This window comes from Chiloscyllium punctatum, chromosome 4 (assembly GCF_047496795.1).
Source record: "Chiloscyllium punctatum isolate Juve2018m chromosome 4, sChiPun1.3, whole genome shotgun sequence".
Lineage (NCBI taxonomy): Eukaryota > Metazoa > Chordata > Chondrichthyes > Orectolobiformes > Hemiscylliidae > Chiloscyllium > Chiloscyllium punctatum.
In genome coordinates this window covers 23,916,428-23,988,516 of record NC_092742.1, presented here as the reverse complement: position 1 = coordinate 23,988,516, position 72,089 = coordinate 23,916,428, and the positions used below count along the sequence as shown (strand labels likewise).

Below are 72,089 nucleotides of genomic sequence, written 5' to 3'. Positions count from 1 at the left end.
CAGTACCAACATCCTGAAGGTTACAGTTGACTGAAAACTAAACTGAACTAGTCAGGTACAACAGCAGGTCAGAGGCTAGGAATCTTGCAGCAAGTAACTCACCTCCTAACTTCCCAAAGCCCATCCATCATCTACAAGGCACAAGTCAGGAGTGTGATGAAATACTCCCCACTTGCCTGGATGAGTGCAGCTCCAACAACACTCAAGAAGCTTCTCACCATCCAGGACAAAGCGTCCTGTTAAATGTTGTAAGCTTGGAACTTGGAACAGGTTGGATATATAGAGCAGTGTTCCTGTTAAGAAAAGATAAAGTAAACCCAAGAAATGTGGATGCTGGAAATCAGAAACTGAAACAGAAATTGCTGGGAAAACTCAGAAGGTTGGAGCAACGAGAGGCGGAAGCCGGGAGGAGGTGACGTTGGTGCGAGGTGATTGTCAGGAAGGCCGGTAAGTATACTTAAACTTCTTACCTTCAGGCCAGCGAGGGAGGAGCGAGCAAAGGACTTCTGGGAAGGGTAAGTAGAAGAGTTTATATTTGCATGGTTGCGTTACCCAAGACACTACTCGGGTAGTGTCTCCCACCCATCCTCCTCCTCTAACCTAAAAGAAAGGTTGTGGGAGCCATATTGACAAGGTAAGATAACTAGTTTATTTCCTAATCCTTTTTTTTCAGTAGTCACTTCGGGAGTTAGAATAGTGGGAATGGAGGTTAGGGCAGTGGAACGTTCCTCCTGCAGAATGTGGGAAGTAAGGGTCACCACTAGTGTCCCTGCTGACTACGTCTGTGGGAAGTGCACCCAACACCAGCTCCTCGAAAACCGCGTTAGGGAACTGGAGCTGGAGTTGGATGAACTTCGGATCATTCGGGAGGCAGAGGGGGTTATTGACAGGACTTAGAGAGGTAATCACTCCCCAGATAGAAGAAAAAGACAGATGGGTGACAGTTAGGGGACTGAAAGGGAACCGGCAGGCAATGCAGGGATTCTCTGTGGCCATTCCCCTCAACAATAAGTATACCGTTTTGGATACTGTTGAGGGGGGAGGGGTGGGGATGACTTACCAGGGGAAAGCAGTGGGGCACCTGCTGCTCAGAAGGGAAGGGGGAAGGGGTGCAGAACAGTAGTCACTGGGGATTTGATAGTTAGGGAGACAGATAGGAGGTTCTGTGGGGACGAGAGAGACTCACAGTTGGTGTGTTGCCTCCCAGATGCCAGGGTCCGTGATGTTTCTGATCGTGTTCTTGGGATCCTTCGGGGGGAGGGAGAGCAGCCCCAAGTTGTGGTCCACATAGGCACCAACGACATTGGTCAGAAGAGAGATGGAGACTTGATGCAGAAATTCAGGGAGCTAGGATGGAAGCTTAGAGCTAGGACAAACAGAGTTTTTCTCTGGTTTGCTGCCCGTGCCACGTGCTAGTGAGGTGAGGAATAGGGAGAGAAAGGAGTTGAACATGTGGCTACAGGGATGGTGCAGGAGGGAGGGTTTCGGGTTTTTGGATAATTGGAGCTCTTTCTGGGGTAGGTGGAACCTCTACAAGCAGGATGGTCTTCATCTAAACCAGAGGGGTACCAATATCCTGGGTGGGAAATTCGCTAAAGCTATTAAGGTGGATTTAAACTAATACAGCAGGGGGATTGGGAACCAAAGTTGTAGGACAGGTACAGAAGAGGATGAGTGCAGGGAGTTCCCAAATCAAGTATCTGACACTGGCAAGCAAGAACCTGGACTGAAGTGTGTGTACCCCAACACGAGGAGCATCCGAAATAAAGTGGGTGAACTGGCAGCATGGGTTGGTACCTGGTTCTTCAATGTTGTGGCCATTACAGAGACATGGATAGAGCAGGGACAGGAATGGCTGTTGCAGGTTCCGGGATTCAGATGTTTCAGTAAGAACAGAGATGGTAAAAGAGGGGAAGGTGTGGTATTGTTGATCAGGGACAATATTACAGTTGTAGAAATGATGTTTGGGGACTCGTTAACTGAGGTAGTATGGGCTGAGGTTAGAAATAGGAAAAGGAGAAGTCACCATGCTAGGAGTTTTCTATAGGCCTCTGAATAGTCCCAGAAACGTAGAGGAAAGGATAGCAAAGATGATTCTCGATAGGAGTGAGAGAGGCAGGGTAGTTGTCATGGGGGACTTCAACTATCCAAATATTGACTGGGATCACTACAATACAAGTACTATAGATGGGTCAGTTTTTGTCCAGTGTGTGCAGGAGGGCTTCCTGACACAGTATGTAGACAGGCCTACAAGGGGTGAAGCCACTCTAGATTTAGTACTGGGTAACGAGCCTGGCCAGGTGTTAGATTTAGAAGTAGGTGAGCACTTTGGAGACAGCGATCACAAATCTGTCAGGTTTACTTTAGTGATGGAAAGGGATAGGTGTACTCCACCGAGCAAGAGTTACAGCTGGGGGAAGGGAAATTACGATGCAATTAGAAATGATTTAGGAAAAGTAGAATGGGAAAGGAAACTGCAGGGGATGAGCACATTAAAAATGTGGAGCTTATTCAAGGAAAAGCTCCTGTGTGTCCTAGATAAGTATGTACCTGTCAGGCAGAGAGGAAGATATAGAACGCGTGAGCTGTGGTTTACTAAGGAAGTGGAATCCCTGGTCAAGAAGAAGGCGGCTTATGTTAGGACAAAATGTGAAAACTCAGTTAGGGTGCTTGAGGGTTACAAGGAAGTCAGGGAAGACCTAAAAAGAGAGCTCAGAAGAGCCAGGAGGAGACATGAGAAGTTGTTGGCGGATAGGATCAGGGTTAACCCTAAGGCTTTCCATAGGTAGGTCAGGAATAAAAGAATGATGAGAGTTAAATTAGGGCCAATCAAGGATAATAGTGGGAATTTGTGTGTGGAGTCAGAGGAGATAGGGGAAGCACTAAATAAATATTTTTCGACAGTGTTCACTAGAGAAAATGAAAATGTTGGCGAGGAAGATACAGAGATACTTCCATCTAGACTAGAAGAGATTGAGGTTCACAAGGAAGAGGTACTAGAAATACTGCAGAGAGTGAAAATAGACAAGTCCCCTGGGCCGGATGGGATCTATCCTAGGATCCTCTGGGAAGCAAGGGAAGAGATTGCCGAGCCTTTGGCATTGATCTTCAAGTCATCATTGTCTACAGGAATAGTGCCTGAGGACTGGAGGATAGTAAATGTGGTTCTCTTGTTCAAAAAGGGTAGTAGAGACAACCCTGGAATTACAGACCAGTGAGTCTCACATTAGTTGTTGGTAAAGTGTTGGAAAAGGTTATAAGAGATAGGATTTATAACCATCTAGAAAAGAATAGTCTGATCAGAGACAGTCAGCACGGTTTTGTGAAGGATAGGTCATGCCTAACAAATCTTATTGAGTTTTTTGACAAAGTGACCAAATAGGTAGATGTGAGTAAACCGGGTGATGTGGTGTATATGGATTTCAGCAAGGCGTACGATAAGGTTCCCCACAGTAGGCTATTATACAAAATGCAGAGGAATGGGATTGTGGGAGACATTGCAGTTTGGATCAATAATTGGCTTGCTGAAAGAAAACAGAGGGTTGTAGTTGATGGAACATGTTCATCTTGGTGTCTAGTTACTAGCGACGTACCGCAAGGGTCGGTGTTGGGTCCACTGCTGTTTGTCATTTTTATAAAATGACCTGGATGAGGGCTTAGAAGGGTGGGTTAATAAATTTGCGGACAACACTAAGATCAGTGGAGTTGTGGATAGTGACAAAGGATGTAGTAGGTTGCAGAGAGACATAGATAGGATGCAGAGCTGGGCTGAGAGGTGGCAAATGGAGTTTAATGTGGACAAGTGTGAGGTGATACACTTTGGACGGAATAATCTGAATGCAAAGTACTGGGCTAATGGTAAGATTCATGGGAGTGCAGATGAACAGAGAGATCTCGGTGTCCATGTACACAGATCCCTGAAAGTTGCTACCCAGATTGATAGGGTTGTTAAGAAGGCATACAGTGTTTTGGCCTTTATTAATAGAGGGATTGAGTTCCGGAACCAGGAGGTTATGCTGCAGCTGTACAAAGCTCTGGTACCGCCACACTTACAGTATTGTGTACAGTTCTGGTCACCACATTATAAGAAGGATGTGGAAGCTTTGGAAAGGGTGCAGAGGAGATTTACTAGGATGTTGCCTGGTATGGAGGGGAGGCCTTATGAGGAAAGGCTGAGGGCTTCAGGATGTTCTCATTAGAGAGAAGAAGGTTGTGAGGTGACTTAATAGAGACATACAAGATAATCAGAGGGTTAGATAGGGTGGAGAGGGAGACCTTTTTCCAAGTATAGGGACGGCAAACACGAGGGGACACAATTTTAAAGTGAAGAGAAATAGGTATAAGACAGATGTCAGATGTAGTTTCTTTACTCAGAGAGTAGTAAGGGTATGGAATGCTTTGCCTGCAAGGGTAGTAGATTCGCCAAGTTTAAGTGCATCTAAGTCGTCATTGGACAGGCATATGGACGTACATGGAATAGTGTAGGTGGGATGGGCTTCAGATTATTATGACAGGGCGGCGCAACATCGAGGGCCGAAGGGCCTGTACTGCGCTGTAATGTTCTATGTTCTATGTCTGTGAAGACGAAGCAGAGCTAACATTTCAGGTCCACTGATCCTTCTTCAGAACAGATATAGTAAGTTAGGTCCTTAGAGTAAAGAGTTAGCCTTGATATCAAACTAGATTAATACCCAGAAGTGGCTATTTGAAACTTCTAGCTCTAGGAAGAAACTATCACAGTTCCAGGTAAAAAAAATTGAAGTCCCGAATGACTTAAACATGTCGAGTGTTTGATACAGTGATCCTGATATGAGTATTATAACAATGGGGTTTTGGGTACTACACCAGGTCAGGTTCTTTGAGAACTATAACAGAAGTGTTTGGGGCACGACACAAAACCTGTTTTGTTTTTTGTTATAAAGTGGAGTGTTTTGGGATTAATGGGATTTACTTTTACTGTGTGTTTAAAATCTTTGAATTTGTGTTCTAAGTATGTAGTTTGGATTATTCTATTTTTCCTTTGTTTCTTTTGTACTAAACATCTGTTTCATTGTGAAAGCAAAATCTGCAGCAATATGTGCTTATGGCTTCAATGAAAGATCACTTAACTAAAACCAACACAAATTAAGTTTTGTTCCATCTAGACATGTTCCTGTCTGGGATCTGTCTTCTCCAGGAATAGTATTGTTTGGGATCATAACAGTAGATTAAACCATTTATTTATATAACACACAAGTCTAAATATTTCAAAACGCATGATAAAATATAATTCCATTCGTCCTAAAAGCATACCCTTACAGTAGTTACACCAGAAAGGATTCCCTTATCTTTCACATCTCTAATTTAACTGTTGTTTCAGTTCCTGGAGCCTTCATTCAACTGAGCTAAGACTTTCTCAGTGTCAAATAACCTCTTCAGGGTTTGAACCAAACAGTGTGGTCTGCAACTGCTAAACTAACTTATGCTGAACTCAACTCTTCCTTAACAGTCCTAAAACTATCGCCCTTTCTCAGAAGCAATTGTTTTATACATCTGGCTTTCGGCCAAACTTTGACAAACTGCCCCAAACTGAAATAAAAAGCTTTCTTTCAAACTATCATTTCCTCTAAGCCCAAAATAATAATTCCAGAATCATCTATCTGAAAACCTAGTGCACCGTGCTATTTACTTTGTTCACTCAAACTCTGCAAATGTAAACTCTCCATAGAGTTCTCTCTAACACCATATCTTAGACAAAATCAAGATAGCTACATAAATCCATACATTAAACTCCTTCACTTACATAGAAAGGCAATATGCCACGAGTTCAAAATTAATACACTAAAATAAATGATGTTTGAAACATAGAACATAGAACATAACAGTGCTGTACAGGGCCTTTGGCCCTGAATATTGCACCGACCTGTGGAACCAATCTGAAGCCTATCTATTGAACTGTTGAAAATAAATGACAATGCATAAATCACACATCTTATATCATACTAACATTAACAATTATTTGAAAGCTTTCCAATAAGCAAAGTTCCCGCATTGTGTCTGGAGTCACATGTCGGTCAGACTGGGTGAGGAAGGCAATTCCTTCTCTAATGGACATTAGAATCCATACAGTGTGGTAACAGGCCATTCAGCCCAATAAGTCCACACCGAAGAGTAACCCACCCAGACCCAGTCCGCTACCCTATATTTACCCCTGACTAATGTGCCTAACATACATATCCCTGAACACTACGGGCAATTTAGCATGGCCAGTCCACCTAACCTGCAAATCTTTGGACTGTGGGAGGAAACTGGAGCACCCGAAGGAAACCCATGCAAATAAGGGGGGAATGTGCAAACTCCATACAGACAGTCACCCAAGGCTGGAATCAAACCCGGGTCCCTGGTGCTGTGAGGCAGCAGTGCTAACCACAAAGCCACCATGCCACCTAAACATTAGTAAACCAGATGGTGTTTCATGGTCATCATTATAATCTTAATTCCAGATTTATTTTGAATTCGAACATCACCATCTGCCATGGTGAGATTTGGATCTGGGTCTCCACAACATTACCTGGGTTTCTGGATTAACAGTCTATGGATAATACCACTTGGCTAATGCTCCCCAACTGGCAGCAATTGATCTGGTACACTGTTGGGTTTTCAGTGTGATGCCATGGTGCAAATTCTAAAAGTTGCTAGCAGCAGTGAGCACTTTCATCATCATCAGGATAGCATTGGCCCAGGACTATAGAGATGTAGTTGATGGGGTGAGCAGTGGAGAACTACAGTAACTACAGCAGTGAGCACTACAGTAACTCACAGAGAAAAACCCTCAATGAAACTCTCCAATACTTAGCTGATTTCTGGTAGAGTTCAGTCCGACATGTTGAGGTAAATGGTGCCAGAGTAATGCAAAATTGTAACTGATGAAATTGGGATCATCAGGCTTTTATAATGTTGCCACATTTATCTCTGGGGGAGTGAACTAAGGACCACCCTTGAAGGCGTCTCTGAAGATTCCTTCCTAAGATCAAGCAGAAGAGCAAACCTTTTACTTGTGATGATGCTACCCCTTTAACAAGGTTATTTTGTCCTTTTTGGTTTCAATTCAGGTTGTAAAGGCAGAGGTGCCGATATGTCTGGAAATGGCTACTTTAAACAATGGCAGGGCAGTGGTCAGTTCTCCCAGTTCAGGTGTTTTTCTAGTTTAGTTTCGTTTTAGCAGACAGTCAGAAACTGCTGGTAGCAGAGAAGCTGTCACTGTGAATAAAGGTTGCATGCTTCAACAGATGTTTCTTGCCTGACTCTTCTCTCTGCAATCTCTCCTACTTGTAAGTGCCTGTGTTTGAATTTACCATTTCCCAAGGGGTATGTTTTGAGATGTTGTGGGTATTGGAATGGCTCCTTGGTTGAGTGATGATTTCGAGTTGTTTGGGTTTCCAAATAGTTGATCTATTCTAAATTCTGGGGTCTTTTGTTCGTGTTTCAACCGTAGTATGTAAATAAATTCTCTTTTGCTTAAAGCGGAGTGGTTTGACCAGCTGCATCACTCCAGGAATATCCACTTCACATCTGCCTTTAAAATAAGATAAAGGTAGGGTCTGGGCTACCTTCCTAAAGTATGTTGAGGGGGTCTGGCGTGGTCCATAACAGACTTCATTTCCATATTTAATTTAAGGCATCAAAGCTACAGGTTTCAGCCGGCAACCATGGAGTCTTTCACAACATATATCTGTAGAATTAACCTACAGTTAAAGTATTTATGGAAGGAAAATGATAATTCCACAGTGACATGCAGTGTTAGTTTCTATGCTTTATACACGTACTTCTATGGCACGATAATTTGCTAATCTGTTACCTAATCATAAGTCTTTAGCGACCATAAGACTTAAAGGCCGTATGATAAAGGAACAGAAGTAGGCCATTCAGCCCATTGAGCCTGCTCCATTATTCAATGAGATTGTGGCTGATCTGAAAATCTTCAACTCTTTCTTAGCTTTTCCCCATAACCCTTTATTCCTTTACTGTTTGAAAATCGGTCTATTTCAGCCTTGAATACATTTAATGACCCAGCCTGAACAGCCTTTTGAGGTGAAGAATTCAACAGATTGACAATCCTCTGATTGAAGAAATTCTTCCTCATTCTCTGTGGTAAATGGGTGAACCCCTATTTTGATCATAGAATCTCCCACAAAGGGAAACAACCTTTCTGTCAAGCCACCTAAGAATCTTGTGTGTTTCAATATTGTCGTCTCTCATTTTTCTGTAATCCAATGAATACAGGCCCAATTTCCTCAACCTGTCCTCATAACAGGCAGACAGTCTCTCCATACTTGATATCAGCCCAGAGAGCTTTCTCTGGACTGCCTCCAATGCCAGTCTATCATTCTTCAGTTAAGAGGCCCAAAACTGTTCGCCATATTCCAGCTGTGGTCTAATTAGTGCCTTGTACAGTTTTAGCAAAGCCTCCCTATTTCAAACCAAACAAAGTATAAAATTAAAGACCGAAATTCCATTTGCCTTTCCTATTACCTGGTGAACTTGGATGCTGGTTTTGTGTGATTCAGCAACTTGTATTTATTTAGTGCCTTCAGTTATGTGAGAAAATCTGGGCAAAATCCAGGAACTCTCTCCCTAACAACACCACGTACATACCTTGGCTATATGGGCTGCATTGGCCTAAGAAGGCAGCCAACTAACAAGAGTACAGTAATTCAAAAATGGACAATAAATGCTGGCCTTGCCAGAGACAGTCTTAATTCCCAAAAATGGATAAGAAAGAAGATAAGACTGGGATCAAGAGGAGGTTGTAGGGCCTCTGAAGTCTACTCCACTTTTCCGTAATATCACTACTAAACTGTTTGATCAATTTGCTTTTCTGTCCTATTGCCATATCCCTTGATTTCTTTTGTGTCCAAAGGTTGGTGACCACAGTTTAAAAAAAAGGCTAAACACTTCACAGGAGTGTAATCAAATAAAACTGAACACTGAACCAGTTAAAGTAATACCAGGCTAATTTAAAACAAATTGTTCATAGAATGTAGGTATTACTAGCTGAGATAGGATTATTATTACCTAAATGGCAGGTTAGAGGTAACCACACATTGCTATAGGTCTGGAGTGATGTGTAGATGAGAGCAGGTCTTTCTCTAAAGGACAATAGCAAGCCAGATGGGTTTTTAACAACTTGCTTTCATGATTACCATTAGGTGAGCTTTTTACAGCTGATTTTTGTTGACTTCAAGTTTCACCATCTGCCATGATGGAATTTGAACCTATATCCCCAAGGATACTAACCCAGTCTCAACTACACCAGCACCACCATCACCAGAAACATAGCTTAAAAGGGAAAGCTTGAGGCTCATGTTAAAGGAGCTCAGAGGGGGGAGAAGGATTTTCAGGGAGGAAATTCAAGAGTATAGGGATGAGGGAGCTTGGTCCCCAAGTGTAGGACAGTGAAGTTCTGGATGACTTCAAGATTAAGGTGGGTGGAAAATACACTGGCCAGGAGATTGTTGGAGCAGTTAAAGCTGGAGGTTACAGAGACATGGACCAGGGTTTCAGCTGTAAATGAGCTGAAGCAGGAGTGGAGTCAGATAACATTGCAGAAGCTCTTAGTACATGCCTTATGAAACACTAGAATCATTCAAAGCTAATGATATTTTCTTTAAATCCACACATTGTAAAGAATAACAGATATATGACAGTAGGTTTTAGGCAATAATTTAATCTTGAAGTTCCGCTAATGTTCACAAATCATTTGTGCTTCATTCTTGTGGTTTCTGATGTCATTGTAATCGTTGTATTGAATTACTCCTTGTATCTCACTGGCAGTCTTTCATTATCTGATATTAAATACAACATTTGGAGAGCCACAAGGAAGATAAAGATCTAAGTCATGAATAGTTTGGGAAGTCTCTGCTGTTTGGTTTCGGTTGCACATTCTGATTCGAGCACCTTCCACCTTCCATCATTTGTAGCGAGCACTTTGACATTTTTGGAGAGATTTCAACATGCCTAGAATAATTCGAAGTTCCGGCCGTTCTGCACGATTCTAAATTCATTGAAATTTTGGCTTAGAAAAACATTACTCAACCCCAGTTACTCAAACTTTGAGTCAATCGCGATCTGCCTTTTACCTGGAGAGACCAGTCGAAGGCACTTTGCTCAGACATAATGAGAATTTTAATGAGGGACCGTAAAAAAAAAAGGAGATAACTGTAACAATCTGAAACGCTCCCCACCCAACCCTCCGTCATGAAATGGTGGAACAGATTCAAGGGGCAGAATGGTCCTCTCCTGATCCTGAATCCCGAAATACCATGGACATTATATTTTAAATTATTACATCAAACACCAAGAAATATTTGTTGATTAAGGGTATAAAGTGATTAGCTAAATGTAATTGAGGTTTTGATGAACATTTTCGAATCTAACCAAAAAAACCTAGCTTTAAAATCATAATTTTTCTTCTTCAAATACTTTTTGTTGAGTTCCTGCATCCCCACAATACTGAGAGATCAACTCCTTCCTAATTTCAGAGTCTTGAATATCTCCAATTTTACACATGCTGCCACTGGTCACTATGGATTCATTCCCACAAAGACCCCTTCACTACTCTACATCACCTCTCTGCTTTCTACCTTTAAAATACTTCAAACTGACAGCGAATAAGGTTACCTCAGATTACAATGAGATCTTGATCAGATGGGCCAATCGGCTCAGGAGTGGCAGATGGAGTTTAATTTCGATAAATGCGAGGTACTGCATTTTGGGATAGCAAATCTTGGCAGGACTTATACACTTAATGGTAAGGTCCTGGGGAGTGTTGCTGAACAAAGAGACCTTGGAGTGCAGGGTCAAAGCTCCTTGAAAGTAGAGTCGCAGGTAGATAGGATAGTGAAGAAGGCATCTAGTGTGCTTTCCTTTAGTGGTCAGAGTATTGAGTACAGGTGTTGGGAGGTCATGTTGCGGCTGTACAGGACATTGGTTAGGCCACTGTTGGAATATTGCGTGCAATTCTGGTCTCCTTCCTATCGGAAAGATGTTGTGAAACTTGAAAGGGTTCAGAAAAGATTTACAAGGATGTTGCCAGGGTTGGAGGATTTGAGCTATAGGGAGAGGATGAACAGGCTGGGGCTGTTTTCCCTGGAGCATCGGAGGCTGAGGGGTGACCTTATAGAGGTTTATAAAGTCATGAGGAGCATGGATAGGATAAATAGACAAAGTCTTTTCCCCAGGGTGGGGGAGTCCAGAACTACAGGGCATAGATTTAGGGCGAGAGGGGAAAGATATAAAAGAGACCTAAGGGGCAATATTATTACGCAGATTGTGGTACATGTATGGAAGTGGTGGAGGCTGATACAACTGCAATATTTAAAAGGCATCTGAATAGGTATATGAATAGGAAGGGTTTGGAGGGATATAGGCTGGGTGCTGACAAGTGGGCCTCGATTAAGTTGGGATTTCTGGTCAGTATGGACAAGTTTGACCAAAAGGTCTGTTTCCATGTACATCTCTATGACTGTATCTCTTTAATCAAGCCTTCACTCACTGGATTTCAGGCTGGTGTCATAATTAGTTTTATAATGATTGCGTGAAGCAACTTGCAACATTTCTTTACAATAAAGGTGTTGCATAGATTTAAATTGTTGTTGATGCTGATGGTGAACTCGCCCAAGGATCTGAACAGTCGATTCCTGCTACAATGACAACAAATATTATGGAACCTCATCACTGAGCTGGGTTTTAAGGAGGATTCTGAGGGAAAAGATAGAACAATTGCCAGTTTGTAGAGCGTGGATCATGTCATGGTTGAGGTTAGTTAGCTCAGTTGGATAGATGGCTGACTTGCAAGGCAGAGTAATGCCAACTGCATTCACTTCCCGCATTGGCAGAAGTTAACATGAAGGACTCTCTTTCTCTCCACCCTCAGGTTAAACCACCACCAGTCATCTCTCTCTCTCTCTCAAGAGGTGACAGCCCAGTATTCCAATTGGACTATGCAACTTGCCTTTTATTTTCAAAATTTCAGATGAATGCATGGGTTTCCTTCTGAGGGAGTGCTTCATGAATTCTCAGTTAAAGGTATTCTTTCAGCAGGATGTTTTCCCTGCAGACTTCAGGAGGTTTCAGTACATATTAGCATAGGGGGTCCACTCAAACTATTGGACTCAACATCCATGGAAACATACCTTCCTGGAGGTCAACATACACAGCCAATTTTTGTGGTGGTTCCTGAGCCAGATTGAGCTGCAACTCTGCTGTTGTATAGATGACAGTGAGTGAAGCAGTATGCAGCGGGTTGGTTGCAATGCTCCAGGTGATATATGGTAGTTTCCATAGGAGGTTCACTCTTGTGCTCATCTTACTTGTGGAGGCATCCCCAATAGGTCAACGAATGGTCAGGACTGATGTCAGGATTATGTGGGCTTCTTATCTGGGGTGAGAAGTTGCCAAAACAACTGAACATGAAATTCTCTCAGTTCGGAGGAAGTGTTACTGGACCCAAAATGTTAACTCTGAATTCTGTCCACAAATGCTGCCAGACCTGCTGAGCTTTTCCAGTAATCTCTGATTTGCTTTCTGCTTTACAGCATCTGCAGTTCTTTCAGTTTTTTTACAAGAACTTCTTCCATTGCTTTGGAGGTCTACAGGTTAAGGTTGAACCAATAGTCTTGGCAGTGTTTAGTCTAACTGTCTATTTTCGGACATCTTTGTAGGAGGTAGGTCATTGGTATGTATGTTGAAGAGAGCCAGTGTAAGGGCTCATCCCTGTGGGAGCTCAGTGTTGGTTATGTGTGGGCAGCAGATTCAATCTCCAAGATTTAGTTGTTTTACTCAAGGGTTTTCACACCAACAATGATTTTGGAGAGTTTTTTTCAGCAACTACACCATGCCATGAACATTGGGTGAATCAATCAAAGTGGATCCTGTGGAAATGCCTCAATAATGGAAGACAATGTCAGGACCAGCTCAGAACAGTTGCATCCTGGGAGAAATCATGCCAGATGAGCAGACATCATTACTCCCAGAATGAGACCAAGTCTATTTATCCAGAGACATTCTGGGTTCTTATATGTTACCGAGAGCAGAATGTTTAAAAGCAGTAGGATGTTTTCCCTGCAGACTTCAGGAGGTTTCAGTACATATTAGCATAGGGGGTCCACTCAAACTATTGGACTCAACATCCATGGAAACATACCTTCCTGGAGGTCAACATACACAGCCAATTTTTGTGGTGGTTCCTGAGCCAGATTGAGCTGCAACTCTGCTGTTGTATAGATGACAGTGAGTGAAGCAGTGTGCAGCGGGTTGGTTGCAATGCTCCAGGTGATATATGGTAGTTTCCATAGTTTAAAAGCAGTAGTTTAAAAGCAGTAAATCATTATGGAATAGTTAATAGAATTTAAAGCTTATTGTTAATACAGTAGATTTGTAATACTTTAATGATTTAATAATAATTTTTAAAGAACCACACAAACTCAACAATAATTGAATTTAGAACAGCATGTGTGGATGCAGAAATAGAAACTGAGGAAGCAGCAGATTACAAGCAATGTTCAGCTGATATGGATTTAAAACAGCTTCGAAGTAAGATGAGGTAATGAAAACATTGAGAAGAAATGAAAAAAAAATAATATTACCAAAAAGAATTTAAACTCAGAAGGACCATGCAGAGAACAAGATTGGACCTTGTGTAAGTGGCAATTCTTAGGGTACAGAATTGCCTCAATTAAACAGTAAATCTGAAGATAAGCAGATTAATACACTATGACATTTAATGTGTCTGATTGTGGATGATTCATCAACAGAATATTACAAAGAGTATAGATACTTTTGAAGATATTTTAAAAGCTTTGGATAATTATTTCAATTTAAGAACAAATAAATTCCTTCAAAGAGTAAGATCTAGCAGAGGCCTATAGATTCTAAGCACATTCATAAATAATTTAATTAATGACGTTGATAGCTTAATGGAAAAATGTGACTGTGGAGCTTTGAACTCAGAATTCATAAGAGACAGAATTGTTGTTGGAATTCTTGATAAAACTTTGTCGATTTTCTTAGGGTCTGAAGAAGATTTAACTTTGGAGAAAGCGGTTAGGTCTGTTTCCATGCTGTATGACTTTATGACTCTATTCAAATTATGCTCAAAGCAGAAACCAGAAACAGATGGTCAGTTCATGAGAGGACAAAGACTACCTTAGGAGGACAACAGGGTCTATTCACTTTATAAAACAAGGGCACTATAAAAAGGTATGTGACAAGCCAACAGAGAGAGTAAACCAAGTAACAGATGCTACAAATCAATATCAATACTGTGGGACTAGAAGTCCTCACAGGTACAAACAACATCCAGTGATTAAAAAAGAATGTTTCATTTGTAATATTATATGACACTTTAAAAAGATGTGTACAAGTAGGACATGTTAGAACAGTGGAAATACTGGCAGTCATATATGCAAAAAGGTCTATACAGTACAGCACCGATCAATGCTGAAAAATATACCTGAATTGGATGTGATATATGGAATACTGGAGAATTCCCAGGAGATCTTTCCTAATCCAAATGAGGCAGAAGAGACAGAACTTGTCTACGTCAGTGGGCATTCTGTTATTTTTAAGCTTCATTAAGGACTAAATCTTTCTTTCCTAGATGGCTGAAGAAGCCAAAGATATAACCTGCAGAGATTAGGCTACATGGCACAGCATAGGAATACTCAAAGTTACATTGCAACGCAACAGCACACACAAAAGGGATCTGAAAAATATACTTTGTTCGCAAACAAAATTTTGGCTTTTGAACTTGTACATATGTCTCACCCTCAACTTCATCAAGAGGAGCTCAACAAACAACAAGAGAACAACTGATCCCAAAGCAAACATTTGTCTCAAAACAATTCCACGCAATAACTAATCAAGGGCAAACCATTGGGAGATTTCACTTGGCTTCATGGCAAAACCCAAAGAAGAAAGAGTTCTCTGTGATTACATAAATTGGTGTTAGTGTTATTTAATACTGCCAACTTCATGGACCTGGTGAAAGCATGCAATCCTCTGTCTTCTCCATCAAAACAGTCAATGCCTGAGACACCGAGAGTGCAGTGGTCTTCTGGTGACATCAACTGTGTAGTGGTCTTATAGTAATTGAATTCCTAGTCAAATGAAAAATGGGTTCTCTCAAGAAAAACAAAGTTAAGAAACATAACCACCAATGAAATTGTTGGTCAAAATGCAAGTTACTAACAAAATAACTCACTAACAATAGTGTGAACATTGTCATTCTGGAAGAAACCAAACATTGCAGACCACTCCAGTAATTGATCCCACATTTGAGAGTGACAATCCATTCCAACACAGATATCAAAGGCGCAGAAGACCTAGAATCAAATGAGCCCTTTTCTAGCTCTATCAAAGTAAATAAGCTAGCCATCACAAATGTTCTACAAGCCACCAGGGTCCAATACCATAATACAACAACACATCTAACTATCAACGTTGGCAATGTCAACAGCTCACATTGCACGTGCGGATACTTCAAACAATACCACTATTGGAGAACAACTGTCAGGTTCTATAGACATCTGTTCATGACCTAAAACCTGGCTATGATATAAATTATGCTGGCACATTCCATTCCATCAAGTAGATGCGTTCATCCAATCTTTGTCTCACAACACATGATGGCAATGATCAACCACTGATGAGATATCCACCCAATACTCACTTTTATCAGTCCTAAACTGATACCCTTAAACTCACAACCGAATGCACACTGGAATCTGCAGCAGATTCCAGATTAAGTAGAGATGAGGCAGAGGAAGAAAGATGTATTGAGAAAGAGCTGGAAGTGGGTGGTCTTTATTATGGAAAGCCTGAGGTCCAAACCACAGCTTGGCACGAAATACTTGTTAACCAATCTGGTTCAACTTGAGGCAATGGCCAGGAAGAAAGGCAGAATTAAAGGTAGGGTAACAGAGTGAAGGCTGAAATGTTAGCTTTGTTCTTCCTAGATTAAATAGGGAAATTTGCATTTCATCCCGAAGATTCCATTACATTTCAGAAGCTCAAAACAAGTTAAGAAAAGTAACAGGGATATCAGCATGTCTGATAGTATTCTTAGAAACCATTGCCACCAAGCAACAGTGATGGATCAGTCTTCTCAATATACGACACTCAGTATTCATTAAGCAGGAAAATTGATGTTTCGGGCAAAAGCCCTTCATCAGGATTCCTGATAAAGGACTTTTGCCTGATTTTCCTGCTTCTCCGATGCTGTCTGACCTGCTGCGCTTTTCCAGCACCACTCTAATCTAGACTCTGATCCCCAGCGTCTGCGGTCTTCACTTTCGCGTAATACTCAGTATTCACCTACTTTGAACATCCAAATATTTCTTCAATGTCTAGGCAACTGAAGTTTTGCTAAATGTGATCAGTGATAAGATCAGAGAGAGCAACAAAATGGACTTAATGTCTCAAAGCGTCCAAATGCACCTCACTAGGTGAGCAAGACACTGTGTTGCAAATGGGATAGGCTCCAGTGAGAGGATCAAAGGTGTACTTGAAGCAGTGGTGAGTTTTTGAGGGAAGGCCAGTCAGTGATGTAAAAAGGCCAAGAGATTTGAGAGGAAAATTCCAGAGTGCACAGTTTTCAGTGGTTTATTCATTTACATGCAAGATCTTCTTCCTGAAGGCAAAGGAATAACAACACATTTTTCGCTTCCAATAATGAAAATGATGTAAAGGTTGGAAGGTTTTTTGCACCAGAACAGTGAGAACCGGTGCTATTATTATTCACAGGAGAGAGTTGTTAATCAGCATGTTATCAAAATATCACAAGGATGCATCCAATCTATTTGCAACACTGAAATATGAAGGTGTGTTTTGGTGCATGTTCAAAGTGGCTTTGTTCCTTATTGCAATGCTCCCCAAAGTGTGCATGTGTGCCGCAACAAGGGATAAAATCTGGAGTGTGTCATCCACCATAGCAAAGTCTAACACAATAACAGGTGTATAGATACCAAAATTAGGATGTAAAAAGAAAGCATGTAAATGGGGGAAGACTGAGTTTTTGGATCTAATATTTCTGAAATGACATCCATAATTATGAGGAAAAGACTTAATTGAAATTTGCTGTAATTACCACAGCAAGGGTTGAAATATGTTATTGAAGTAGGCTGCTCCCAGGACAGGTTAACAGCTGCTATAACTTGACTTTCAGTATTCTTTACCTGCCAAAAAGGCTCCAAGCTAAACTGAAGTGGGCGGTATTAGACATGGACATTAAATTTTCAGCAGTTACCAGTCTTTACAAAGCAGAGACAATTATGATTAAAGTGTGACTCAGTGCCAAATGGAAGACGCTGCTGTAGGGATGGATTTAGTATCCATTTTATCACCCAAAAGAACCTGCTTTCAGTAGCTCAGATAAATTATAATTAATATAGTCCAGTAAAATGTCATACTGTAAACGTAAAACTTAAAATGGTATCCATTTTCTTTTGTCTGAGTTATCTGTGTTTTTGCCTGTGTGTAGGTTGTTACTGTGAGGTGGTTTTGTGTTTATCAAGGGCTTTAGGGAACCACAATGCATTTCAGCGTGTAATTAAAAGGCATATAAATCTTTGAGTCAGCTGTCAACCATCCGAATTCACAGCAATACCTGTGTGACCAGACAATGAAAAGATTTGAACCCGAGCCAAATTTTCTAGCCTTTGTTAACTTTAATTAGAGGTCAGTCATGAACCGAAACCCAAAATCTAAGTGCATCCAAATCTTGGGTGGTTCCACTGGGTTGGGCTCGAATTGGACTTCATCCAGAAAACCCTAGAGCATCTTTAATTAAAGTTGGGTAAGGGTTCTTGGAACAGGCAATAACTTATGGGACATTTGAGACAAGCATTGTTGTTAGCAAAATGCATTGACTTATAAATTTGCTCGCTCAAGCCTGCAATTTTTTTTCCATTATTTATTTGGTGGCCATTGCTCCTAATCATCCCTGAACTGAGCAACTTACTAGGCCATGTCAGAGGGCAGTAAAGAGTCAACCACATTGCTGTGGGTGTGGAGTCACATGCAAGTCAGACCAAGTCAGGATAGTAGACTTCCTTCCTGAAAGGTAATGAGTGAATCAAAGGAGTTTTCACAACAAATGGTGGTAGCACTGAAGAGTCAAGGTAGCAAGGAAGAAGAGTGAGTATTTGAGATTCTGGGATAGCAGGGAGTTCTTGAGACATCAGGATGGGTAAGTGAAACTGATAAACAGAGTGAGGGCAGCACAGTGGCAAAGTGGGTGGCACGGTGGCACAGTGGTTAGCACTGCTGCCTCACAGTGCCAAGAGACCCAGGTTCAATTCCTGCCTCAGGCAACTGTCTGTGTGGAGTTTGCACGTTCTCCCAGCGTCTGCATTGGTTTCCTCCAGGTGCTCCGGTTTCCTCCCACAGTCCAAAAATGTGCAGGTTAGGTGAATTGGCCATGCTAAATTGCCTGTAGTGTTAGGTGAAGGGGTAAATATAGGGGAATGGGTCTGGGTGGGTTGCTCTTCGGAGGGTTGGTGTGGACTTGTTGGGCTGAAGGGCCTGTTTCCACACTGTAAATAATCTAATCTAAGATAGTGGTTGTGTACAGAGATTAATACTGTGCAATGTAAACAGCAGCCTGTAGCTTCAATGTGAAACAGAGTACGAGTCCAGATTCAAGTCTATGCAATTTACAACTACCCTGTATATATTTTTGCAGATAGTCTTCATGATACCAGCTACATTACATGTGAAAATGGTTTCTTTGTACTTAACAGGTCCAATTTTGAGATGAGAATGTCAAAGACGCCTCAGGCTATTTAGGTATTTCCTAATCAACCTCGTCAGGGATGTTACTATCTATCTCTGGAATTGGTTAGACTTGAACCCAAGTCTCCTGGCTCAGACATAAGGATATTGCCACTGTGCCACAGGAGCCCCTCCTCAGGCTATTAGTTACAGATATTAACATCTGTTTCAGGTGCAGGTCCTAGAAAGCCATTTTCATTTGTACCAACATACTGGATGGAACTTTCTGGCTTGCAATTAGCGTTCACTTCCTTCCACTATTTGCAACTTTAAAAAATCATAAATATCTCTAACGATTCCTATTCTCCAAAAATCACCAGGGCTCAGATACATTTCTTATTTTCATGGCTGACTAACTAAATTCTGCTGTATAATAGAGTCATAGAATTAAACAAATCCTTCAGTCCAACTCATCCAAGCGGACCAGGTATCCAAGATTGAACTAATCCCATTTGGTTGTATTTGGTCCATATTCCTCAACCATTTCTATTCATGTACCTGTTCAAGTGCCTTTTCAAATAGAGTTTAGTTGAGATAAATGTGAGCTGTTGTGTTTTGCTAAGGCAAACCCGGGCAGGACTTAGACTGTTAATGGTAGGGTCCTGGGGAGTGATGCCTAACAAAGACATCTCGGGATACAGATGCATTCTTTCTTGAACGTGGAGTCACAGTTAGATAGAGTGGTGAAGGTGGTATTTGGTACACTTGCCTTCATTGGTCAGTGCATTGAATATAAGAGTTAGGATGTCATGTTGCAGCTGTACAGGATATTGTTGAGGCCACTTTTAGAATTCTGCGTTCAGTTCTGGTCTCCTTGCTGGAGGAAAGATTTGTTCAACTTGAAAGGCTTCAGAAAAGATTGACAAGGAAGTTGTTGGGACTGAATAGGGAGAGGCTGAAAGGCTGGGATTTTTTCCCAGGAACATCAGAGACTGAGTGGTGATATAGGTTTATAAAATCATGAACGGGCATGGATAAGGAGAATAGCCAAGGTCTTTTTCCCAGGGTTGTGAAGTCCAAAACTAGAGGCTATAGATTTAAGGTGAGAGGGACAAGATTTAAAAGTTACCTGAGGGGTAACTTTTTCATGCAGAGGGTGGTGTGTGTATGGAATGAGCAGGTGGTGAAAGCTGGTACAATTACAACATTTAAAAGACATCTGGATGGGTATATGAATTGAAGGGGTTTGGAGGGATATGGGCCAGATACTGGCAAATGAGACGAGATCAGTTTAGGATATCTGGTTGGCATGGACAGGTTGGACCAAAGGGTCTATTTCCATGCTGTTTACCTCTATGACTCTATAAATGTTGTAATTGTACCCGTCTCTACCACTTCCTGAAACAAACTGCAATATCCTGGATAAATTCACAAGCACCAAAGGTTTTTAACAGGATTAATATTAGCGACTGATACCAAGTGGGGAAGGATACCCAGACAAAATCTTTGGTAGAAATTATTCTTAATCCTCATAAATAGTACAAATAATTACATAATACTTAATAGCTACTTACATGGTATATGAACAAGATAATAGCCTCATATGAGACATCAGGTTCAACTTAAACGTGATTTGGTGGGCTGGGCAGTGCAAGTTATTTCCTCTGTTGGAACAGCCCAGTCCAAGAGTGATCTAAAAGTAGACCATTCACAGGTGTCAGAAAGCAGTTTGTCACACAATTGGGAAATGAAAAATAGAGTTCTCTCTATCAAAAATCTGTCAAGATTGGGATTGATTGAACATTTGAAGGTTGAAAGATTTTTAGACAAGCTTGTTTAGAATTAAGTAATCAAAGTGAATAGATGAAGTTTAAGATACATATGAACCATAATCTCACTGAATGGCTGAACATTCTTGAGGAACCAAATGATCTACTTCATTAATCGACTTATTCTTGTTTTTCAACCACATATTCTAATTCCAAATAATAGTTGCACAGAACTTAAGTATTTCAGAAAAAAGGCAAAATTTATGCATTTTTTTAATGTTACACTCATCAGGACAATTTGCAAGAGTATCAACTTAAAGGCTAAACCAATATTTATATAAGATGAGTGTGCTGATTGGTTGTGAAGTGTAGTGTTAATTGGGAGAATCGTTGTCATGGAGAGTGCACCATTTCTAAAGCTCGATCAACTTGTGTCATTTATTAGCAATACTTAATATTTAGTGCCTATTTAAATAATTTACTATTTTCACCTGAATAAACGGTCTTTTTGCAGCAGAGAGTGGTGGGAGCTGGGCGGAAGTGAAGTCGGAGCGCAGAGTTGGTTGGGAAGGTAAGTGATTGTTATTTGAGTGGAGAAGGAACCCGAGACACTACACGTGTAGTGTCTCCCACCCTCCCTCCTCCTCTAACCTAAAAAAAAGGTAAGCTACTTAGTGTTATTGTTTTGGAGACGAAGTGTAGAGTTATGGCAGCGCAGGCAGTGGAATGTTCCTCCTGCAGGATGTTTGAGGTAGGGGTGACCACCGATGCTCCTGCCAACTTCACCTGCAGGAAGTACAGCCAGCTCCAGCTCCTCACAGACCGCATTAGGGAACTGGAGCTGGAGTTGGATGAACTGAGAATTATTCGAGAGGCTGAGAGGGTGATAGATAGAAGCTACAGGGACATAGTTACGCCAGAGAACAGAGGTAGCTGGGTAACAGTTAGAGGTGGGAAGGGGAGGAAGCAGGCAGTGCAGGGATCCCCTGTGGTCATTCCCCTCAACAATAAGTATACCGCTTTGGATACTGTTGGGGGGGACAGCTTAGCAGGGGTAAGCTGCAGTGACCGGGTCACTGGCACGAGGACCAGCTCTGAGACCCAGAAGGGAAAGGGGGAGAGGAGGAGAGTGCTAGTTATAGGAGACTCTATAGTTAGAGCGACAGACAGGCGGTTCTGTGGATATGGGCGAGACTCTCGGTTGGTTTGTTGCCTCCCGGGTACTAGGGTCCAAGACATCTCGGACCGTGTCTTCAGAATCCTTAAGGGGGGGGATATGCAGCCAGAAGTCGTGGTACACATTGGCACCGACATAGGTAGGAAGAGGGGTGAGGAAGTCATTCAGGAGCTCAGGGAGTTAGGCTGGAAGCTAAAAGCTAGGACGGACAGAGTAGTCATCTCTGGGTTGTTGCCAGTGCCACGTGACAGTGAGGCAAGGAATAGGGAGAGAGTGCAGTTTGACACGTGGCTGCAAGGATGGTGTAGGAGGGAGGGCTTCAGGTATTTGGACAATTGGACTGCATTCTGGGGAAGCTGGGACCTGTACAAGCAGGACGGGTTGCATCTGAACCAGAAGGGCACCAATATCCTGGGAGGTAGGTTTGCTAGCACTCTTTGGGGGGGTTTAAAACTAATTTGGCAGGGGGATGGGATCCGGACTTGTAGTCCAGCAAGTAGGTTAGCTGCTTTTCAGGATGTCCAAGAATGTAGGGAGGCTGTGGAGAAGGTAGCACTGACAGGGAATACTTGCGGACACAGAGTGTGTATACTTCAGAGTGTTCAAGTGTGTATACTTCAACACAAGGAGTATCAGAAATAAGGTGGGTGAACTTAAGGCGTGGATCGGTACTTGGGACTACGATGTTGTGGCCATCACAGAAACGTGGATAGAAGAGGGACAGGAATGGTTGTTGGAGGTTCCTGGTTACAGATATTTCAGTAAGATTAGGGAGAATGACAAAAAAGGAGGGGGTGTGGCGTTGCTAATTAGAAATGGTATAATGCTGCAGAAAGGCAGTTCGAGGAGGATCTGCCTTTGGAGGTAGTATGGGCTGAAGTCATAAATAGGAAAGGTGCAGTCACCTTGTTGGGTGTTTACTATAGGCCCCCCAATAGCAGCAGAGATGTGGAGAAACAGATTGGGAAACAGATTTTGGAAAGGTGCAGAAGCCACAGGGTAGTAGTCATGGTCGATTTCAACTTCCCAAATATTGATTGGAAACTCTTTAGATCAAGTAGATTGGACGGGGGCGGTGTTTGTGCAGTGTGTCCAGGAAGCTTTTCTAACTCAGTATATAGATTGTCCGACCAGAGGGGAGGCCATATTGGATTTGGTACTTTTTTAATGAACCGGGACAAGTGATGGGTTTGTTAGTGGGTGAGCATTTTGGTGATGGTGACCACAATTCTGTGACTTTAACCTTGGTTATGGAGAGAGATAGGTGCGTGCAACAGGGTAGGTTTTACAATTGGGGGAAGGGTAAATACGATGCTGCAAGACAGGATCTGAGGAGCATAAGTTGGGAGCATAGGCTGTCAGGGAAGGATGTCATTGAAATGTGGAACTTTTTCAAGGAATAGATACGACGTGTCCTTGATATGTATGTACCTGTCAGGCAGGAAAGAGATGGTCGTGTGAGGGAACCTTAGTTGACGAGGGAGGTTGAATGTCTAGTAAAGAGGAAGAAGGAGGCTTACATATGGTTGAGGAAACAAGGTTCAGACAGAGCGTTGGAGGGATACAAGATAGCCAGGAGGGAGCTGAAGAAAGGGATTAGGAGAGCTAAGAGAGGGCATGAAAAATCTTTGGCGGGTAGGATCAAGGATAACCCCAAGGCCTTTTATGCATATGTGAGAAACATGAGAATGACGAGAACGAGGGTAGGTCTGATCAAGGACAGTAGTGGGAGACGGTGTATTGAGTCAGAGGAGATAGGAGAGGTCTTGAATGAGTACTTTTTCTTCAGTATTTACAAAAGAGGAGAGTATGAAATGGACTGGAAAGCTAGAGGAGATACTTGTTAGGAAGGAAGATGTGTTGGGCATTTTGAAAAACTTGAGGATAGACAAGTCCCCTGGGCCTGACGGGATATATCCTAGGATTATGTGGGAAGCAAGAGAGGAAATTGCAGAACCGTTGGCAATGGTCTTTTCGTCTTCACTGTCAACGGGGGTGGTACCAGGGGACTGGAGAGTAGCGAATGTTGTGCCCCTGTTCAAAAAAGGGAATACGGATAACCCAGGGAATTACAGGCCAGTTAGTCTTACTTCGGTGGTAGGCAAAGTAATGGAAAGGGTACTGAGGGATAGGATTTATGAATATCTGGAAAGACACTGCTTGATTAGGGACAGCCAGCACGGATTTGTGAGGGGTAGGTCTTGCCTTACAAGTCTTATTGAATTCTTTGAGGAGGTGACCAAGCATGTGGATGAGGGTAGAGCAGTGAATGTAGTGTACATGGATTTTAGTAAGGCATTTGATAAGGTTCCCTATGGCAGGTTTATGCGGAAAGTCATGAGGCATGGGATAGTGGGAAGTTTGGCCAGTTGGATAGAGAACTGGCTAACCGGTCAAAGGCAGAGAGTGGTGGTAGATGGTAAATATTCAGCCTGGAGCCCAGTTACAAGTGGAGTTCTGCAGGGATCAGTTCTGGGTCCTCTGCTGTTTGTAAATTTTATTAATGACTTGGAAGAGGGAGTCGAAGGGTGTATCAGTAAATTTGTAGACGATACGAAGATTGGTGGAGTTGTGGATAGTGAGGAGGGCTGTTGTCGGCTGCAAAGGGACTTAGATATGATACAGAGCTGGGCTGAGGAGTGGCAGATGGAGTTCAACCCTGTCAAGTGTGAGGTTGTCCATTTTGGAAGGACAAATAAAAATGCAGAATACAGGGTTAACGGTAGGGTTCTTAGTAAGGTGGAGGAGCAGAGGGATCTTGGGGTCTATGTTCATAGTTCTTTGAAAGTTGTCACTCAGGTGGATAGAGCTTGTAAGGAGGCCTATGGTATATTAGCATTCATTAGCAGAGGGATTGAATTCAAGAGTCGTGAGGTGATGTTGCAGCTGTATAGGACCTTGGTAAGGCCACATTTGGAGTACTATGTGCAGTTCTGGTTGCCTCACTTTAGGAAAGATGTGGAAGCTTTGGAGAGGGTGCAGAGTAGATTTACCAGGATGTTGCCTGGAAGGGAGAATAGGTCACACGAGGATAAGTTGAGAGTGCTAGGCCTTTTCTCATGGGAATGGCAAAGGATGAGGGGTGACTTGATAGAGGTTTATAAGATGATCAGGGGAATAGATAGAGTAGACAGTCAGAGACCTTTTCCCAGGGTACAGAATATTACAAGGGAACATAAATTTAAGGTGAAGGGTGGAAGGTATAGGGGGGGATGTCAGGGGTAGGTTCTTTACCCAGAGAGTGGTGAGGGCATGGAATGCGCTGCCTGAGGGAGTGGCAGAGTCAGAATCATTGGTGACCTTTAAGCGGCAATTGGATAGGTACATGGATAGGTGCTTAAGCTAGGACAAATGTTCGGCACAACATCGTGGGCCGAAGGGCCTGTTCTGTGCTGTATTGTTCTATGTTCTATGTGCTTTCTGTACTTTAAACATCCTCTATATGGATAATTTTCATTCGCTATTCTTTTCCCTAGCTGCAGTCAGTCAAACACCCTGCTGACATTTGTTGGAGGAGCTTTGCTTGGGGGGGGGGGGGTTGGAGGTTAATGAATGGGGTGCGTCAGAGATCAACATGGAGACCACTGCTGCATCTGAAATATGTCCAGAGCTTGAATTCAAAAGCTGAGTGTGAATTGGTTAAACATGCAGATTGTGCCAAGCTAAAGGAATCAGAGATGGCGGAGTAACTGAAAACTGCAGAATAAAACATGCAAGTGGCCAGGAAGATGCTAATTTGAATTTAATATTGAATAGTGGAAATTACTGCTTGTAGGAAAGAAAAATAGACAAGCTATATAACTTATAAAAAAAAGTTGAAATATATAAAGCTAAAGTTGAAAGAGAACCTGAATCTGATGCTAAACATGCCCGACCAATGAAAAGTATGACACTTTTCATACCAGCAGAATACAAGTGAGAGAAGGTAATGATCAAACTGCACAGTGCTCTGGTCAGCACACATTTTGAGTAATCTGCACAGTTCTGTAACTGCCACACTAGGGAGAAGCTCAAATGCTTCAGGCAGTGCAGAAAGAAGTCATGAAGCTGAACCATAGCATCAAATGTCTGGTTTATAAGGGATGCCTAGATACAGATGTTTTTCAGACTAGAAGAGAAACGTCTGACATAGAGATAAAAAGGAAACATGGCATTGAAAAGGCAAATCTATAAATTTACATTTAAGTTAAAATGATATGTCATAAAAGGACCACAGGTTCAGACAAGTGAAAGGCAAATTGATGGAAAGAAGTTCTTTACCTACAGTTACATTGATGCCTGGAGTAGGAGCCTTAATAAAGTGGTGGAGAAGGAAAACCTGGAATCATTTAAAAATCAATTGCATGTGTGATGGAGGGTCTATTAGATTCTGAGGTATTGTCCCATGCAGAAAGAACAGTACAACGTTTTAGGCCTTTTTTTGACCTAACTGTAACTTCTCTTCCTCAATATTCACATGAACCATTGCTGTACCCTTCCCATCTTTCTAGGACGTGAACATCAACCTACAGAGTCTAATGTGTCCAGCAGAGGAAATCACAGGCATGGAATAGAGTAAGCCTAACCCATTAATGTAGGTACGTCTGGAATATCAGCTTGAGAATCCGCAATGTCCACCAAAGAAACCTCAAACCACAATTCAAGAGCTCTAAGCATTCAGCTCAGGGAACACTTTGATTTTTGATCTGAACCTTCTGGAGGGCCCAGTGGCAATAAACTATAGATTCAGGGAGCTTGGAAAAGCAGCAAGCAAAGAAAGCAACAAAAATGAATCGTATCTTTTTTTTACATTAATGTCCCATGTTGGCAGTGAAGTTTATGTTGTTGATACATGCATTAATTGTCGGTAGTCATGATTTGAAGATGCTGGTGTTGGACTGGGGTGTACAAAGTTAAAAATCACAACACCAGGTTAGTTTGGAAGCACTAGCTTTCGGACTGCTGCCCCTTCATCAGTTGATTATCAATTGTTGGTATCTGAGTTTATGACTAGGAATGTAATATTTGGGGGTGGTTCTATAATACCTGACATGATTGTTTAGAAAATACATAGCTTCACCTCACAATTATTAAATTTACAACAACTTAATTGACATAACTCATTGATTCTTAGTTTTGAACTCACACTTGCTGTGTCCACAATCAATTTAATCACAGCATCTAGAGAGCTATCTGATTGAGAGGTTACTTGGTAAGTAGCATTTTTTTTTCTCTCTGCTTTACTGAAGTCTGTTCATCGATCACCATGTATGTCCCAAAGAGTTATAGTGCTAAATTCTCCTAAATGGACTATTAAGTAAATATAATTGAAAAGTGCAATTAAAATGACAGAGAATTTTGATGAAGAACTAAAAAAGCTACTGAAGATAGAACACCGTATTTTCTACATTCCAGTGTTGCACTAGAACCAGAATTGCAGTTCATGTGTGTTCCTTTGTGTTAAGTCTGATTTCTGTCAGATACATTGTTTCTCCCCTTCCCATCAGTAGTGGCTGAGACTCATAGGAAGACCAAAGGTAAAAAAATCATGAGACAGGAAATGCACAATATAATGGGAGAGATATTTTTCATGGGCCTTGCTAACAGAAATGGAATCTTGAGATTTCACGAGGATCAAAAAGATTTTAGTTCCTGCAACATTTAAAGATTATTTTCAAGAAGGTGGACATAAGAAAGATTATTAAATATGTTAATTAATTGTAGTATTCCTGATTCTATTATGGAAAATGTGTTTCATTTGATAACATTTATGTCCATGATGATTCTAGTATTGTAATATTCAACCATCTCCTACTTTAACATGCTCTTTCATAGAATCTGAAAATTGGGGAACGCCTTAGTCCCCACTGTCAACTCTTCCTTATGAACACTGTCAACTCTGCTAAAATATAAGAGATGGGGCTCAGTGAGTATCATTCTCACCTCAGAGTATGAAACTGAAAAGACCCAGTCCCATCCCACGGTGCTGAGCATGAAGACTGAAGTTGGCATTCTAGAGCAGTCATGAAGAAGTGCTGTCCTGTAGAAGGCCTGTCCTTCAGATGGGACACTTAGCTGAGACCCGGTCTGTGCTTTTAGTAGCATATAAAAAGATCCAATAGCACTGTTTCGAAGAGGAGCCGGTGGGTTATTGCTGGTGTCTTGCCTAATATTATACCCCTCAATCAACATCACTAAAACAGATTATGAAATAATTATGTTATTACTGTCCTTTTGACCTTGCTGTGCACAAATTAACTGATGGCTTTCCTACATTGCAACAATGACTTTCCTTCTAAAGTAGTTCATTAGATGCACAGCACTTTCAGTCATCTTGAGGTCATGAAAGATGTTACATGAATGCAGTTTCTTTCTCTGCCCTTCTAAAATCAATGCAATTTCAAATCCAATATTATTCACTGCCTTTTGATTTATTTTCCTCCTTTCCTGTACTCTTTTGAACTTTGGCAGTATCCTGCACTAGAAATTTTTTACCATGTGCCCAAATGTTTTGAATTTAAAATAGAGCAAACAGACTTTTAAGTTCAATGGCTGAAGATATTTATTTTCTGCAGTGGTAGAAGAAATAGCTATAAATAAAACTTCTTAAACAAAACTTGGTGCTAATTTTCTCCTCTTCTGAAAGTATTGGGATGGGTCCTGACTTTGTGTAATTGTAACTTCAATGGAAATGAAAATTAGGGAAGTGTGAAAAGGCTGTTGCATATTGAATACCTGATTTTTAAAAATTATTTCCTGTAATATGAGTTTCTTTAGTTGCTCATCCCATGTCCTTGAGATGGTGATAATGCTGATTTGCTCTCGATCAAAACCCCCATTTAGCAGAGTGAGAAAATTAGCTGAATTTCTTCTCTGACCCGAAGGTGAAGAATCAAATCGCATCTTTCCCATTGCCATCTCTAATTGGTCTGTTGACTCAGACTGAGACGTGAATGTGGGGACTTCTGGTCAAACTTCTGAGCTGTTGGCAAGCTATTAAAAACCCCAACAGAAAACACAATGAAAATCTTCATTTCAGATGGGACTGTAGCATAAAACGAAATACCTCAGATGCATGAGATTTGAAATTTTTAAAAAATGAAACTGAGCAGATCTCGGAGCATCTGTGGAGCAAAAGAAACAGACTTAGCACTTCAAGTCCAATATTACTAGAACTTCAGTTCTGACAAAGAATTATATCAACTTAAAACATTAGTTGTGTTTCTCTTCCCAGGTATGTTGAGTTTCTCCAGCACTTTCTGAAGATATTTTAGACATTGAGAAATAATTATTCAATATATAGGATATTGAATTCATCTTCAACTCTCATAAGAGGCTACTGTTTGATTAACATCAGCACAGTCTAAACCATTGCAAATCGTTTGATCAGCAGCATGCGCAATAACGTTCGGGATGAAAGGCAATGATTCCAGAACAATAAAAGAAGAGAATGCCCTACATTCTAAGAACAGTGTCAAAACCACATTATTTTAAACATCTATAATGTAGATTGATTGCTTCATTCGCAGACAGTTATCAACCCAGGCTTAAAGGCAATGTGCTCAGTCACAGTAAATGAGGGTCTCAAGGAACTCCAAGATAAAGTAACTTAAATAACCTCACTGGCATTCTGTTTAATAAAGTGGTGGATGGATCAACAATGGATATTGGTTGCCCAGATTAGTAGTGACTTTTTGGACACTTCTCTGAAGTAGATGCAGAATTTGAAACAGAGATGATCTTGCTCAAGTTACAGTTTCAAGATTCCCTTGTTGGAAGATAATGGAAATCTTATTCAAGACCCAATGAACAGTAACAATATTTAAAAAGCAATATCTAGAATTGGATTCTTACCAGAAAGAGTTTTCTTTACCTCTGAAGGCTTTGTAAGATTATTGCTGTGGGCACTTACCTTAAAATTTAGCCATTACAGCCATCACATTGCAAGTCAAAGAAAACTGAATTTCAGTTAATTTGAGAAGTCGTGCCTTTTCAAATATTAATCTGTTCTATTTTGTCTCTTTTTAAAATTACATTGCTATGACTGGATAGATTATACATATGTTGTGACAGCAGCAATGATAACACAGCCTATAGTTGTATGATTGATTGATTTAGAGAATGTCCACTGTATACAAAAGAAATTATCACTCTGATCCTTGTATTATTACTTAGTATTATTCACTGTAAACTTTTGAACCTATTTGCTGATTCTTCCCTGTGATACTAATTAGAAACACACAATTTTGGAAAAAGAGAGACTGTGAAGTGAAAAATTAGTTTTAAGAAAGAAAATCTTACATTTATAATATCATTCATGACACTGGGACACCCCAAAGCATTTCAAAGTATGGCCAGTTGTGTGACCTAAGGAACACAGCAGCCAAGATTTCACAAGCAGCCACAAAATAATAACTGTTAATCTGTTTTTCTGTGGTATATTGATTAAGGGATAAATATTGACTGTTGACAACTTCCTAGCCCTTCTTCAAACCTCAAGGTAGTCATTGAGTAATAGAGTTGTACAGCACGGAAACAGACCCTTCAGTCTGACTCATCCATGCCGACCGGATATCCTAAATTAATCTAGTCCCATTTCCCAGCATTTGGCCCATATCTCTCTAAGTCCTTTTTATTCAAATGCCCATCCACGTGCCTTTTAAATGTTGTAATTGGACCAGCCTCCATCATTTCCTCTGGCATACTCACACATCCTCTGTGTGAAAGAGTTGCCTGTTAGGTCCCTTTTCAACCTTGCCCCTCTTACCTTAAATCTATGCCCTCTGGTTCTGGACTTTTCCACCCTGGAGAAAAGACCTTATCTATGCCCCTCACGATTTTATACACCTCTATAAGGTCATCCCTCAGCCTCCAATGCTCCAGTGAGAAAAGTCCCAGCCTATCCAACCTCTCCCTATAGCTCAAACCCTCCACTCCGGCAACATCCTTGTAAATCTTTTCTGAACCCTTTCAAGTTTACCAAGACCTTTCCTGTATCAGGGAGACCTGAATTGAACGCAGTATTCCAAAAGCGGCCTCACCAATGTCCTAATCTTTGCATTGGCTCAGGAAACAAAAAGGCTAAGATTGAACATCTCATCCAAATGATACATCTGGCAGTATAGTACCTTTCTTAACTTTGTAACCAAGCCCCTTGAATGGGGCTTGACTTCACAAGCCAGCAGAATCTGAGATAAGAATATTACCCACTGAAGCATAGCTGTTAAATTAAGATTATTGTGTCCTCCAGGATGAATAAATTACAGTGGATCATCAATATCACATGAAAGGTTTATGACAAGTTTCTGTCCTTGTCTTGGAGGAGTGATGCATGTTTGACATAAATCTTTATTTAAACAAACACATATTTCTGGCTGAATATTAAAACTAGTGTTAACTGTCTTAGCTTTCTTATAGGAGTCAGGCTCAACATAGTTGCTCAGTTTAATCTAAACTCATTAAACCCCCCCCAGAATCAGTAAATATACTTCAAGTAAATTCATAATCGAGTCACAATTTAATGTTGCCATTTCACTCATTTGGAAACAAACTAAATTGATCCTAAGTCATCCAAATCTGTTAAGTGCACTTCAAAATTCTACCACAGCAGATTTTATTTCCTTTGTTAATTTTTTGTTCTGAAAAGGTTTTGCCTTTTACTGCCAATTATAGTCATTTCACTCCATGTAATTTCTTCAATCACAATCACAAAACAAAGCCTCATTAAGGTCAAAGTGGGCTTTTTAAAAATCTTTTGCTTTCACTTTTCAGAACTTACTGCGTTTAATTATCATTGGATGGGTAAGCCACAACAACATTATGAGACAATGGTAAAAGTGGCTGAAAGAGAAGTAGATTAAATGTATTATCTATGACTATCTCTGATGTTCAGGTCCTGCACTGTGCTAAAAATACAAACCCATTACTTTGTATACAACATAACTGCTACTAAAGCTTAAAGTGAAACTATGAGAGGGATCAGTGAGCTCAGTTACCTCGGAGTGTTGTGCAAAATGATTTCAAGAACATGGGTTTGACTTCAATAGCTTTACAAGCTGCGATCATTCTTGGATTCTATCACCTCAACATGCCCTACAATAATAAACCATGATGAGCAACCTTCAGTAGACTGCATCAAAGGGTGAAAATATAGGAATATCCCATACTAACAACCACACTGCTGCCAAGCCATCCAGTCATCTTGCATCCTTCATGCTTCTGGAATCATGTGAAAACAATTGAGAAAGTGGGGACAGAAACATCAACCCTCCCAGCACTAAAATGCAATTCCTTTGTGTAGGTTTATTGATAATCACAGTGACCATTGGAATCATACACAGTTTGGTCAAACAAAGAGGTATCTACCAGTATTACCTAGTTTGGGAAGATTTTCTGGGTTGTACTGGAATGCCGATTCTTCCTCAAGGAGATGTGTTCAATTCAGTTGAAATGTTTCACTTGAAGCCAATATGGAGGCATCCTAGTCATGATAGCATCCAGAGTAAATGTAGCAGTTTGCAATACTAGAACTACTGACAGATGGCCACAAACAAAAATAACCACAATGATAAATGGCATTTCAGCTCACCCATGATGACAGTTAGGGAAAGTTTTGCTTTTAATGAGGTCCCTAAGGACTCACAACTACAATGCCTTTGTCATCTATCTGAATGCGAGTGTGTCAGTGTATGTGATCAGCACGGATAATAAACGTAATATCTTACCTACAACTTGGAAAATGTAAGATCAGTACACAAATCTTTGAATATTAGCTGAATCTAATCATGGCAATGTAAAGTTGTCCAATGCATATTGTTGATTGACAAATTGGAGACGGTCAATCATGGCATCATCAGACATAATGCAACCAGTTTCAATGTGAAGCTATCATGATGTCATTAGCTGAATAACAGGGAGCAAGGTAAGACATTGTAACCAAATGAGCAACTGCAAGAATTCCAGTGTAGCTGAATGCTCAGATAAACACGTTATAGTGGTGAGTACTAAAGGGCTGCACTTAGGAAAATATCCTCCTACGCTCTCAAATGTATTTGTCCAAATAAATCATTTCCGATGATACCATGAGGTATGGCAATGACTTGCCAAGCTGATTTAATTGAGACCGCCAGGAGCATCATTCAGGGCCAGGTAGAGGGGCTTTGAGTGTTTGATCTGCATTGCTCCCACTAGTACAGCTGCACTGGCACTGAGGGCTAGAGGGTAAGAGAACAAAGGGAATTTTATGTGTTGGAATAGAAATTCCTGCCTTTGAAATGAAGCAGCCGGAATGGGCAATAAAACAGGAAAATGGATTTCCGTCAGCATTTGAAGTTAAGCCTTTAGTGTCAAGAGCGTCTCTTTCTTTCACCTTTTATGGAAAAGGCCTTTTGAGAGGGTTAAGTCCTGTGTTTCACATCAGAAGCTGTAAACATGCCAGGGGAAAGGAAAATGATTTATTAGAATCACTTTTATTTATGGTGTATCTTTTTCGTTTTGATGTATTCGCCCGTTTGTGATCAACAACATGACTTCAGCTAAACAAAGGCCGTTAATTCAGTTTTCAGACCAAGGTGCAGTGGTAGATTAAAATAATCAAGTCGTTCAAACAAGCAGTGAATTAGCACCCTATTTACTAGTCAGGAGCAGCTTTAATCTATCAACAGGTACAGGCTCAGCATTTTTACTGATCAACAGACAATATCCTGTGATATTAAGGAAATCGATGCAAATGCAACTTTACAAAAAATTTTGTAGCACTTCCTTCACTGGACTTGTTACAAGAAAATGGATACATGTGCTATGTGATTGTTGTACAGTACAGTTTAAAGAATATTTGTGCACTTATATAACGTCCTTCACAATTTCAGGGCTTCCTGATGCACTTCATTATTAATGTTTGCAGTATGATTAGATTAGATTACTTACAGTGTGGAAACAGGCCCTTCAGCCCAACAAGTCCACACCGCCCTGCCAAAAGCGTACCCACCCATACCCCTACATCTACGCCTTACCTAACACTACGGGCAATTTATCATGGCCAATTCACCTGGCCTGCACATCTTTGGACTGTAGGAGGAAACCAGAGCACCCAGAGGAAACCCACGCAGACACGGGGAGAACATGCAAACTCCATACAGACAGTCGCCTGAGGCGGGAATTGAACCCGGGTCTCCGGCGCTGTGAGGCAGCAGTGCTAACCACTGTGCCACCGTGCCGCCCACATTATTGCTCATTATTGCAATGCAGGAAAGGGGGCCATCAGTTCAAACATAGCAAACTCACGAGAAATAGCAATGAAATAAATGACTGGATCGTCTATGTCTTAGCTGTTAGTCGAGGGTTAACTATTGACCAAGACAGGAGAACTCCATTGTTTATCTTCAAAAATAAAGTGCCCTGGGAACATTTACCCCATCTAAGCAGACAGATAGGGAACATCTCCGGGACACCCGCACCAATCAACCATACCACCCCGTGGCCCAACATTTCAACTCCCCCTCCCACTCTGCCGAGGACATGGAGGTCCTGGGCCTCCTTCACCGCCGCTCCCTCGCCACCAGACACCTGGAGGAAGAACGCCTCATCTTCCGCCTCGGAACACTTCAACCCCAGGGCATCAATGTGGCCTTCAACAGTTTCCTCATTTCCCCTTCCCCCACCTCACCCTAGTTCCAAACTTCCAGCTCAGCACTGTCCCCATGACTTGTCCGGACTTGTCCTAGCTGCCTATCTCCTTTTCCACCCATCCACTCCACCCTCTCCTCCCTGACCTATCACCTTCATCCCCTCCCCCACTCACCCATTGTACTCTATGCTACTTTCTCCCCACCCCCACCCCCCTCTAGCTTATCTCTCCACGCTTCAGGCTCACTGCCTTTATTCCTGATGAAGAGCTTTTGCCCGAAACGTCGATTTCGCTGCTCCTTGGATGCTGCCTGAACTGCTGTGCTCTTCCAGCACCACTAATCCAGATGCAGCCTTAGCTTAACATCTCATCCAAAATTCATAGAATATTTGTACTGGCAGAGCTATGAAGAACATCCAGTCTTATTTGAGGGGTCTGCTGACCGTCAGATCTATGTTTTGAACTCTTTAAATTGCAATATAAAATAGGCATTAGATAATTCCTGTTTGAACTGGACTCCAAGTGTCTTGTATTAACTGCTTCCCTCCTACAGTGTACATTTGGAGATTTAGACATTGATAACCCTGTATTGCATTAGTTAGATGTGTAAACGTGAAGGTCATACAAAATATTAAACTGGACTGAATATTTATCAATAGATCCACAAAAAAAAATTAGTTCTGTCTAGATCTCAGTCTTCCTTTATTCTCTATCTCCCTTCTCAATTCTCCTTCGCGTGCACAATACTGATTGACAGATGAATGTCAGAATTGGCCTAAATGAGATATCAGATCTGACATTTCCCTTTAACTCATTCATTATTAACATGTCATTTGGCATCATTTTAGAAGCAGACCCTTCATTCCAGTGATATGCCAGATGGTATTATTAGAGCAGTTGTGTAGCACGTAACATCAGGATGACAGGGAATAAAGTAATACATTTGAAGAGGATTTCTCAGTAAATGTTGATATCTTGAAAACTTTCTACAGTAAAAGAAATGGTTAAAAAAAACATGTTCTTCCAAGAAAACCACTATTGCATATGTTTGAGACAAGGTAAAGAAACCTCTATTGTAACAATTAGTTTTAGACAAAGGGTATATCATTAATGAATGAGAATTTCTCCTGCCTAATCTCCCTGCCCATCAAACACTCTCCACACCAAAATAACTGTCCTGTCCTCATTTCCAAATGTTCCATTAAACTCTGCCAACTCTACAGGTCAGTGTTCAAGGTTTATTTAAATCACATACTCCATTGTTGCAAGAACCATGAAGGTGTTGGTAATTCCTTGTAGTTTGATCAGGCTTGTTTTTGATCGAGCCTACACAGCGATCTTCAATTCCCACCTCTCACATCCACTTAAAACGTCAGCAACCATTGATGGAAAACTAGGAGAGTCCACTGGACGTGTCTTTGACACAAACCAACCCATCCTCTTGCCTGATTTCATTTTCAAACCAACCTTTAAATGAGAGCCTAACAATTTGCAGATGATGAGAAATTTGGAAGCATTGTAGACTGAGGGGAACACTGTATACTGCAGAAAGGCTTAGGCAAGTTGATGGAGTGGGGGGATGGGAACAGATGAAGTTCCATATGGATTTTGTAGGATGAACATGGAGAGATAATATAAATTGGGGTGGCACAGTGACTCAGTGGTTAGCACTGCTGCCTCACAGCGCAGGGAGCCAGGTTCGATTCCCACCTCTGTGACTGTCTGTGTAGAGTTTACATGTTCTCCCCGTGTCTGCGTGGGGTTCCTCAGAGTGCTCCGGTTTCCTCTCCCATTCCAAAAGATGTGCTGGTTAGTGAATTGGCAATATTAGGTGGATGAGTCAGGGATAAATGTAGGTAAATGAGTCTGGGTGGGTTACTCTTTGGAGGGTCGATGTAAACTTGTTGGGCTGAAGGGCCTGTTGCCACACTATAGAGAATCTAATCTAATCAAACTTTCCTGCCCAGCACTTCTTGTTGGTGGCATTCCCATGTATCTGCTCTTATCTTTCTAGGTGGAAGTAGTTGTTAATTTGGAAGGTTCTGTGACTCTGTGCCTCTGTGACTGTCTGTGTGGAGTTTACATGTTCTCCCCGTGTCTGCATGGGATGAGGGTAGGGCAGTTGATGTGGTATACATGGACTTCAGTAAAGTCTTTGATAAGGTCCCACATGGTAGGCTGAAGGAGAAAATGCAGAGGCATGGAATTGAGGGTGATTTAACAGTTTGGATTAGAAACTGGCTTTCTGGAAGAAGGCAGCGAGTGGTGGTTGATGGAAAGTATTCAGCCTGGAGTCCAGTTACTAGTGGTGTGCCACAAGGGTCTGTTTTGGGACCACTGCTGTTTGTCATTTTTATAAATGACTTAGATACAAGCATAGGTGGATGGATTAGTAAATTTGCAGACAACACTAAAGTCAGTGGAGTAGTAGACAGTTTGGAAGAATGTTACAGGTTGCAGGGAGATTTGGATAAACTGCAGAATTGGGCTGAGAGGTGGCAAATGGAGTTCAATGCAGCTAAATGTGAGGTGATGCACAGGAAGGCAGAGTACTGGGTCAATGGAAAGATTCTTGGTAGTGTGGATGTGCAGAGGGATCTTGGAGTCCATGTACATGGATCCCTGAAAGTTGTCACCTAGGTGGATAGTGCTGTGAAGAAGGCGTACAGTGTGTTAGGTTTCATTGGTAGAGGGATTGAGTTCCAGAACCGCAATATCATGCTGCAACTATACAAAACGCTGGTGTGGCCACACTTGGAATATTGTGTACAGTTCTGGTCACCCCATTACAGAAAGGGTGTGGAAGCATTAGAAAAGGTGCAGAGGAGATTTACCAGGACGTTGCCTGGACTGGAGGGAAGGTCTTATGAGTAATGGCTGAGAGATTTGGGTCTGTTCTTATTGGAAAGAAGGCGGCTAAGGAGGGATTTGATAGAGGCATACAAGATGATCAGAGGATTAGATAGGGTAGACAGTGAAATACCTTTTCCTAGGATGATGACGTCAGCTTGTACGAGAGGGCATAACTACAAATTGAGCGGTGATAGATTTAAGACAGATGTCAGAGGAAAGTTCTTTACGCAGAAAGTGGTAAGGGCGTGGAATGCCTTACCTGCTAATGTAGTCAACTCAGCCACATTAGGGAGATTTAAACAATCCTTAGATAAGCATATGGATGATTTTGGAAAAGTGTAAGGGGGATGAGCTGAGAATAGTTCACAGGTCGGCGCAACATCGAAGGCCGAAGGGCCTGCTTTGCGCTGTATTCTTCTATGTTCTATGTTCTAAGGTTCTGTCCAATTACTGCATTGCATTTTGTAGATGGAACACACTGTTACTACTGAGCATCGGTGGTGGAGGGAATGAATGTTTGCAGATGTGGTGCCAGTCAAGCAGACTGCTTTGTCCTGCATGTCTTCAAACTTCTAGAGTATTGTTGGAGCTTCAGTCAAGTGGGGACTTTTCTATTACCTTGACCTGTGCCTTGTAGCTATGGATGGATTTTGGGAAGTGAGCTACCCACTGACATCTGATCTGCTCTTGTAGCCATTGTACTATGGGCTTCCTCTTGGATTGATGTTTTACCACAAATGTTCCTCTGGGAGCGATATGTTTGCCTCAGAATTGTTCACTCACAGGATGAGGTGTTGAACCAACATGAGGGCTTTTGAGGAAAATGATGATTATATGATTTTAGCTCATTATTGGAGCTTAAGATTGGTGATTGTTTTCTATTGTTTCTCTTTGATCAGAAAGGAAATCATTTCCTGCTGACAGTTACATATGAAAGTATGATCAATCATCACCTCAGCTCTGAAAAGGTAAACCCTAATTTTAGAACAGCATCCCATAGTTTTGGACTCAGCCACAAGAGGAAATATTCTTTCCACATCCACTTTGTCAACAACATTCATGGTCTTTGCACTTCAATGTAGTCAACCCCCAGTCTTCTAAACTCTTGGGGAAACAAGCCCAGACTGTCAAACTTTCCTCATAAGGCAATCCACTTCCTCTAGGTATCAATCGAGCAGACCTGCACTACTCTCCAATGCATTTACATTTTTCCATAAATGAGGATACCAAAACTGCACTCTGTTAGACAACGTCTTGAAAACAAACGCCCTGCATAACTGAAGCATGACAACTACTTTTAGGTTAAATTGCATCCCATTAGCCATTTTGATCACATGCTGAACTGCATACCACCATTTTTGTGACTCGCACACTCAAACACCTCAATCTCTCTGCATACCAGAATTCCTCAGTCATTCTCCATTTAGGTAGTAACCTGTGTTTTCGTTATTCCTACCAAAGTGATCAGTTTTGCATTTTCCCACTTTATAGTCTATCTGCCTGATTTTTGCCCATTCACTTAATCGATCTGAATCCCCCTGCAATTTTCATGTATCTTCCTCACAGCATACTTCTCCACTTTGCGTTATCTGTAGATATTTGCCATGACGTGGAGGTGCTGGTGTTGGAAAATGTCAGAAGTCACACAACATCAGGTTATAATCCAACAGGTTTATTTGAAATCACAAGGTTTCAAAGTGCTGCTCCGAAATTCCATCCTGTTTTCAACCACAAATCAATCTGTTGGACTGTAATCTGGTGGCGTGTGACTTCTGACTTTGTAGATAGTTGCTGCAGATATTTTAACTCATTTCGCAGATGGCAGTGAGGCAATGGAGGACTCTCAGTTATATCTTTTTATTCTTGAACTATTCAAAATGGCACTGGATTGTGGCAACAGTTGAACCTTTTTACTGTAGTATTCACTATAAAATGCAAGTTCTAACAGTTCATTAATTTATTCAATTTTTAAAAATACACATGAAACATCAGCAGAAAATGGTATAAAATAAAGCCATCCATTTGATATTGTTTTATAAACAAATCTAAAAGGTTTTTGCTGAACCTAAGCTCAGTAAGAAAACAAGATTTGCTGGGGTTGGCCTCATGCATTAGGCTTCAGCACTGAGGAACTGCTGAAGTAAATTCTGAAACCATTTGTAACCTTAATGCCTCAAATCGCAGCTATCAACAGTGAGGTAGGGGTGTGGGATAGTTTTAAAATAATCCCTTTCCAAAAAAAAAATTCTGCCATTTACAAAAAACCCACTGGAAAAATGTTTTTTTTTTGGTACTTTTGACACCCAAGTTATAATGCTGAAATGGTTTAATCTGTGTACTATGTATTAATCAAAATGACCATTTGAAACACTGACAGGGAGTCAGAGATGACTGTTGAAGGTTACTACTTAATCTTGATGCACATTTCATTTGCTCATTTTATTAAACATGTCACTTGGCTGTGTTTTTACTGGGTAAAAACAAGGACTGCAGATGCTGAAAATCAAATACTGGATTAGTGGTGCTGGAAGAGCACAGCAGTTCAGGCAGCATCCAATGAGTAGCGAAATCAACGTTTCGGGCAAAAGCCCTTCATCAGGAATAAAGCCTGAAGCATGGAGAGACAAGCTAGAAGAGGGTGGGGGTGGGGAGAGAGTAGCATAGAGTACAATGGGTGAGTGGGGGAGGAGATAAAGGTGATAGGTCAAGGAGGAGAGGGTGGAGTGGATAGGTGGGAAAGAAGATAGGCAGGTCGGACAAGTCAAGGAGACAGTAACTGAGCTGGAAGTTTGAAACTAGGATGAGGTGGGGGAAGGGGAAATGAGGAAGCTGTTGAAGTCCACATTGATGCCCTGGGGTGGAAGTGTTCCGAGGCGGAAGATGAGGCGTTCTTCCTCCAGGCGTCTGGTGGTGAGGGAGCGGCGGTGAAGGAGGCCCAGGACCTCCATGTCCTCGGCAGAGTGGGAGGGGGAAGTTGAAATGTTGGGCCACGGGGCGGTTTGGTTGATTGGTGCGGGTGTCTCTGAGATGTTCCCTAAAGCGCTCTGCTAGGAGGCGCCCAGTCTCCCCAATGTAGAGGAGACCACATCGAGAGCAACGGATACAATAAATGATATTGGTGGATGTGCAGGTGAAACTTTGATGGATGTGGAAGGCTCCTGGAGCCTCCTAGCAGAGCGCTTTAGGGAACATCTCAGAGACACCCGCACCAATCAACCAAACCGCCCCGTGGCCCAACATTTCAACTCCCCCTCCCACTCTGCCGAGGACATGGAGGTCCTGGGCCTCCTTCACCGCCGCTCCCTCACCACTAGACGCCTGGAGGAAGAACGCCTCATCTTCCGCCTCGGAACACTTCAACCCCAGGGCATCAATGTGGACTTCAACAGCTTCCTCATTTCCCCTTCCCCCACCTCATCCTAGTTTCAAACTTCCAGCTCAGTTACTGTCTCCTTGACTTGTCCGACCTGCCTATCTTCTTTTCCACCTATCCACTCCACCCTCTCCTCCTTGACCTATCACCTTCATCTCCTCCCCCACTCACCCATTGTACTCTATGCTACTCTCTCCCCACCCCCACCCTCTTCTAGCTTATCTCTCCATGCTTCAGGCTCACTGCCTTTATTCCTGATGAAGGGCTTTTGCCCGAAACGTTGATTTCGCTGCTCGTTGGATGCTGCCTGAACTGCTGTGCTCTTCCAGCACCACTAATCCAGTATGTGTTTTTACTGGTAGAGAGCCTTAAACTACATACATCAAAACAACTTATTATTGAGACTGAGGACACTCCTCCTAATTCCAGATGCTTGCACTAATTAATTGAAATAATAATAATTTCAGCAACAGTTCTAAACTTTGTTTTCCACTCCACCCAGAAGAAACCATCACAGCTTTGGAAAGATCATTAGTGGGTTTTTTTCATCCCCATGGAGTTGAAGGTGGGGCTTCTGTTACTCCTGGGGAGACTGTGGTAAACAAGAAATGTCTATAAACAAGACCCTTTCTGAAATATGGTTTATTTTCGCTTAAAAGAAGCTACCTCCAGGATTTGCTTGAGGCAGTTCTCCTTTCTTGCCTCTCCTGGGGTTGTCACTTTCTTATTTGGGCAGGGCACCTTTGACAACCAACACATAATCGTATCTGAAACCCGATAATGAGCATTGAGCACTGCCGGCAGTGGTAGTAGAATCAGATACATTAGGGACATTTAAGCAACTCTTGGATAGGCACATGGAAGGTAGTACAATGAACGTAGGTTAGTCTGATCTTAGAGTAGGATAAAAGGTCGGCATGACATCGAGGGCTGGAGGTCCTGTACTGTTCTATAATATTGTAGGCTGCATCACAAACCTGAGCCTGCCCTCACTTGATAGACATACATATACTGGATCAATCAAGAGACTGTAAACGTGAATGATTTTCTATCCTTTAACCCAGTAGCATTATATCTAGTTTTAATATCCTGACTGCTCCCCACCCCCGTTTAGCCAATCACGTTCAGCAAACCTCAAAGGTGACACCCTCCTCGTTTGGACATAATTATTCCCCGCAAAACGTTGCGGAAGCTCAAAACAGGCTCCAGTGCAAAAACAGCAACAACATGATTTCAAATATGCCTAGACGCTCCACAAATTGAGAAGGAAAAGAAAACACCAAGCTGAAGACTAAATGTTGAAGCGGGAGGCCACAGTGCGGGGGTGGGGTGTCAAATCTGAGCCAAAGAGAAGTCATTTTACAAAGATCTTAAAAAAGGGGAGGGGAAAGATGAGAATTCCAGAACAATCCTAGATATTCCCTATGCTTCATAACCTACCCTATTGCATTAAGTAGTTTCTGATTCTGAGGAAAACAGTAACTAACCATCACTTTGTCTCCAACCTTTTTCTTATCCAATGTACTTTGACATGATGTACCTCTGAGGTATAAAGTATTTTTCTGTTAATCTCTGTTTGCAAGCCTCCAACCCCAAGCCCCTATATCTCCATAGCACACACATGCCCTAATCAAAGTCATGAAGGCTTTCTCTGTAAATTGGGTGAATTAACTCTCATTTTCCTTACTTCAGCTGCAACTTCTGTTGATTCTGTCATGCTCCAGTGGCTCTTCGCAGTTGTCTAACTAAATGGGACGCCTTCATCTGGTTCTATTCTGATATATCCAAGGGTGACCAGAGCATCTTTACTTCAGTCTTCACTTCCAATTACCTACAGAACCCTTTACATCCTTTATCTTCGTGCTGTCTACCAGCCAGCTTACCTGTAGACACACTGCTGCTGAAAAGCCATTGAAATGAGCACTCATAACTTTCAATCACGAGACACGTGGTCTATGGCAGTCAAATTTAACTTTAGTGAGTGTGTTACAACAGACAGAAGTAGAGTGACCCCAAAATTTGGCTTTATACTGATGTCACCAGCACTAATATGGGATCCTCAGCTGAAGCACCATCACTTGAAAGACCCTCTTTCCAAATATGTTGCCAAGCCTGTTGAGCTGATGCAGTATTTTTGGTTATTGTCTTAGAATTCTGGTGCCAGGTAACCTCTGAAATTTTAATTGCTGAAGAGATTGAACTGTACCGAACACTGGGGAAAAGGTCTGCATTTAATTATCAGTTATCGTGGTCCATTTCAGTTTTGCTTAGAGCATTGGGCATCATATTCGGCTGTTATCTCTCACTGGTGATGCCAGGTGGGTGCACTGAGCTAAAATGCTGAGGTTCTCTTTTTCCAAGCTTCCATCAATAAGAAAAGACTATCATTTTCCCAGGTAAAGGTCAGTAGGTGGGCCTTTATCCAATACACAAAGAGAGGCATTTGAAAACAAAACCTTTCCAACTGCAAACCATGGCATCAGATAGAATGTCAACTTCATTAACTTCAACGGCAAGTAAAATGAGACAGGGTGTAAACCCAATTCTGTGCCCAAAGCCGTCACTGGATTGTTTAGGTTAGAATTGCCCCTAAAATCTTGAAAAATCGTAGGAAGAGGAACATAACATTTCCATTAGGGATAATAAAAGCAAATCTAAACACATTCTCCTTAAAATTATGAGCTTTTTGTTCTGAAAATATGTAAATTACTTCTTAAGCAAAATAACCCAGGAAAGCAGATCTCATTGTACATTACCATTCCTTAAAAGAGGTGAATACATGAGATACAGACACAACTGCTGCACTGAATCAAATTGCCTTTCTAATCACATAAAAACCATTAAGAAAGTAGCAAAGCAAAACACATATACTCCATTTGAGCAAAAAAAATTGTTCATTTCAAATGTTTTACAACATCTATAATGTCTGTACAACAATTGCATGACAATGTCATTTGTTGTTAAATAAGAAAAATTCCAAAATTAAAGGCCTTCCAGCAATGTATTTGTAAATATAATCTCATTTAATCCAATGAACTCAGCGAGATCGGAATATAGCACTACTCCCACTCGCAATGTATCACTTAAAAGTTTTCTTTTGAACATTCTTTTGATTACAGACTCTTTTGCTTTTGCTGTGAATTTTATTGATGTGATTTATCACAGTGAAATAACATGCAGTTTTCATGCAAAATAAAAGGAAATAATACTATCAAACCTGCTGTAGTGCTTTCATCCTTTAAAATTGACAAGCAAAACTCATTTTTCAAGATATGCTTTTGCAATTGAAAAGAAAAAAAACTCCCAATCTTTACCTAAATTTGTCTTTTAACAGTTATGAGTTTCTCAGTACTGGACTTGAAGGGAGGAGACAGGAAAATTAGATTCACTCTGCCGACTTTTCATGCTTGTAAAAATGGCTTTGTTTTTGGATATTTCTAGCTTTCAAGTGAAAAAGTACTGTGTTAAAGGGGCAATGAACTCTGAACAATTCAATTAGTGACACCCAGTCAAGTCTTTTTTTCACTTTTCCACCTTTCTTGGATATTGCCCTGCTCTTCTTCATCTATTCCTATTTCTCAGAACAAATCATGATTGACAAGCTAATTAAGAAATTAACAAATGTCTGCTTATCCATTTCTGAGTTAGCCAAGAGTCATGTTGGAAAGCATCAGAATCTGATCTTCGTCCTGAGTTTACTTCCTTCAATGCAGAAGGGATATCTTCTGTCTTTAGAAGCGTGAATGTGAAAATCCGTCACAGGTTTCTAACCGCAGTTGGCAGAAAGGATATCGAATTAAAAAAACTGAAAGGGCTGGAGAAACTCAGCAGGTCTGGCAGCATCTGTGGAGAAAGAAACAGAGTTCATGCTTTGACTCCAATAAGAATCTTCTTAAGACCCAATCTTATTTCATTTGCAACATCTATAATTTTGTTTTTATTATAAAGAAAGCTATCCTAGTTTCTCACTGCAGGTTGATTGGTGCAATTGCTGAATCACCTCCTTAGCTGCATGTTTGCAAATGTCTGTCCTGGTCCCTTTTGCAGATGGGTCCATGAGAAGATCTATCTCTTTGCAGATGAATATGTAAGAAATATTGACCAAATAAATTCAGATTTGTTCGACAGAATGCAGACTGCATTTCTTCAAAACAGAAACCTGGTGTTTGCCAAGTAAATTATTGAACTGCACTTTTTAAATCAGTGGACAGTGTTTCAAAGGACCTGAGTTTTGTGCAACTATGGTCTTCCTATGTGTGAGTGCAATGAGAAAAACAAAATGCAATTATCAAACTTATTTTACTAAGTCTTTCCATAATTAGCAAAAGTTAGTCAAATTTCATTGCATTAACTTGTGTTTCTGAGATTATTATTCTTTAATTTTCATTAATTTCCATTATCTCTTAAACTTACCTTGGAATAATAAAATTCACATTTTAAATTTATTCAAGATAAATAAGAAAGAGAACAGTTATACAGCTAGCCTTGAGGCCATAGTTGGCATTGGTCTCTTATTCCTTCCCTTGGTCAACCAAGAGGCCAATCTGCTTTGCTTAGGTTGGGATTCAATATCAATAACTTGCAGTTCATTAGGACTCAAATGTGAACAAAGACACCTCTGATCTCTTTATGGGATAGTGAAAAACAATGAACAGTGAGCAGGGGACAAAGGAGAAAATAATTGAGTGAGTTCGAAAGAAAATGAGGCATTTGGAAGTGGAGAAGGAGGGAGGGAAAATGAAGGATGAGCAATTTAGGGAGAGCTGCTTAGAGCAGGGAACATTGGACCAGATTGAGGGAGCAATGAGGAATAATTTCCTGTCAAAATGTAGAATTTTCTTCACTTCCAGTCAAGGAAGTAAGTCTTTTTTGTTGCGAATTAATCATGGGAGGTTATGGATATATACTTATAGTTCTAGATTTCTGCTGCATTGCTTGGCTGATGCCTCACCTAGGCAAAGGTGCATTGAAGAACAATCAGATGAGGCAGATGTCCCCTTTAATTTTACATCAGTTAATCTACCTCACTATCAGTAAAACTACTAGACAAAATTTCCACTTCATATATGTCTTTAAGTTATTTTGGTGTAGGTATCAACATATTTATTTGAATAGGACAGTGCTGCAGCCTCACAACACCAGGGACCTTGGTTTGACTCCACACTGTCTTTGTGGAGTTTGCACATTCTCCCCGTGTTTGCGAAGGTTTGCTTTGGTTTCCTCCCACAGTACAAAGATGTGCAGGTTAGGTGGATTGGCCATGTTGAATGGCCCCATAGTATCCAGGGATGTGGAGGCTAGGTGGATTAGCCATGGGAAAGGTAGGGTCACAGGGATAGGTTAGGGGAGTGGATCTGGGTGGGATGCTCTTCAGTGTAGATTTGATGGGCTGGATAGCCTGCTTCAACACTGGGATTGTATTCAAGGTTAATATATCTGTTGAAATAATGGATAGGAGAATATATTGCAAATATGTTAATTAAACGTTGGTTAATACTTCTAAGTTTAGAACTCTACAACACAAAAAAGCACAAAAGGTTGCAATGTAGTATTTGATGCCTTTCATGAGAAAAAAATCATAATGAAAATACTTTATGTTAGATTCTTAAATTCTTCTACAGAGCACAGAGTAGTTCAAAATGCTAAGGGAATTGCATTGATAAAGTTAATTTTATTCTGAAAAATGTTTAATTTTAATTGACAGCACATTTCTATAAAAATGTCTTTGGTCAAATTATTAATACAGGTAGAATTTGTAAATTTATATCAAAATTATCATTTTTTTTTCTTAATATGATGCATTATGGATGAAGTATCAGCCAGTTAGGTCTTTACCACTTTTTTTTTATAATCAAAGCATTCACCGACAAGTATAGAATGAGTTAGATGAAAAGTAAAACTCTTCTCCTTAACTCTGGAGGAAATCCTGCCTAAAATGTCTTGGAGATGAATTTGTCTCTGTCAGGTCGTTGACTGTCCAGTGAAATGAGTTTGGGTAGAGTTGGTATGGTTCCCTACAGTTTGAAATTGGCCCTTTGTCACTAACTAGCATAACATTAGTAGCCTTACTGATTAAGAGGGAGAGAGATTCAGAAAACACAGGATGACTAACATCATAACCATACTGAAACAACTAACTCTGAACAAGGGGCAAATTTGTATTGTTGGGGCAGAATGGAGGGGAACTTACTTTACAAGTTTTGGCTGCAGAGATGGTGATGCAGGGTGACTGGAGAGCAAGGTCTGAGTGGAGCCATGAGGTGTGTTAGCCTGAGCTGTGCTGGATAATGCTGGGTGATTCAGTTGCATCTGAAAACTGAAATATAAGCAGTTGTGAGTGGAAGTGACCAAGGACATCAGCAGCAGGAGCATGGCTCCTCCAATGCTAGCAAACGTGCTCCAAGTCAATTCCTGACCTCAGGAGAGCATGACAGGTGTCCTATTATTCTGTTTTGAACTGCTGGATCCACTGCGTATGCTGATTGGAGGGGCCACAAACCTCCTGTTCCTCTGTACTTCTGTACAAGCCTCATTGGGTGGAGAACTGTCCCTCTCTGCACTTGGCAAAGCTAACCTCTCTGCAGTCCCTCAGATCTTTCAACAGGACCTCCAGATAAGGGTGAGACCCCCTGGGAAACAGACTTCCCAGTTCTCCTTTCCATCCCTATTGGTGTCCCTGCCTCAAAACTCCAAAGGACTATTTCTGACATATTCCTTTAGTTGAGTGAATGCCTCATCCCACCTGACCTCCTTATCTCATCAAGGAGCCCAAAGCCAGAAAGACAATTAAGCTGCAGACGGTCAGGTTCCAGTCCCAAAAATAGTCTCCTCATTCCATCAGACACTAAGGTGAGAAGATTGCATCCTGATTGTGCTTTAGAAAATATTGATCAACTTTCAATGGGTTCATCAGTGGTACTATAACAATCTAATTTGCAGCTGTAGCAACCAACAGTTATGTTGTGGAAGGTGGTGTGTCCTGCAGTCAGGGGAGACTAAAGATCTGGTCTGGGATATCCCTTTCCTCCCCAGCCCACCTCTCCCAGCTGTCCTAGGAACAATCAGCATGCATTTACTGCAGCGGTCATGAGATGGGGGAGGACCAAAACTTGAATACTATTTTAAAAAACTGAAAGAACTGTGGACACAGGAAATCGGAAACGAAAACAGAAATAGCTGGAAAAACTCCAGTGGGCCTTCTTTAGAACTTCAGTTCTGAATCCACATTTCTGTCCACAGTTTATGCCAGACCTGCTGAAGTTTTCCAGCACTTTCTGTTTTTGTTCATTGCACCCAAGTCTGGAGAGTGAGCCATATGAATAGTTAAATCTGCAACCTGCAGGAAAGCCATTCATTTATCAGTAATTCTGAGGATCTGGTCATGGGGAATGGGGATGTTACTTGTATGAGTCCTTCGTTGGTGCTGGGTGTGGCACTTCATTGTGAAGCCCTGCAACATCAAGATCGAAAATATGCCACCTCCTTAAAATAGTGTGAGCAGAACAGTTTGTTCTAAAACAGATTTTAAAGATAGGAGAATGCACGCATCTGAAGGCATTTTAGGAAAATTTCAGAAAGCCTCATCCAAGATCAGTTACCTCTTTCAATGATTGAGTGACTTGGGCGGAGGCCATGGTTCAGTAAATCATACATAGCCTGTGGAGAGAACCGGTTTAATGGGCCATATGGCCTTTTCCCATTTATGGTCGTTTCTTTCTTATGTTCATTCTGATCTGCATTAATATATTTGCATTAAATTAGCAATTACTGGCTATGCGTTAGTGAGTGTGTTGCCTTAAGAAACTGAGCATTTACTGGATAAATAATGAAAAAAAAATGGAATATTCAATTCCATCAATTGTCTGATGGATCTTTTTTGTTTGCTTAGGTAGTAAGCTCACCTTTGAATCACAGCTCAACGTTCTTGAATGGGTTTCATGTTTCATTCTCATTTTAAAAACATTTACATCAGCACACTTTGCAGTTCACATGGTCTTCTTCACAGTTCCAGTCGTTAGGAAAGAAAGAAAATGCAATTATGTAGCACCTTTCACAACCACAGGACTTCCTAAAGTGCTTCGCATACAATGGAGCTCTTTATTTGTGAAGTGCAGTCACTGCCAAATGTACGCAAATGCAGCTGCCAATTGTTTCAAAAAGCCATCACTCCATCTTTACAGCTTCATCTATTCCGGGGAGTTGACGTTCAGCTGAAGCATCCACTCACTGACACAAACAAATTTCAAACAGCAAATTTCCACAATAATTGAGTATCAATTCAATGCTGTGGGCCAAGACTATTGTATAATGTCCTGAGTTCAAGCCCCACTGCAGGACAAGCTGAGGGCAGTAATGAGGAAGTGCTCAATTGCTAATGCTGCCTTCGTACCCACAAAGGGTTAACTCAGTCTTTTCCTGATAGTGAATATGTGAAAAATCCCATTGTGTTAAGAAGGTCGATGATTGCCCATGGTGTCTTCATCAAAAGTCTTACCTCAGAGGGCCATGAATTTTTTTCCCCCCAGAGAGTAGTCAAGACGGTGTTGGTGATATTTTTAAGGCACAGGTGATAGTCTCTTCACTAATAAGGCACTGGATGGTTCTCAGGGATAGGCAGGAATGTGGAGTTGAGTTACCAACCAGAGCAGCCACGACCTTGATAAATGGTGCAGCAGGTTAGACGGGTTGAAAGAAAATGACTCCTGCTCTTAATTCATCTATTTGTATGTCTCTCCATATGCTAATGGCCCGAAAACCAACAGTAAATTACATTTACATGGCACTTTAACTGGACTAAAATGTCCCAAAGACACTTCAGAGGAACACAATCAGACAGCAAAGTTAAAAATTGGAAGCACACTCGCGGGGTTCTGAAAGCTACCAATTAAACCTGTTGGACTATCACCTGGTGTTGTGTGATTTTGACCTTTGTACACACCAGTGCAACACCGGCATCTCCAAATCATGACAATCAGATGGAACATCAAAAAAAAGGTGACTAGCTCACCGCTGCTAATGGAATTTTACTGTGTGAATAAGTGACATAGCATTCACCTCCCCACAAACAGCAATGCATTCAAACATCATTTTCTGTACATTAAGTATCTTGAGGTAAAAACAATGACTGCAGACGCTGGAAACCAGATTCTGGATTAGTGGTATCTTGAGACATTCTGAGAGAAGAAGTGAGAGGATTTAGCATCATAAAGTCATAGAGATGTACAACACAGAAACAAACCCTTCAGTCCAACTCGTCCATGCTGACCAGATATCCTAAATTAATCTAGTCCCATTTGCCAGCATTTGGCCCATATCCCTCTAAGTCCTTCCTACTTGTACACCCATCCAGACACCTTTTAAGTGTTGTAATTGTACCAGCCTCCACCACTTCCTCTGACTTAGAAATAAAAATCTGTTGTTTCAACAAACATTAACTCAAAGCCATGATGCCTTTTGTCGACCGAGATGGGGGAAGGGGGCTAATGGAAGAGAGTTTATGTTTGTTTCTTAATTATGTTTTTCCTTGCTTTCTTCCAAGTAGGGCAAAGGGTTAATAAATAAGCAACAATTCCTGCTGCGAAGACCCATCTCACTGCACAACCGTTTTGACGTGTGACATTAAAAAAAAAGCACATGACTCATCCCTCACAACCTATCGCAGGTGCTATGCGATACTTCAGTTGCGATCCAGCCAAGAGTACGGTTTAAAATATATGAATATCATTTGACTTGAAATGCAGTGACTTCCCTCACCACCCCACAGATTTTCGAACATTACACGGTGTCAATAATCTCTAAATCGAAGCAAGATCCTCCAATTCCCCCGATTGCGCTAATCTTCCTAATGACAAATTAGCATTCTTCACATTCTGTTTTTATATTTCAAAATTAACACCCCCAGTTCCAAGGGAGTAGGAATCAGCCGCGCTCCCTAATGCCTCCACGGACTGCTTGGTGCATAACAGATTTCCAACATCCCTTTTAAAACATTTCAGCTCACGAGGCACAAGAAATAATTTATAATCTGGCTATGAAATGCAGCAATTTTCTCATAAAATGCAGGGGTTGGGGGGTAGCGAGGATAGTGGCTAGGAACGTCAGTGGGGACTGCAGTGGGGGGGGGGGGGGTGGGGGGAGTGAGGGGTTGCTGTCGGAAAGAGAGGCTACCCACAGCAAGTTCTGGTAGCAGGGAAGGTTCCATCAAGCAGCAGATTTGTAGCTTTTCAGAAAAGATTAGATCAAATTTGCACAGCTTTTGAAATGAATTGCTACAAATATCCAAAATGATTTTTGTCTATCCACTGCTAATTGCTATTCCTAAAATTCAGCCTTTGCATTTAAGCTGGGGATCACTCTAAGATGATTATTTGAATCAAAAGAAAATTAAAAAGTAAAGTCGCCAATTTTGACAAAACTAGCAAACTTTCCCAAAGAGAATCCGAGGACGGCAGTGAAATTTCCATTTATTTTGCACAAGCTCCAAGATGAAATTCTCATGAGATATTGGACATCACCCTCTGAGATTCTATTAAATCTAGGGAAATGGAGCACAAAATCTTCTTGGAGTTTGCAATTTGTCCCATGGGATCCTTTGGGAATATTCCCCACCAAAACCGCTAAGTATCAAACAGGATTGCTGAATTACATCTCCTCTGGGATGGAATTTGCAGAAGGGGAGAAAGCATTTCTTTTGGTGTTGTGTAGCTGATTATTCCCTCTTGGAAACCATTGCACCACATCACTTCAGACCTTGAGATGGGTTAGAAAAACTGCTTCCAAGCTCTTTAGTGTAGAAATATTTCAAGATCAGGTGCATTTAACTCGTTAAACTTCTGAAGATCAAAAGTCGCTATCAGAATCAATGTTTAAAATACTTGCACATACAGTGCAGGGATGGATTATCTTTTGATAATTTCAAATTTATTGTCAAATTTATTGCCATGAATAGCAAAAGTAATGACTTTGTGAGATTCCTTCATAGAATCACAGGACTATCATGACCTGAATAAAGGGAGATGTTAGAGTTTGAAACCAGTGGCAAGCAACAAGGCAACTCTCCAAAAACCCAGCTCTTTGAGCTCAGCTACGCTACTGGAAGAAATACCACCTCTATAAAAAGCTATCCCCCCTGTCAGCAGACTAGGGAAATTAAAGTTCCCCAGCACACTCCAAGTGTTAACAACCCTGGTAGCAAAGCATCTACCTGACCTTGGGAAAAGCATCAGTGTGACTTGAAAGAAGGTGCAAAAGGCTTAGAAAGTTAATTGCAAAACAAACAGAAAAATAACGCTTTGGATACTTTCGTTCTCCTAATACCATTCTGAAAGGGTTAAGTTTGAAATTGCCATTTAGCAAAACCTGACTAAAATCCATTTAAGTCAAGACAGAGTCATTTCTAATTGGTAATTAGAATACCAATGCGCACTGGAATTAAGTACTCTGCAGAAATAGCAACAAGAGTTAAATATTTCAAAAGAAAGTGGCTGGATTGAGAAAGAGGGTCTTCATTTCTCCTCTGAGCCTCAATGGGAAACCAGAACTCGCAGGGTTAAACCTATTTGCCCCGCGCGCGCGCGCACACACACACACACACACACACACACACACACACACACACACATCCCCTCCCAACCCAAAACAATTTTATTTTGGAACCTAGTCAGGGAGAAAAGGAGATGACAGTAGAAGCAGAACCTCCTCCCCAGACCCGATTTGCATACACCATTAAGAGCATGTTTTATTTATTTTTAATCAAAACCAATTGACAGAGAAATTAATCAATGAAGTTGAAAGCGCGAGTGGTATCTGACCATCTGGGGAATGCACTTTTTCTCCCCCCTTTCCTCTTCCCCCTGCACTTGTCACAGTCCATATTGTGGAAAGTGAACTTTTTTCAAGAGCGTTGAGAAGCTCCATATGGCTGAGATCAAAGGTGTTGCTGGGTGCATGGTTATGCTTTATTGCCAGCCAGTGCTGTTAATTAGACAACAAGATCAGAGGCAGTATTAAAATCTAATTAAATTGATATGAACAGATTGCCAAGTGATGTACGCTAATGTATAATTGAGCACCATGCAAATCTTGGTCGCTGTCTTTTGTTTTCCCCAGCTCTGAATGAATGATGAAGCTATGAAGTTTCGCTGCAGCAGATAAACAAGTTAATGTGCTGAACTAAGGGGCCGGCTAGGAAGCATTACTTCGCCGACTACTGCAGTATTAAAGCTGCACTATCCCTAAGAGGTTAACAACTCTCCCGGCCATTCGAGACTGAGAAGTGGACTGTTGCCTGGAAGCTGAGCCAAAGTGAGAGTCTTTGACTGCACACTTAACTTTGAGTCACTCTCTAAGTGCCAGTCTGTGAAGATTGTAGAATACATTTTATTTAAAAGATCAAATTAAGCCCCTGAAATAATAATGTACCAGTAATTTTACTTGAAATATAGATATAATTTTCCCATCTTTGAATCTGAACTTGCAGTAGAAAGGCCTGTAATTTTCATTCTCTGACATCATTCATTCATTGTTTAATTACAAACACTGTCACCATCTGCTCACCTGTGTACTCTGCATATTGTGACAATCCATTCACACAGCACATCTCAGGAAAACCATCAAACTGCATTAAAATGCGTACACTATATGTTACATGAAATAGCAGATGGTCAGGGAGGGATTACCAAAGTAGACATGGCCTCTCATTGGTTTGGGGCTATATCGCATGAGACCATATCAGTTTCAAACTATGTCTGCCTTTTAGATGCAGCCGCCTCATCCATATTATATCATTTAGCTTCCACTGGAGAGAAAGGTATTTGCTGTGACATTGCAATGCAAATTAACATTCTCAAAATCAAAATGATCACATGGATTTGTATTTATTTTCTTACAGTCAGACATGTTATAAATTAGTCACTAATGAATTCAATAGAGAACAGAGGAGAGAAATCGTGATCCAAGGAGTGATGCAGTCAAGGAGAAGCTGGAGAAATACAAGTGAGATGAGAATATAGGGAAATGTTGATGGGGTTAGCTGAAGAGGAGTGGCAGGAGGTTTGTGGGGAGTCTGCGCACCAGCCTATTGAGCCAAATGACTTATTTCTGTTCTGTATACGCTATCTAATAGGGTAAGGACAGATCTCAGGACACAGCTGTTAGGCTCCCAAATCTGTCATATCCATCTTGTAAGACTAGAAACGCTAGCTTGCTCTCCATGGATGCTACCTGACCCGCTGTGACCTCCAGCATTTTTTGTTTTCAGTAGATTCCAGCATCTGCAGTAATTTGCTCCTACATTCTCTTTACTGGTCATTCAGAGATGTAGGCTTAACTGGCTGAGAAATGGGACAATCACAATGTGGTCAACCCTACCGACATGGAAGGAAACTTATACTTCAGTCTTGACTTGGATAAGCTGTAGCTAGTGTTTGATTTGTTGCTGGGAGAGGCAGTTCATGGACTGGCACCTTCATGAAAACAAAAATGATTCATCAGCCTGTTTCTGTGTGCACTATCAATCAAATGACAACAAAATGAGGGGACATGATCAATAGATTTTTGACAGGGATTATATGGTCGATTTGTTTGGTTGGGAACCAACGAAAGAGGCTTTACAGAAATTCCAAAGTCGTTGCCCATTTAAGTGAGGGAGTTCTTCATTTGCAAGCTAGCACTATTAAAGTGTTACTTTGCTGTGAGATTTCATGAGGAAAATGCAGCTTCAGAGGAGCAAATCTAACATCAGTTTCACATCCAAAACAATTGATCTGAGGGTGGATTTCAGACCCCAAAGTCATTTTTATTTTGGTAAAAGAAAAATTAAAAATGAATGATATAATGAAATATTAAAGTGACGGTTATTTAATAAAATGATTGTCAATACAGGTGCAGCATTACCAAGATGCATCTTAAAATGGAATTAATTAGTTCCTCTCAAAAGTAAACTACCTTCCTTTTGCGTTGACTTGATTATCAAACTGGGGAGGCCCTGCAAAATCTGATTTGATTGTGATTCTGTCAGAGCTATAATTCCTCATGCACTGAATCCTAAAAACAATAGATTCTTTCCTTGTCCCCAAATTTTCCCTGACAGCTTCGAGGGCCTTGCACACGGCTTCACAGACAGGCTAAGAATCATAGAGGTCTTTTACAAAATCACCCCTCCATTCTTTTAATTGCAGAATTAATCAGTTTATTTAAAGTGGGTTCCTGCTGCTGCTAGAATAGGGGAGAATTGACATCTAATACAAGCTCGTTAAGCCTCTGAAAGGCAACCTCACTGACAGTGATTTCTGTTTTGTGAAAGCAAATACAAAAATAAATTGGCAGAATTCCCGAAGTCACCCAAGCTCTTTCAAGGGTGCGGCGTACTTTCAGTGCATTTTCAGGTCTGATTTTAATTCACTCAAATGCCCATTTATTTAAATAGAATTAAAATCGGACCTTAAATGTTCCAAAATAATGATGTTACTGAGCAATGGTTGGGGCGGTCTTAATTGAACGGGATTCTTGACGGCAATAGGAACCAAAAGCCAGCACCTCTGATTGCTATATAGTAATGCCAGCCAAAACATCGAGACTGCTGGATATAAAATTGGAAACTATTTCCAATGCGAACAATGGTTGATCAGTCTGTCAACACTCATGGCTGTTAATAAGAATTGAACAGCCACTGAGCAAGGTATCACTGGATGGTCAGCATCCGTGAACCTGTGTGCAGCCCAGCATGAGTTGGCACCATCAAGAGAATGTGATTGAAAAATGGTGTGGAAAATGGTGAAACAATGGAGACAATTAGAAGTGTAAAAAAAAGTGTAGGCTTCAAGGACAAACAGCTTTACAAAGCCGGCTGAGCATGAGGTAGAAGATTGCAGCTCAATGTAGTGGTACTAATGTTGTCATAAACTACAAGAACAAAACTTGAGCACTTTATGGACATCCGCGGAACCCTGCAATTTAATTACCTCCTTAAAATCACCATCGACTCCTTTTAACTGTTCAGCAGCAGGGAACCCAATAGAACCAACTGGATGTTGGAGAAAGTGTATCAGAGTATAATAGTGAGATTGGGCTTCTGGAATGGGTTACAAGCAAATGAACTATGCATGATATATGACTGTGAAATGCATTCAGTACAGTAAATGCTGGACCTGCAGAAAACTGAAGGAGCAACCGTATGTATTGCACATACAGTGAATAAAACAATTCTGGCAAGCTAGAGACAGACATTAATGAAAATCACACACATTACTGTTACACTGGAATTCCTGGAGTAAATGGATTTTATGAAGCAAAGAGATAGGACCTGTCTGTTGTTGTCAGCTAATAGTCCTGGCACGAGAGAGGAGAGATTATTCTGACACTGGGTCTACAATTCCCAAAAAATAGATGTGTGAAAATAAATCATAAATTTCATTACAAACAATGAAATTTTTAATACAAGTTTAAAAAAAAATTCAGAGGCAGTCTTTGCCCCATGATGACATTGTCATCAGGAATCATGTGCTTTGCAGTTTTAAAGCTTTGTACCATATTGAATGCCTTTTTGCACGACACTTAACAGAAGTCTGTCACTATTATCCATCAACCTTCAGGACACTGTCACTTAGTATAAGAGTTATAAGTGTGAACACAAGCTTAATCGTGAGGAGGCATGTTTCTCTTTTTTTGACACAAAGCACTCCCATCTCAGCATGGCGTAAGCATCTGCTTATTCAGTAAAGAGATGACAGTATGAGGGGCTTCAGCATTTTCCTTTTTACATCTAGTGACAACAACAAATGCTCCTAGCTCAGGTTAGCACCAAGTACTGGCAGAGTAAGAGCTCTCTTTGTATTCTCTTGAACGCATACGTAGGTCTGAACACTCATTCTACATTAGTGAGGCATGTCCCCTTCCAGACACTCTCCTCACGGTGTCTCTGAGACAGATTCAGAAATTGGGGGCAATGGAAGTTTCAGTTTGAGGTCAGAGGTTGTGAAATTTAACTCTTTAGGTGTGCAGTTTGAAATTTGTTTCAGCCGCGTCGAAACAATTAAGAAATTCCAACATTCTAATTTGGATCGCTCAATTGACACTGAAGGCAAACTTGGCCATTTCCAAATGAGTTTTAATGAGCAAATATAAATCAATGTAAAACAACACTGTGCTATTTACGTTTTCACCCGATGAACTCCTAATCTCAGCCATACTATCAGCACAGATCCATCTGATGCAGACTAAGTGATGTCCTATTTGGCAGTGCATAAAGAATGATTTTGTAAGTGATGCCTGTAACTAGGGCCTGGTAGTGCTAAGAACTTCTTTCTGTAGTGTATACAGCTACTAACCCTTGTAATACTAGCCTGCAAGGCTTATTAGTATTGAGTGGCAAAGGATTAGACAGTAAAAAGTCTTTGGCCTGTTCTTGAGCAACAGGAGTACTTTTATAATGGTGAAACATCCATTCCCTCCACCACTAACTCTCAGTAGCAGCAGTGTGTACCATCTACAAGATGAACTGCAGAAGTTCACCAAAATCCTTCAATAACACCTTCCAAACCCACAAATAATTACATCTGTACAAACAAGGGATATACTGTAACACCACCACCTTCGAGTTCCCCTCCAAGGCACTTGTCATCCTGACTTGGAACTATATCGCCGTTCCCTCACTGTCACGGAGTCAAAATTTTGGAATTGAGAGTCTACCTTCAGCCCATGGACTGCAGCAGTTCAAGGCAGCAGCTCACCCCCACCTTCTAAGGGCAACTAGGGACAGGCAATAAGTGTTGGTTCAAACAGCAATGCCCACACCTCATGAGTGAATAAAAATATTGCAGTTGAACACATCCTTCATTGAGCTGAAAGTGGGTACTGCAGTTCAGAGTCAAGATTAACGTGGTGCTGGAAAAGCACAGCAGGTCAGGCAGCATCCGAGAAGCAGGAAAATCAAAGTTTCGAGCAAAAGCCCTTCATCAGGAATTCTTCATTGACTCTATGGTGCTTTGGGATGCTCTATAAATGCAAGTTCTTTCTTTAAGGAAGATACTTTTATACAAATCTCACTGGAGAATAATGAAAGACCCAGGGAATAGAGATATTGCTGCTTTAGATTACAATGTTCTTGGTAAATAAGTCCTCTGCAAAGACAAAGTATTAAAACCTTTTCCCTTGACGAATGGCATCTGCTCTCTGTTATCCAGATTTAATGACATTTTACTGTCGTTTCTGCTCTGTAGACCATGCTTTAAACTGGTGTGCTGTAGAGAAGCCTCACTGTTCTGCCATGCTGGAGAATGTGCTGCACACTGTTTACACTATAACCAGCAGGAGGTGACCAGACTTCGCTGCAAAGAACACAATTTTCTCCCCAAGTGAGTTGAGGGGATATGAGTGGGGCACATTTGGTTAACACATTTAACCTAGTGGGTGCTAATAGCAAAGTGCTGCAGTGCCCTGGTTTATCCCCTTGCAGTTTAGATGTATAACATTTACATTTCCACTGAATTAATATTATGTACTGCAGTAAATGATATTTTCACACTTGCACAGCCGAATGCTAATTAGTGATGTACTCCAGACCATAATATTGACTCCAAGCAACCAATAAGATGCTGATGCTATTGTGACAGAGAAATATGACTGGAACTCTTCAGATCACAGCTGATTGTGGCATAGATTAGGTCAGTCCAGAAAGAGGCCATTCAGCTCCTCATGCCTGTGCTGGCCCTATGTTTCACCATACGCATCTGCACTTTCCATGGAGTTAATTTTTACCTTCCTCTTTAAGCACGTATCTTGTCTGCTTCCGGCACACTTTCAAGTAGTGCATTCCAAATCACAACAATTCTCGTCTTGAGATCTTACTGGCAAACTCCATCTGTGCCGGTGGAAACAGCTTCTCCTTAGTTACTTTAACAAAAAGCTTCAGTTGATCTACCATTAAATTGTTTCAACATTCACTGCTCTAAAGAGAACAATCTTAGCATCTTTAGTCAACTGAAAAGCTTCCTTGATGTTGTCATTCTAGTAAAACTCCTCTAAGCCTGCTCCTTAATATCAAGTTTAGTGCCCAGAATTGGACACAATATTCTGTTAGGATATGAATAGTTTAGAATGTATGAGCATAACTTGCAATCTACTTATGAAGCCAATGTTCGTGTATGTTTTTGAATCGCTTATGCCTCCTTCAGTATTTAATGGAGGTGACTGTGGTTTCACTCACTGGCTGGGGACCCAACATGATCCCACATCATCTCTTTTCAGGGGTAACTCAGGCATTTAACTTAAGAAGAAAGTGTGGACTGCAGATGCTGGAGATCAGAGTCGAGAGTGTGATGCTGGAAAAAGCACAGAAGGTCAGGCAGTATCCAAGCAGCAGGAGAACTCTGATGAAGAGTTCATGCTCGAAACATTGATTCTCCTGCTCCTCGGATGCTGCCTGATCTGCTGTGCTTTTCCAGCGTCACACTCTCCACAAGCATTTAACTTGACAACAGTGAGCCTTCCCCAGATCACAGAGGAAGTGGCAGGTGCTGCCAGTTTGAAACCCACCTGAAGCCGGGCATCATCACTGGATCCCAGGCAGCAGGTGAGTGATGGTAGGATGGGGGAATCGTGAGGGAGAAGCGGGACATCAGAGTGCAAAACAGTATCAGCAGTATCGATTCCCTCGCCAACCGCAGCCCCCACCTTCCTGGTGCTGGGTCCCTTCATCAAGCATCAAGTCCCTGCCAACAAACGATCTCCTGAGGGAAAAGAAGCGACCTTGGAGTTTTTCTTATTGTGCTCCCTGCATGATGAGCCCCCTGCCTGAACCCCTGACTCCCCAGGTTAACCCCAGTAGCAGTGGGATGTGGGTGAAAGAGCCTCAATCAGCAATGGGGCCAGAAAGTTCTCCATGAGCCTCTCTGCTGTGGATGGAATGAGATAGAGGTGGGAGGTGCCCAGGTCCACACCGACTACCTTCCCACCTAACCAAATACCCTTGCTTTTCAAATTCTCCATCGGCGAGGGCGCCAAATTACATCCCACAGTTCTCTGAACCATAATCTGTTTATTTTATTTTTGCACCATCCTATTTATGTTAGCTTTCCTATTCCTCCTGCCAAAATGCACCAGCCATGCTTGTCATTCATTAATCCTGTTGACCAGCCTCATTGTGAAAACCAGCAAACCCATTAGCTTGAAATCTACTCAGTCTTCATTGCTGTGAAGAGATCTCCGACAACAATTTCTTTCCCTTTACTTCTAATTACTGAAATGAAAAAAATAAACCCTGATGTATTAAAGCAGACTGATTGATTGCAATCCTATCAATGACATTTCTCCACAGCTAATTTCTCCGGTGCCTGCACTACTTCTATTGATAAGTCATGTTCTTACATCTTAGCATTGTGATCATGGATTTGCTTAATAAACATGTACTACACCAGGAAGACAAGCCAAGGTTCAATGTTGAATAATCTTTCTTTTTTTGTCTTTTAACACCTGCTACAGGGCTCAGGGAAGGTGTTAGGCTGAACTCCATGGAAGAGAGCATCAATAATTCTGCCAACTTAGACACAGCGTATGCAATTCATCAATGGCAAAAGCCTTAATTCCTCAGGCTACCTAGAGCATGGGAGCCAGATTAATTGGATAGCTCCTTCAAAAACCAACTCACCCTTGATGGGCTGAATAGCCTCCTTCTGTGCTGTCTCTGTCCATAATCACAAGAGTCATATTTGCTATTTTAAAAGTCATGTTAATCCACTCACAATAAGCAGGATGCTTTTTTGGTAAATAAGGATTTTTTTTGTGCAAGAAAAGCATTGATGATAATAAAATACATTGTAATTACAAGTGCTTTCTGTGGTAGCAGCAGTGCTAGTTTAACCAACAGATCGGATGCTACCTGAACCATTCATCTGCCTTTTGTCTTTCAGGTGCTCACTGACCTGCGATGTATTTCCAACATGTTCTGCTTTCATATCATTTATATTTTTCTGTGTCAGTGTTTTAGAATAACTCATTTTCAGAGGAGAAAACAGTTTACAGGCCGCTTCAGGCAGTAACAGCACTGACCAAACCTGTCAATAATACTGAATGGTCTCTCAGCTCACCCATGACGATAATCAGAGTTGAGCTCCCATTTAAAGAAATGCTGCCACTCTCTTTGGTTGCTTTAAGTGGACTGGTTATTGATCCAGCTATGTTAAATCCCAATTGGGATCTGCATCTCCCTGATGAAGCCCATCCATCCACTAGTTAATTGCAAATCCAATATATATGGACATGCAAATGCTCTGGCATCATATTAAGTGGAATGAATGGAGAAGCTATGTTCAAGGAACAAAAGAATCTTTTTTTATTCATTGGATGAGGGCATCGCTGACTAGGCCAGCATTTATTTTCCATCCCTAATTGCCCAGAGGGCAGTTAAGAGTCAAACACATTGCTGTCCATCTGGACTCACATGTAGGCCAGACCAGGTAAGGATGGCAGTTTCCTTCCATAAAGGACATTACTGAATCAGATGGGTTTTTCAGACAATCGACAATGGATTCATGGTCATCATTGAACTCATAATTCCAGACTTATCAAATTCAAATTCTACTATAATGCCATGGTGAGATTCGAACCCGGGAACCCAAAACATTTGCTGAGGTTCTGGATTTATACTCTCGAGAGAAAATACCATTCGGCCTTCCATAAATGCCAAAAAAATGCAGAAATATATCATCAGAAACAAACACCTTTGATAGATTGAAAACATTGAGTTCTTAAAGCAAAGAAAAAAAAACTTTGCATTTATGTAACAGCTTTCGGGGCATCCCAAAGTGCTCTCAAGCTGAGGAAGAGCATCATCATAGTAATGTATGAAATACAGCAGCCAATTTGTACACAGCAACCTCCCAGAGACAGCAACAATATCCTAATTTGATAATCTTTCAGAAAGCATTTGATACAGTGCCACATGGCAGGTTGATTAGCAAATTAGAAATGTTCAGAATTGATGGGTCCCTGGCAGCATGAATTAGAAATTGGCTAACAGATAGGAAACATGGGTATGTATAGATGGGCATTTCTCAGATTGGAGAGGAGTTGAGAGTGGTGTTCCCCAGGGACTGGTGTTGGGACCCTTGCTTTTTCTGATTTATATGGAGATGGGTGTTGAGGGCAAAATCTCTAAACTTGTGGATGATACTAAGCCAGAGAGAATAGTGAATTGTGAGGAAGATGCTGAGCAACTTCAGAGGGACATTGACAAGTTGGCCAAATGGGAAGACAACTGGCAGGTGAAATTCAATGCAAAGAAATGTGAGGTAATGGATTTGTTAGAAGACACATGGAGAAACAATCTAGACTCAATGGTACAATTTTGAAGGGAGTAAACAAGTTGAGGGACCTCAAAATTTGGATGCTTTATTCTGTGAATAAGGCAGGCAAGTTCAAACAGTTGTTAAGAAAGCTGATAGTATATATAAATCTAAGGATTCTGTCATTGAGTATAAAAGTAAGGAAGTGATGCTCCATCTCTCCAAATCATTGGGCAGACTACACTTGGAGTACTGTGTTCAGTTTGGGCACCTTGCTCAAGGAAGGATGTTAATGACCTGGAGAGAGTGCAAAGGAGATTTGCTAAAATGATACCAGGAATGACAGATTTTAGATCCAAGGAAAGATGAGAGAAATTGGCCTTATTCTCCTTGGAGCAGAGCAGATTAAGATGACATTACAAGTGTTCAAAAATATGAACAATTTTGACAGGGTAAAGAAGGATATTCTGTTTTCACTACTTGGTATGTTAATAAGTAAAGGTCACAATTTCAAGACTTGTCAGTAAAAGAAACTTCCTTACTCAAAGAGTTGTTAGGATTTGGAATGTGCTGTCTGGGAGAGTGGTGAAGATAGATTGAACAGGAGGTTTCAAAAGGTGAATGGATAGATATTGAAAGTGATGAAATTAGAGGGCTATAGGGATAGGGCTGGATAATGGCACTAGCTGACTAGCTCTTTCGGGAGCTGGGACAGACACGATGTGCCAAATAGCCTTCTGTGCTGTAAAATTCTATACATCTGTGTGATGCTGAGATAAACTATTTTATTAATATTGGATGAGATATAAATATTCACCAGGATACCAGAAAGAATTCTGCTGCTCATTTGGAAAATAATGCCATCGGACCATTCACCTCCATGTGGAACGGGGCCTTGGTTTAGCATCTCATCTGCAAGGCAGCACCTCTGACAGTGCAGCACTGCCCCGGTGCTGCACTGAGCTTATCATTCTCGAAAACATCAAGCAGAGACAGCAGAAGGTCGGGCAGCTGCAATGCTTGTGTTCCTGTGTAGAACTGCGGTCATGTCCACCAAAAGACAAACTTACCCCCACCCATCGAGGCAAAATTCAGCCCTTTATTAGCTAGTTGAATGATTTTAACTGAGGCCATCATGTCTGATATTTTATGATAATCAACAAATGAAAATGTTCAAAATGAGTGAAAAAGTAACTCTTTCTTGTGCTTTGCCATTTGCTGGTTCATCACTAATTCCTGGAAGCTCCAGAAAAATCCTGAAGGGCTGACAGATCACAGAGGGTAGGGAGAAATCAAGGGGTTAAAAAAAAGAAAGCTGGCTACATGCAAACTCCTTAAACCTTGATGTTCACGGCCTGATATTCAATGTTAAATGTGTCAAACTAAACCAGTGTTACAGAAAATTCCGATCATCAATGGTTGTTTAATGATTTGTAGACTCTGATTAGCATTTAATAGTCACAGGCTGGTTATAACACGGTTTAATTTGGATGTGTTCAGCCTTTAAATGGGGTTACATTGCCTCATCTGCTTAATATGCAAATTCAGATCTATGTGAGTCATTTTCAGCTCCCAAGCATTTCCAGATAAGAGGATTTCACTGCATCTATTTTCCCTTGCTGCAAAAATCCAGTTAGCACCAGTAAAAATTGGCAGGAACTTTATTTTGAATGGTGTTGAGCTGCAAAACTCAAATCCAGTTGCAACTCCACTGCGTAGTTATTGAGATAAGACACAAGCAAATGACAGTTCAAACCGTTTGAATGGCCACACCAGTACACACTGGCATAGGCCAGGATTCACTGCTGAATAGCCTCAATGCCAGCGAGTCTAACAGGCTGGTTTAAATGAACCTTATGGCTGTTTACATTGAAGTGTGCTTGGGAAACAGTTGTGAATTACTGGGGAGCAACCTCACTTTGAGTTCAGGTGTCATTCTGGAGCACAAAATCAGGTTGAGTAAAATACTGAAGGAATGCTACCACGGTTGAAAATGATGTTGCTGGGTGCAATGTTAAACTGAGGACCTGCTTGCGCCTTCAGGTTGGTGTAAGAGATCTCCTAGCACTAGTAGGAAGAAGGGAATTTCGCCAAGTATCAGTCCAACAGCAGGAATGCTTCCAACTTGCAGGACTGACTTTACTGGCTCCTCCAGTATATTACTGATGAAAATAGTATGCAGCCTTGAAGAGAAAAGGTTATCAAATACAGGCAGAGAATGGGACATGGGTTACATACTGTCGCAGGTCAAAACACACTGAATCAACAACTGGTTAGGCCACTTTTGGAATACTGCATGTAGAAAGCACAATTCAGTGTGATGCTGTACCTCCACCCCCCCACCTCCCCCACATGCCTGGAGGGGTGGAGCTTCAAAAACACTTGAGAAACTCATCATCATCCAGCAAAAGAAAAGCCTGCTTGATTGTACCCAACTCACACCTCCAACATTTACTGCCTTCATCAACAATGTCCAATATACCAAAAACACTCTGCGCCATCTCACCTGATCACACCTTCCAAACACACAGTCTCTGTCACCTACAAAGGGCAGATGAATGGGAGCACCAGCATTTGCAAGGTCCCCTCCAAGCCACTTGCCATTCTGACTTGGAAATTTCGCTATTCCTTCTCTGTCACTGGGTCAGAATCCCTTCCCTGGCCCAGTGGGACAGCCCAGGAGGTCACCAGTTGAAGAAAACAGCCCACCTCCAGTTCTCCAGGGCAATTAGGAATGGACAGTAAATGCAGGCCTAGCCAGCAATTCCCATATCTCATGATCAAATAAAACCAAACATTACTTTCTCTGTTTTTCACAAATCTTTTAGGCAATGAAAGATAATTGCAAACTTATTTTTAAGACCATTAGAACTGGAACCTTGCATTCTGAAGGGGACACAATCTGTATAGTGGCATTCTGTTTTCCATTCTGGTGTCAAAGTCATTTTTTAAACAGATACCATTTCAGTGAGGGCTTTAGTTTGTTGATTTATGCTGCTTGTGTTTTTTTTCCCAGTCTGTACTCAATACATTGAAAAAAGATATTCAAATCTATTGCAGCGAATGCAAGTAAAAAAGTGGCAATATTCCTGAGATTGTGAGAAAGTATCAAGTCATTCCACCCATCAAAACCATCCTTTCACATTTGATTTGATTTGATTTGATTTATTGTAGTCAGGAGTACCTCCGATATGGTGAAAAGCTTTGGCTGTGAGCAGTACAGGCAGATCATAGCAAACAAGGACATACAGATCATAAGGTGCTAAGAGTGAAGTATACAGGTTACAGTGCACAGGAGGTGCACCAAGCAAGAACAACATAAAAAGATCAACATTTCCTGAAGTCCAAGAATCCATTAACCAGTCAAATGCAGCAGGGAAGAAGCTGTTCTTGAACCTGCTTGTGCAAGTATTCGAGCTTCTGTGTCTACTACCTGACGAAAGAGGTTGTAGGAGAGCATTACTGGGGTGGGAGGGGTATTTGATGATGTTGGCAGTCTTTCCATGGTAACGAGAAGTGTAAATGGAGTCCCTGGATGGGAGGTTGGCTTCTGTGATGGTCTGGGCTGTGCACACAACCTTCTGTAGTTTTTACAGCCCTGGGCAGAGCAGTTGTCATACCAGGCCATTATACACCTGGAGAGTAGGCTTTCTATAGCAGCTGCAATCCAAATCATCGCCTGATGTAAAGTTCTGTTAAATTTTTCTGAAGCCACAAAGATAGTCAAGGTGAAGGACAAATACCAGCATGAACTTGATGGACCAAGTAAGTATTTCTATTCCATGATGTGGCAAGAAAATTGATGAGTGTGGTAAAGTAATCAGGTGATAGTCCAGTATCTCACTACTATTGTGGCCTGATGAGGAGGAATAATTCACTCACCTTTATTTAACCTCCTCTTGGTCAGTCACAGCAAAATGTTTTACTTTTTAACATATAGTCATCACACCTCAATCAAACTCCATTAACCAGATAAAAAATGAAGGAGAGACAATTCAAGTTTTCCTTGAGTGAAAGAGTGGAGCTTTAATATCACTAAATCCAAGAAAAACAAAAAAAAATGAGACATCAAACATACACGCAGGTAATAAAATATTAAAAGCAAGAGAATATTGTCTGGTACAGACAGGGTAAAGAAAGAAAATGCAGTTGCAGATCCATAATAATGAAAAGACCTCAGTCCAACCATTTGGCTGCCATCTTGTTTCTTCAATAATGATGAAGCTGGAGTTCTCAGTGAATGGTTGTTGTTGTCATTCCAAGTTGCTTTTCATTGACTAGTTAATGAGCATTAGGAAAAGGAGAGGAAGAGAAGATCTTGAAGCATTCTTGCTGTTATCAGTCCATGTTGTTTATTCTTTTCTGTCTTCCTCAAAGACTGTTGGCGATGTAAAGTTCCTTTGTGGATTTTGGCACCGATGACTGCAGCCTGAATTTTCCCAAAATTTCCATGTGTCAATTGTAGGGAATTTCATAGCGGATTTCTCTCTGTGAGAAATAAAATTTTATGAAATGAAATCTAATGAAATTTTACATTGCTTACTTCATTAAGTGTGTGCCCTCACCTCCATGGTGCAGCTCTTGTACAATCTTGCATTCAGTAGTGGCTGAAATATTCATCGGTGTCAGGACCTTCCAGCATTCACAACATTTCCGTATTTAAACCCCAGCTGTTTCAAATACCACAATATCTGATTTAACGATAGTGTTAGCACATGGGGCAGTACAGTGGCTCAGTGGTTAGCACTGCTGTCTCACAGCACCAGGGACCCAGGCTTGGTTCCAGCCTCAGGTAACTGTGTGGAGTTTGCACATTCTCCCAATGTCTGCGTGGGTTTACTCCGGGTGCTCCAGTTTCCTCCCACAATCCAAAGACATGCAAGTTTGGTGGATTGGCCATGCTAAATTGCCCAAAGTGTTCACGGATGTGTCAGTTAGGTGCATTAGTCAGCGGTAAATATAGGGTAGGGTAGAGTAGGAGAATGGGTCTGTGTTGGTTACTCTTTGGAGGGTCAGTGTGGACTTGTTGGGCCAAAGGGCCTGTTTCCACATTGTAGGGAGCCTATATTAAAAAAAAGGGTCAGTGTGTGCCCTAAGTCTGGAGGTACTTGCAGTAGTGCCACAAAAAAGGTTCATGATCTTCTATGCTCCTCAAGGGTATGTGCCACCATCTTCTACCTTACACTTACTTTTATTCTGCCATTGCACCCATCCCCCGCCAAGGCTCCTGGTCTATTACTTGGAAAGCATTAATAGGATTGGGCAAAGTCGGCATGGGTTTATGAAAGTGAAATCATGCTGCACAAAAATGTGCAGGTTAGGTGAATTGGCCATGCTAAATTGCCTGTGGTGTTAGGTGAAGGGGTAAATGTAGGGGGATGGGTCTGGGTGTGTTGCGCTTCGGCGGGTTGGTGTGGACTTGTTGGGCTGAAGGGCCTGTTTCCACACTGTAAGTAATCTAATCTGTCACTCCCAATATAGCATACAATGTATTCCCTCAATGGCTGCCACCTACAACATCTCTGCAAACTTTTCCTGTTCTTTATGCTTCCTACTCATCACTTGGGACACCTCACCAGCTTTCATGACTGAGGTTGGACCAGCCTCCTGACTGAACATGGTCCCCTTTGACTGGACTAAAGACTGTTCCCCTTAGACTTTCAAACGTGGCACTTTATTTGCCACGTAAGCTGCTGGCACATTCTGTAGGTGATGTTGCTTTGTGCTGATCAGCAATATGCCCACGCCCTTGATAGTTTAGGGTAAAGCTAACAACTTGCCTGGCATTCTGTGCCAAAAGGCAAAGCAAGGCAGGAATACCGTGACCATTCCAGTAAGTACAAAGTGAGTGAACACTAAGAAAGCAAGCTAGAATTCTGAGTTGGACCTGGAGATCGTTTGCTGTCCCTGCAAACAAAGTTACCTGGCAGCTGCATTGCAACAAAAGCTGTTGGTGAGCTCCAAACTGCAATAGTGAATTGTATTCTAATTCGCCCATTGGCCATGGCACATTGTCTCTAAGACAGCAAGTGTTCACAATGCAGAGGCTGTATGAGGGCAGCACGTTGGCTCAATGGGTAGCACTGCTACCTCAAAGTGCCAGGAACCTCAGGCGACTGGCTGTGTGGAGTTTGCACGTTCTCCCTGTGTCTGCGTGCATTCCCTCAGGGAGCTCCAGTTTCCTCCCACAGTCCAAAAGTGTGCAGGTGAATTAGCCCTGGGACATGCAGGATTACAGGGATAAGTGGGGGGGGGGGGTCTGGATGAGATGCTCTTCAGAGGGTCAGTGTGGACTCAATGGGCCGAACAGCCTGCTTCCACTCTGTAGGGATTCTATTATTCTATGAATCCTCACACACAATATGAGAAGATATTCAGTGGTCAAGTTGTGGTAATGTCACTGGACTAATCATCCAGAGTTAATGCGCTGGGCGGGTGTGCATTCAAATCCTTCCAAGAAAGATGGTGAGATGTGAATTCTACAAAAGATCTGGAATTCAAAGTTGCTTGTGTGGTGACCATGTAACTACTGTCGATTGATGTTAAAACCCCACTGGTTCACTACTGTCTTTTAGGGAAGAAAATCTGCTTTCCTAACCAGATCTGGCCTACATGTTACTGCAGGCCCTTTGCAATGTGATTGACTCTTAACTGCCTTCTGGGTAATTAATGATGAGTAATAAATGCTGACCTAGCCAGCGACACCTATGTCGCATGAATTCATGGAAAATAAAGGTCAAAGCTCCAATGATGGGTTTGGGGTTTGAGAGGCTCTTGGAAACAATGGTCTCATTGAAACTTTCTTGGTACCAGATCAGGATCATTAATGAACGTGAGAAGGAGGATTCTCAGGTTTGTAGAAAAACCTGTAGTACTACACATCTCCAAGCTACAGTGAGGTGGCTGACAAGGAGCTGACCTCTTAACAATCATAGCAACACATTATCCAATGGAATGTGTGCCATTTGGGCCAATTGTGATGCCACCTTCTGTGAGGGCATAACTTCGACTTGTGAGGAGAAACATGTCAAGGTTTTTTTTTAAGATTACTTACAGTGTGGAAACAAGCCCTTCAGCCCAACAAGTCCACACCAACCCTCCGAAGCACAACCCACCCAGACCCATACCCCTATATTTACCCCTTCACCTAACACTACGGGCAATTTAGCATGGCCAATTCACCTAACCTGCACATTTTTGGATTGTGGGAGGAAACCCATGCAGAAGCAGAGAGAATATGTAAACTCCACACAGTCGCCTGAGGCAGGAATTGAACCGGGTCTCTGGCGCTGTGAGACAGCAGTGCTAACCACTGTGCCACCGTGCCGCCCACCATGAAGCATCCCTTCACTAAGGATGTGGACTTACCCTCCCTGATCTCATGGACCTGCTGTATGCCTGAGGAAGCCAAGCAGAGGTCAAACCTGCACTTCTTGCGGTCCTATCACTGCAGAAGGCAGCGGAGGTAACTCTTTCGGTAACAACAGCAGCAGCCACTGCTGGTTGCCGTACAGCCTGCAGAGGGACAAACAGCAGGACAAGAGGCATCACAGAGGAAGAGAGCTCTTGTGCTCAATTCAGCCATCTACAGGCTTCGATGTAGCTGTCTACAAGTGATGAGAGTCAGCACAGAAGATGACTAAGGATGTCCTGACCACTCTGGTCACAGGTCTGGATGGCAGACTTATTTTGGAGCTCTTAATTTCTTTGTCACTAGATCACTTCAGGGAGTTACAATGGACCTCTATGCATCTCTCAGTCTCAATGTGTAAGTGCCTCCACACTATCACTGACTATTTCTTTGGAAAGATCCACCAATTCATCTCTTCCTTGATGGGGGACATCTATGGCATGGTCAGTTTCCTGTTGGAGCAGGGAGGAATCAATTGCACCCAGATAGCTGTCAGAGTGCCCTACCCGGAACGCCCAGTCTTCGTGCTCCTATAATATTCAAATCATTAGATTATCAGCCAGATAATGCAGCTCCGTGCAAGATATCCTGGGAGCTGCCATAACTCCTCCATCCTGGACCAGACAGTGGTGCCAGCCCCTTTGAAAAGCTCACAAGTATTGTTGCTGGGTGACAAAGGATAATGCATTCACCCCTGACTGATGGCCCTTCCATTAAAATCCTCCTACTGCTGCCACCAATGAACCATGCAACGCTGCCCATACTTCTCAGCAGTGTTGCTGTAGTTTTGGAGCATCAAACGAGAGAGCATCATTGCAGTAGGTAGAATGGGGATACAGAACACTACCTGCAGCTGGTAAACCAAAACATAACTGGGATGTGACAAGAAACTGATGTGAGGACGAGGAGCAGGATGAAGGAAGAGGATACCATTATCTTCAATGGTTCAGCCCTGCCACTGGCCAAGCCTAAGTCGGAGTCACTTCAACAACGGCGAACAGCATCTCCTCCATAGCAATCAGGACATCAGCACTGCCAGGCCCCCACTAGTTAAGTCCTGCTGCCTCTGAGTGTGTGCCAGTGAGTGGGAAATGTGTTAGTGAGCGTGTTGCAATGTGTTTGGGTGATGTTGCTAGCATGTTTTAATATCTGGCAGTGTGCACAAACTGTGAGATGTGGAGGTGAGGCATTGTAGCAAGGCTGAATGTGTGGGGGTGAGGTGAGGCTATGACTGTGAGGTATGAGTTGTTTTCAATTGGAATTCTCAGGAAGTAAATGATTGGGGCTGTGTCTGAGCTATGGTCTAATTAGTAGGACTCATATGAAGATGCATTCACTGACCCTGACCATTCACATGTGGTCATTGTTCAGCTTGCAGTGCTGTATCCAGGACATTAGGGCTAGAGTACTGCATTGACCATGACAGCAATATGCTTCCACTGCCTTTACAGTGGCCTCATCTTGATGGAGGACACCTCCATTCCTCACCAGCTCCTATACCAATGCCTCCAATGTAGCTTCCAAGAATCTTGGTGCATATTCTTCTCCGATGTGCTGTTAGTGCAAGTTTGACTACTTTCCCTAACATTTCTAACATTTACTGTAACAGGAATGCACCTTCCCTTTAAGAGGTGCAGGCTAACTTTAATTGGTTCTATCCTGGCAAGAACATGGGTCTCCTGCTGAGGTGTGCAGCCACTCGACAGCACTTTGAGCACTGGGATGCGTGTTGCAATCATTTTAAATTACCAGCCTGCACAAAGTTTCTGTGATCATTGCACATACATTTGGGGGCTATCCAGCCTATGCATCTCTTGTTTTTTTGCGAGACTGCACTCGTCTTGCATTTAAAGCAAGTTCTTACAGTTGATCCCAAACAGGCTACATTTCTTTTTTTTCTGAGGGTTGCCGTTCGAAAGAAAAACAACGTGTATCCTCCAAATCTTTTATCAATTCGACTTCATAATGGACGTGAAATCAATTTCCAATTTGCATGAAAGGACTTTCATTTCGCCCTGTCAATCTGTCATCAGCTTTAAATGCAACGTTAAAAAAGAACACGGCGATCATTTATTCTGGAAGATTCAGAATTGAGAGTGTGGGTTCGCAAATACAATGGTTTATGTCGGTCGGATAACAATACAGCCTCGTCCACCTTGGACGAGAAGCTTTCCACTCTGATACCGGATGACTTAAACCGTTAGAAATCCCGTTTGAATAGCAAGAAGGGGGGGTAGGAGAGGCAATCTCATATACATACACGCACATATATAGACACATACACACAAATTAGTACCTGCACTCTGGAAGCGGAAGTTTTTAACTATTCTCACAAAATCACAGCAGGCAGATTTGCTGCGTTTACATGGCCACGGCTAATCTAATTTGGCACAGCTGCTAATGCAGTAGCAAAAGTGCGTTAGTGATTTGCTGTGTAAACGGGCTATCAGACTGGTCCTCAGCAAAGTGGCAATAAAATGTGTTCAGTATCATTCCTCACCTTAATAAGCAGCAGGAAAAATAGAACCGAAACTTGTACCAATTTCAATTTACTGATTCAGCTGTTACAATTTTATGCTCTATACTAATGAGCTCTATCAAAGAAAAATCACCCAGACTTTTACAGCTGCTATTAAGCTCTATGTAAATGATATTCTGTTATTCTTCTCACTTGGGTTGTGGCAGGCAGTATGATGTAAATGATGCAATTCATGTCATTCATGTCCAAGATAAATAGGCTTAAAATGGTGTGCTGTTCTGAAAAGTAATAGCTGGCTTACTGTATAAGGTGTTCCTCAACATATCCCCCTCTACTTGAAATTCACATCACAGTTTAGCTGCAAGATTTATGACATTGGTAAGGGTGAGCATATT

General features: G+C 41.6%; 1 long non-coding RNA gene across 1 annotated transcript; it reads right to left on the bottom strand.

Moving 5' to 3' along the window:
* Positions 1-43,456: 43,456 nt before the first annotated feature.
* LOC140475925 (uncharacterized) lies at positions 43,457-53,166 on the bottom strand. The gene is made up of 3 exons (XR_011960358.1): positions 53,082-53,166; positions 48,428-48,523; positions 43,457-44,369 (listed from the first exon to the last, which is right to left on the bottom strand). It is a non-coding gene; the product is annotated as an uncharacterized lncRNA (long non-coding RNA).
* Positions 53,167-72,089: the final 18,923 nt, after the last annotated feature.